Source organism: Zophobas morio, unplaced genomic scaffold (assembly GCF_036711695.1).
Source record: "Zophobas morio isolate AGI-343-1 ecotype UQ-CSIRO unplaced genomic scaffold, CSIRO_AGI_Zmor_V1 ptg000005l, whole genome shotgun sequence".
Taxonomy (NCBI): Eukaryota; Metazoa; Arthropoda; class Insecta; order Coleoptera; family Tenebrionidae; genus Zophobas; species Zophobas morio.
Window position 1 is genome coordinate 19,633,882 of NW_026972110.1, and position 72,089 is coordinate 19,705,970.

The window sequence follows — 72,089 nt, forward strand, 5'->3', positions numbered from 1 at the left end:
AGATGCCTCATCAACATCTTCATGACTTCAAGAGTCTACTATTGGCGTTTAACACATTATCGTATTGCTTTAAGTCAAAGAAGGATATATAAAACTGTTGATGCATCTATACGAACTAGAAGATGGTCTTACATTTAACGTTGATAAGACAAAATCAGCACAGTTAAAGTCACCAACAATAAATAACTGAGATCCATATAGACAAGCCATAGACATTAAAAGATCGAAAAAAATTATGTAATCATTCCTATCACATGCAGGTGGCATGTAGACGACTAGAATATAGATATCACAGAAATTTAAACATATTTTCACTATCAAAAAATTGGTCTAAAGAGTTTAGACAGTACTTCCCTCGCTGTCGGAAATGTGACGACTGAATGCCTATTATGTTTTTTTTTTCGCAGTAGATTTCAAAGCATTCGGTTTTGTAGTTCCTGAGTAAATGAATAAAATAAATTTAGGAATTTGTTATTTTTTTGAGTCACCCGCTATATGCAAATTCAAAAAATATGAATGGGATGATAAATTACAAGTACACACTCATCATATTTTGTACATTCTAAATTGGATTTATCCGGCAAACTTTTGAACTGACGTCATCAGTTTTTTGGAGAAGATAATCAAATATATTTTGACTAAAAATTTATTATGCTCTTTATAACCTTAAAACATCTGCAAAATTTCAAAACATTCCGTTCTGTAGTTCCTGATTAAATCAATAAAACACATTTATACGCATTCATTATTTTTTTTGGGTCACCCTGTATATGCAAATCGAAAAAATATGAATGGAATGATAAATCACAAGAAGAGACTCATCATATTTTGTACAGTTTAGATAGGATTTATTCCGCAAAGTTTCGAGCTGACGTCATCAATTTTTTGGAGATGATAAGCAAATATATTTTGACTAAACATTTGTTATGCTTTTTATAACCTTAAAACATCTGGAAGATTTCAAAGCATTCGGTTTTGTAGTTCCTGATTAACTCAATAAAATAAATTCACGCATTCATTAATTTTTTGAGTCACCCTGTATATGCAAATAGAAAAAATTTGAATGGAATGATAAATCACAAGAAGAGACTCGCTATATTTTGTACATTTTAGATAGGATTTATTCAGCAAAATTTTGTCGTGGCGTCATACACTATTTAGGGGGGACGACCAAATAAATTTTGATCAAAAATTTACCATGCTTATGATAATGTCAAAACATCTTCAAGATTGCAAAGCATTCGGCTTTGTAGTTCCTGAGTAAACCAGTAAAATAAATTTACGCATTCACTAATCTTTTTGAGTCACCCTGTATATGCAAATCCAAAAAATATGAATAGAGTGATAAATCACAAGTACAGACTCATCATATTTTGTACAGTTTAGATACGATTTATTCCGCAAAGTTTCGAGCTGACGTCATCAATTTTTTGGAGGGGATAAGCAAATATATTTTGACTAAAGAATTATGATACTCTTTAGAAACCAGCAAAAAATAAAATAACTAAAAATTAAAAAAACGTTCAAAAATCGGAAAAAAACGAACTAAAACCGAAAAATTATAAAAATAAAACATCGAAAAGTTTAAGACTTTGGGAAATAGAAAATAGAAAAATTGAAAAATTGTAAAGAAAATAGAGAGAGGAAAAAACGCAAAATTGAAGGAAACATTAAAATGTCTAAAAAACTGAAAAATTGAAGAATGGAAAATCGAAAATTTGAGGAACTGAAAAATTAAATAATCGAAAAATTGAAAAGTTGAGACACCGAGTAAATTAATAATCAAAAATGAAAAACTTAAAAATTTTAAAACTGCAAGATTGAAAAAGTAAAAAATTTAACAATTTAATACATTTCTAAAAAATTGGTCTAAAGAGTTTAGACAGTACTTCCCTCGCTGTCGGAAACTTGACGACTGCATGCCTATTGTGTTTTTTTTCTCATTACATTTTTGTAGTGGGAATTTAAAAAAAAAATGCGATGACGTCATCAACATTTTTGCAAGGACACGTATATCAGTTGGGATAGATGTAGTGCAATACTAAGAATAAAATTATTATATTCTCAAATTTTCGGGAAAATGAATTGGGTCGTTTGAATATTGATTTGTAATAATCAATAAAATAACGAAACAATTTACTCACGTATACCTACGTATCAGAGGCAACTAAAAATCGTGTATGTATAAACATTGTTAATTTAAGATGACAGGCGTAACAGCATACGTGAGAGCCAAACACAGAAACTGTAAACAAAACGACGGTCGGTTTTATTGCTTCTACTTCCGCTTATTATATAAAACATTGGGTTTTATTTTAATTCTTGACGGTGAAATTCACAATTGGTTGATTATAAACATGTCTATTTCGCATTCGCGGAACCAAGTGACCGCATAAAACAAATGCAGATCTGTAACGTTAAAGTCGATGTAAATAAGCGTGCTACCCTTATGTTTCAACCGAGTTTTTCCTTTAACAAATTTTGTGTCTACCAAATTGGGTTGGTTGGGGTGTAATACTAATAATAAGTGTTGCCTTTAATTTAATCAATAAAATAAATTGACTTCATTAATTTTTTTGAACCACCTCTTAAGAAAATCTAAAAAATATGAATGGAATGATAAATCACAAGTACAAACTCATCATATTTTTTGCATTTTAGATAGGATTTATTCAGCAAAATTTAAGGGTGACGTCATCAATTTTTTTAGGAGGAATGAACAAATACATTTTGAACAAAAGTTTACCATGCTTATAATAACTTTAAAATATTCCCAAGATTTCAAAGCATTCGGTTTTGTAATTCCTGATTAAATCGATAAAATAAATTCACGCCTTCATTAATTTTTTTGAGTCACCCTGCATATGCAAATCCAAAAATATGAATGGAATGATAAATCACAAGTACAGACTCATCATATTTTTACAGTTTAGATAGGATTTATTCGGCAAACTTTCGAGCTGACGTCATCAATTTTTTGGAGGGGATAAGCAAATATATTTTGACTAAAAATTTATTATGCTCTTTATAACCTTAAAACATCTGCAAGATTTCAAAGCATGCGGTTTTGTAGTTCCTGATTAAATCAATAAAATAAATTTACGCATTCATTAATTTTTTGAGTCACCCTGTATATGCAAATCGAAAAAATTTGAATGGAATGATAAATCACAAGTACAGACTCATCATATTTTGTACATTTTAGATAGGATTTATTCAGCAAAATTTTGTGGTGACGTCATCAGTTTTTTGTAGAAGATAACCAAATATATTTTGACTAAAAATTTATTATGCTCTTTATAACCTTAAAACATCTGCAAGATTTCAAAGCATTCGGTTTTGTAGTTCCTGATTAAATCAATAAAATAAATTTACGCATTCATTAATTTTTTTGAGTCACTCTGTATATGCAAATCCAAAAAATATGAATGGAGTGATAAATGACAAGTACAGGCTCATCATATTTTGTACATTTTAGATATGATTTATTCGGCAAACTTTCGAGCTGACGTCATCAAGTTTTTGGAGGGGATAAGCAAATATATTTTGACTAAACATTTATTATGCTCTTTATGACCTTAAAACATCTGCAAGATTTCAGAGCATTCGGTTTTGTAGTTCCTGATTAAATCAATAAAATATATTTACGCATTCATTAATTTTTTTGAGTCACCCTGTATATGCAAATCCAAAAAATATTAATGGAGTGATAGTTCACAAGTACAGACTCATCATATTTTGTACATTTTAGATATGATTTATTCCACAAACTTTTGAGCTGACGTCATCAAGTTTTTGGAGGGGATAAGCAAATATTTTTTGACTAAAGATTTATGATGCTCTTTATAGTCTTAAAACATCTGCAACATTTCAAAGCATTCTGGTTAGCAGATTAAAAATTAAACTTCAAAATGTTGTTTTATAATTTTGATTTTTTTTCCAAAAATCTGGACGTTTCGGGTGAAAAGTCGATTCAGAGTTGTAAACTACATGTGTAGGACTATGTTATTTTATACAATTGAAAACCCATTTACTATGTACAATTTTGAAGTGACGTCATCGCTTTAGTGGTGGGGATGATTCGACAAATTTTGGTTAGCGTTTTACCATCTACATGATATTCTTAATATAAGTACAAAATTTCACAACAATCGGTCGAGTACTTTCGGAGATTATCTGTCTAATAAAAATCCGTGACAACAGACGGACAGACGGACAGACGGACAGACGGACGGACAGACGGACAGACGGATAGACGGACAGACGGACAGACAGACGGAAATGGGAGACCTATTTCTTCGTCTTCTAGGGGTCATGAAAGATCGAGAAAACGTAAAAGTAGAGAGTCGGCCGACGGACTCGATTACAATACTTCCTTTGCTTACGCTCGGGAAGTAAAAATCGTAAGATTGAAGAAACGAAAAATTGAAACATCAAAACTTAAAAATCAAACTAAGTACTAAAAATCGGAATACTAAACATAAAACATTAATTTATTTTGTTTAGTTTGATTTATGTAATGAACACTTTCGTAAATAAATGGTTGTTATTTAAAAATCTAAAAATTTAAATCGAGAGACTGAAAAATTAAAAATCGAAAACTAAAAGTTGAAAAATTCCAAAATTCCAAACCACGAAAAATTAAAAAATACTACAAAAATCGGAAAAAATAGGAACATTGAAAAATTAAACTGCAAAACTTAGAAATTAAAAAATCCGAAAGGAAAATCAGAAAGAAAAACCCCAAGATTGCAAACCACCAAACAAATAAAATCACTAATCACTAATCACGAATCACTGATCACTGATCACTGATCATTGATCGTCATTTCGTTATTTCTTGGTTTCGTGATTTCGTGATTCGTGATTAGTGATTCGTGATTCGCGATTAGTGATCAGTGATTCGTGATTAGTGATTAGTGATTAGTGATTAGTGAGTAGTGATTCGTGATTAGTGATTAGTGATTAGTGATTCGTGATTCGTGATTTTTTTTTCAATTTATTAAGTTTTAAAGTTTAAATGTTTCAGTTTTGAACTTTTCCATTTTGGGTTGTCTTGATTTTTAAATGTTTCAATTTTTTAATTTAGATTTCTCGGTTTTTCGATTTTTCAATTTTTAGATTTTTCATTTTTCGGCATTTCAATTTTAGAATTTTTCAATTTCAGATTTTTCGGTTTTTCTTCTACAATTCTTGGATTTTTAAAATTTTACATTTTCGATGTTTCAGTTGTTTTTCAATTTTGAGTGTTTTCGATTTTTTGATTTTATAATTTTTTGATATCTGATTTTTTTTGGATTTTTCAATTTTTCGGTATTTATATTTTTCGATTTTTCAGTTTTTGATTTTTCAATTTTTCGTTCTCGATTTTTCAGTTTTTCAATTTATTCTTTTTACTTCCCGAGCGTAAGCAAAGGAAGTATTGTAATCGAGTCCGTCGGCCGACTCTCTACTTTTACGTTTTCTCGATCTTTCATGACACCTAGAAGATGAAGAAATAGGTCTCCCATTTCCGTCTATCTGTCCGTCTGTCTGCCGTCCCGGATTTTTATTAGACAAATAATCTCCGAAAGTACTGGACCGATTGTTGTGAAATTTTGTACTTAAATTAGCAATATCATGTAGATGGTAAAACGCTAATCAAAATTTGTATAAAATAACATAGTCCTACATCTGTAGTTTACGACTCCGAATTGAGTTTTTAAGTGAGTGAGTGAGTGAGTGAGTGAGTGAGTGAGTGAGTGAGTGAGTGAGTGAATCACCAATCACTAATCACGAATCACTAATCACTAATCGCGAATCACGAATCACTAATCACGAATCACTAATCACGAATCACTAATCACGAGTCACTAATCACTAATCACGAATCACCAATCACTAATCACGAATCACTAATCACTAATCACTAATCTAATTTTTTTTAGTGATTCGTGATTAGTGATTAGTGATAAGTGATTAGTGATTAGTGATTCGTGATTTCGTGATTTCGTGATTAGTGATTCGTGATTCGTGATTCTTATAATAATACATTATATATACTTATAATTCTAGACAAACTTTAGCTAGCTAATCCTACTCTTACGGTAACAACGAGTATTTCGGTCGTTTATTTCATTCGAATGTGATACAAACTTTTCTAAATGAATTTAAGAATTAATTACATTCAGAGAATATCCACCTCTACCACAAAATATAATTCATATATTAAGAAAATATTTTATGTTAGTGAGATGCAAGTGTGGCTAGTATGTCTAGCCTTAGGTGTGATAAACACTTTGCAAAATATGTCTCTGGGAATCTTATCAATTGCAGTAATTATTTTTGTAAAAAAAATCAAATGACAAAAATTATTACGTTAATAATTTTAGAGGGAGCGCATTATTATTCCAAATTTTAATATTGTGAATATTTTAAGTGGACATAGTAAAAATGCAATCTATGATGTAGCAAATAATTTCGTATGTTTTAACACAATAGTGGCAATAAAAAGAGTGGAAAAAGAATATGTAAATTATTTTCATCGTCGACTACATATTACCCAGGGGGCGTAGGTATTTGGCATTTGGACAAAAAAGATAAAAATCGACAAAATCGACTGCGACAAAAATTTCTGTAAAACGATGGGGCAAAAAGTCTTATAGAAATTGTGTACTTCCCCATTTAGTAGACCCTAGTAGATGCTATTAGAATCCCGGATTACATTTTGAATTCACACACAGAAAAGGAACGAAAACCTACAAACAATTATCTGCTTTTTGCTTTAATTACATCGATAGTCTTGTAAAAGTGCAACACATTTTTGTAATAATGACATAATGAATGAATGACAGGATGAAGTTGACTACTGGACCTACTGTTTTAACTCTCCTATCTGGGATCAGTGGTAATCTACAGGGTGTTCGCTAAGTTGAGATATTCCTTTTAACACTTAGTTTTATGCCCTGCTCTAGAGCGATTTAGCTTCTATTACCTTAGTAAGGTTTCGATATTTATTGATTTCATCTTTTTATAAATTTTAGAAATTTTTAGAGACGGTCCTATCCAAAATTTCTAATTAAAGATTAGCGTTTACAAAAAATATCATTGTCATGGATACGAATTCAGAGTATTGTCAGAGCTGTCATTCAAATTTATTGACATGGCTCACTTTCAACGTGCTTATCGTTTTGAATATAGTGAGCTCGTAGATATGTTAATACTCTATGGAGAATGTCACCAAAACGCTGCTGCGGTGTCGAGAATGTATGCAGAAAGATTCCTCCGAAGGCATCCCCCTGGGCCTCGTCAATTTACGAATCTCGTATAGCGAGCTAGAGAAACTGGAAACTTACAGGAACATCGTGGAGGACACGCCGGTAGACCAAGACTCCAACAGATGTTAGATCTAGAAGAGGAAATTCTAGAAATAATAGGCGAAGATCCAACAATTAGTACCCGACAAATTGCTCATCGAGTAAATACATGTCACAGCAAAGTATGGAGTACATTACGTGAAAATCAGCTCCATCCTTATCACGTCCAACGTGTGCAATCTTTAATACCTCCTGATTATCCCAGAAGAGTACGATTTTCAGAATGGCTTTTGGGACAAACTATGAACCATGAAAATTTTATTGACCAAATTCTGATCACTGATGAAACAACATTTACTCGTAATGGTACAATGAATTTTCGTAATACCCATGTATGGGCCTTTGAAAACCCGCATGCAATTCGCCGCACAAATTTTCAGCACAAATTTTCGATAAACATATGGGCTGGCATTGTAAATGGTATACTTATTGGACCATTTATTCTACCGGATCGCATGGATGGTATGCAGTATCTCAACTTTTTGCAAAACGATTTGCCTGAATTACTGGAAGAAGTTCCATTAAACATTAGGCAGAACATGTGGTTCCTACATGACGGCGCACCACCACATTATCGTCTGGAAGTGCGGAATAATTTAAACTACACTTTTCCTCATAGGTGTATAGGGCGAAATGGCCCCATTGCCTGGCCGTCCCGTTCGCCGGACCTAAACGTTTGCGACTTTTACTTATGGGGGCACATGAAGCAGTTGGTTTATACGAGTGAAATACACACAGTTGAGGAGCTACGAGATCGTATTTTTAATGTCGCTAACCAAATTCGACGGCAGCAAGGGCTCTTGTCCTGTAGCAATTCCTGGATACGAAGATCAAGGCTTTGCATTGCAAATAACGGCAACAATTTTGAGCATTTACTATGAATTTATCAGGTGCGCAGTTGCAGTGAGAATTCGTAAGTTACACATTTCGTAAAATATCACTTCTTGTTTTTACATTTTATTTCTTCAAATAATTAGCCATCTGATTAATTAAATTCTGTTGTGTTACATTTCGGTTATCAACTTACCGTTGTGATTCACTTAGATAGTTTATAAATTTTTCTTATCGTTCCGAATAGGTAGACGTTTTAAACCTTGAACTACGAAATAGAAATGAAGAGTTAAAATCAGAAACTTCCAAACGATTTTTAAAACGTCATAAAGGGACAAGTACTATTGACATTATTAGAAAATATGACAACCATGGTAACAATGGATATTGTATAGGTAGGCATCGTATTCCAATTAGGATAGAATGAACCGGAACGAACTCAAAATTTTAGAAAAGTACAATTACAAATAACTATCTAACTTTCCTACAATGCCACTTTTGCTTGAGTGACTTAGGCTAAAACCCTTTAGAATTAAGTATAGTAGCACGTGTTCGAAGGAATGTCTCAACTGAGCGAACACCCTGTAGAAGGCGAATTAAAGTTCATTCTCGACTAAAACCATGCAAAGAAAAACAAACGCCTGAAACTAAATGAGTCAAAAATTAAAGAACTTAGACAACGACATTAAATAAGCGTATTAATTAAAGACAGGTGGATAGATGTTTGCTGGACCGGAGTGAATGTCATGTCCAAGGAGCGAATTGACGGGTCAATTCAAACATGTTATCGAGTTGGTCTTGATTTTTTGTAAACAATGTAAAATATGTCTACAATTATTAACCAAAGATTTAATCAACAACAGCAGACAACGCGGAAATGTCAATTATATGCAACAGTATGGATTAATAAAACACATGCGTTTTCGCCCCGTTTTTTATTATCAAAGAAGTGTCGCTAACCTGATGATGTTTTTTTAAATTGAACATCCGTTATGTTGTACACAGCTATTCAAAATAATTTAAGGGATCATTGGTTTAACGAAACCCAATAAATCGTCATAAACATTCAGAAAAGGAAAGTCGTTTTGTAAGATTCTGTGAAAAAAGAACTCTAAGCAAGTATGCGATTTAATCACATGACTTAATGAAAAAATTAAAGTGCCAAGTATGGAGCAATTTCACGGATCCGATCACTGGCTATCAATTAAAGCTCTCGCTGCGACGAAATTTATAGTTTGTCTACTGATATTTGGAGGTGACTTCAATGCGGCTAATGGGCTTAAGACGATTTATTGTTTAGCCCCGCTGTAAATGTGTTCATCAAGATGTGTTTATAGAGTTTGAAAAATTTTCGAGTAGGTATAGCACCGATACTCTCGCAGGTAAAGAAACATTCATGTATCCGACCGTTTATTGCAGTAGGCGGTTGTCCGGTCTGGTAAAACCCCCTTAATTAGCGTAAGCTTTAGTAAAATTTTTGAGAGGAGGCAATAAACTAACATCCTACACGGATGACTGAATTTGAGGAATCCTAATCAGTAGGTAATCAGTACCGGCGATAAGACTAATCCTATTACTACTCCCAAATATACCTCATCTAGGTACAAATAAGATAAAAGCTTTCTACTTACCTGAAAAATATGTTTTCAAAACCTGGAAAGTTAACATTTAATCTCTTTACGCTTGATAGAAAAATAATTAACGGCACGTCATATGACCCCGGTTAGAATACACACATAATATTTTGTTAATATTACAGTTTGTAGTTCTATAATCTTAGGGATGGTTCCATGTAAAAGGTCACAACAATGTCCAGGTATAATTACTTGTTCTTCGTGTTTGGGTTTGTAATGATATAATTCTTGCCTAAATGCCAGTTAATTTTCCGGATCAATGATAGGTCTGATCAAAATAATAATATCTAACAGACCAATTATAATACAATAAATGTAAATAAAAATAATTTCAAAATTCATAGCAATTGTTTAATACATCAGCAGCTATTATAGACTACTAATGATCCCAGATAGGAGAGTTACAACAGTAGGTCCAGTAGTCAACTTCATCCTTTCATTCATTCATTATGTCATTATTACAAAAATGTGTTTCACTTTTACAAGACTATCGATGTAAATAAAGCAAAAAGCAGATAACTGTTTGTAGGTTTTCGTTCCCTTTCTCTGTGTGAATTTAAAATGTAATCCGGGTTTCTAATAGCATCTACTAGGGTCTACTAAATCGGGAACTACACAATTTCTATAAAACTTTTTGCCCCATCGTTTTACAGAAATTTTTGTCGCAGTCGATTTTGTCGATTTTTATCTTTTTTGTCCAAATGCCAAATACCTACGCCCCCTGGGTAATATGTAGTCGACGATGAAAATAATTTACATATTCTTTTTCCACTATTTTTTTTTGCCACTATTGAGTTAAAACATACGAAATTATTTGCTACATCATAGATTGAATTTTTACTATGTCCACTTAAAATATTCACAATATTTAAAATTTGGAATAATAATTTTTGTCATTTGATTTTTTTTACAAAAATAATTACTGCAACTGATAAGATTCCCAGAGACATATTTTGCAAAGAAGACACTTGCATCTCACTAACATAAAATATTTTCTTAATATATGAATTATTATTTGTGGTAGAGGTGGATATTCTCTGAATGTAATTAATTCTTAAATTCATTTAGAAAAGTTTTTATCACATTCGAATGAAATAAACGACCGAAATACTCGTTGTTACCGTAACAGTAGGATTAGCTAGGTAAAGTTTGTCTAGAATTATAAGAATTTTTTGGACTCCCAAAGTTAATTCATTTTACAGCCCTGTCGTCTATTTTATTGTACAGCTGAAGAGTTTGCTCGTAAAACAACCTGTAAATGGAAAACACCTGATGTTCGCTACGCCATCAGTCAGGTAATCACAAGTTAATACTTATTAGTTGCATATAATTTCCGAAACTGTTAAATAAATCCACCGTAAACTAAACTAAAATATAACGAATTATACTATTCCAAAAGCTATAAGGTTATATGACCATCATAAAAGTAGTTGACCGCAAATAAATACCCCCTTTGTGTGGATCACACTAAGTTTCCCGGTTGGCAATAAATCTTCTTCTAAACATTTCTTGCTCACATTTAACAGGGCCGGCTTTCAAAGCGAGTGGTTGTTTCGGAACCCTCAGCGGCTCCAGGTAGTAAAGAAATAATGGAGCGTTGGATTTACATATTTTGTGAAAGCCGCCCCTGAACGAAACCTCAACAGCCGGTCGAGCTGCAGTGGACACATTATTTACGACCCTAAAACCTTGTCTATTGAAACAACTTAACTTCGACACAATGAGATAATTTTATGACGGCCATATAACCTTATACCTTTTGGTCTACTATACAAGTATATAAATGCCACCTGCATGATCGCAGCAGGTATATGTATAATACAGCTTGCCGGACGAGAATTCCGGTGACGGATTAGGACCAATTTTATGGCTAGCACTTGACCGCGACGGGAGTTTAGGTGCTCCGAAAAGGAAGTTGGATCAGGGTGGAGAACTCTTCAGGGGCTTAAGTAGATAATTACTCTTACAATAGAAAATAACAACAACAACTAAATTAAAATTTACAGCCCCATTAAAGGACAGTAGCAGTTATAATGGGTTGTAAAGTTTAACGAGGTACAGGGTCGGTGAAATTTAAAGCACCTGGCTTAACAACTTTTAAAGTACACAGTATTATCACAAAAGTATTAGCTCCTGGAAAATAATACTTCTTGGATGTACCGGATTTAGGAATAAGCAGCGGCATTGATGAATCAAGTATGAGGTAGAAAATACCCACGTGTTTTGATGAAAGTTAATATCTCTATCTACTTTCTGTACACCACATTATGCAAAAATCGAAAATTATTTATTCCTCATTAAAAAACGATTACATTCTGCTACTTTGCTGATTAACAGTGTAAAGTGTGTCTAGAATTATAAGAATTTTATGGACACCCAAACTTAATCCGTTTTACAGCCTTTTAGTCAATTTTACTGTACAGCTGAAAAGCCTGTCAGGGGAAAACCAATGTTTACTACACCCAAATTCACCACGCACCGGGCAGTCGGGCAGACAGGTACAAAATTTATTGTTTGCTATTGTTTGTTGTTTGTATCCTCAGGCTGCCAACTGACTGACCGCGTAGCGAACATCTGGTGGTTTCCCTTGACAGGTTGTTTTACAAGCAAACTCTTCAGCTGTACAATGAAATTGACGACAGGGCTGTAAAGTGAATTAACTTTGGGAGTCCATAAAACTCTTATAATTCTAGACAAACTTTACCTACAAGAAAAACGAATTTAATACCATGAGATTTTATTTCAAAATTTAATTATGCTTAAATTACATTTTGTGATGTTGATGGAGTTTCTTTTCATTCCAGAAAAATTTTAAAGGTGGATAATTTAGAAGATTATTACGCAAAGTCGTGAAATTCATCACTATTTTACGTTAAACCCATCTACTCATAAAATAATAAATTTTGCTTGGGAAAATGAAAAAAATTTAGATAGGTATTTGAGAACAGAATCAAATTAATATTAATGTTAATAATAATTTAGTTAATATAATAATTAATAAGTTTGAAATTTAGTTTGGAAACAGAGTATGTACATACGCTACTAATTAATGAGTCTTCCAAGTTAAAAATTCAATTTACAAAAAATTTCCCTTATGGATTTTCCCTTTTTAGTGTCTGTACCTTTCAATAATTGCGAATTTCAAATTCAAATTTATCCATATCAACATATTCATAACATAATAATAAGAAATCACCTACGAAATGTTACTAAAAAGCTCACATTGTAAGTGTTTTTGACTAGGTGTATTTCCACGACTATACCCGACTGTTTTAAATTAGCTAGACCAAATCTGTTTTATTAATTTGTTTAAAGAAACTTTGAACCATGCACTTTCAACTACACCAGCAATGTATTAATTCATATCTACACTGACCGGCAAAAAAAACCGGCCACCCTGAAAAATTTCACAAAACCACTTTAAAAATTATTAATTTAACTAGTGATCGTTATTTTATTAAAGAATCATTCACTATTGACACATGATGTACAAATTAGCAACAAAAAGATGACAATTAATCGCACAATTAAATTTAATTTAACAAAATAACAGAAACAGACCAAGTACGATATTTTCTTAAAAAAAAAAAATAAACAGTGTTTTTCATCATTTGATTATAAATTTGGCAATTAATATACGTTTTCACGCCAAAATAATTCCGTTAACTCTTACAGACGTCTCTCAAAGTGTCGCTCTGTTTCTGTTATTTTGTTAAATTAATTTTAATTCTGCGTTTAATTGGCTTTTTTTTTCCTCCACACAGCTGGTGGAGAAATTGTATCATCGGAATGTAAATCCAGAAATCAAAACATTTTAAAAATCGGAAAATTGAATAACCGAAAGTTGGAAAATTCAGATATGGAAATTCGAAAAATTGTTATACAATATTGATTTTTCCAAAATTCTAGATGTCTAGAACACGGATTCATAAAACACCTAGAAAACGAGAGACCTATTTTTCATAGTCTAGGGGTCATGAAACGTCCAAAAAACGTGGAACTAAAATTTATTTTTAATATTATAATTTATTCAGTTATTAGAGTAACGATCCGAAAAATGGTACTCCTGGTTTTACCGCCGGGCAGGGATTAGTACTTATTGAGGAATTAACAACAGCCTCCCCTTATCTGAACCAATGGGTGTTGAAAACACCCTCCCTCTTTATCTAAACCAATGAGGATGCAGGGCTCAACACAGTACCACCACTTAATTAGCTTTCGTACTCTTGGTTTTATTTTTACTTATTTTTATTCCACCTGCTACTACGAAAGGGTATAGACCTCCCTAGCGGTGATTTTGAAATCTTACGCCAAAATGTCTCGTAGAGTTTCCAAAGTGTCCCGTACAGTTTCTAGAGTGTCCCCTGTAGATTCCAGAGTGGCCCCCACAGTTTCCAGAGTGTCCCCTTTTACTATGGAGCGCCTTAAAGGCAATGTGTTTATCTGCAGACGTAAGTCCCAGAACCTCACCTCTTCGGACAGCAGCGATGGCGGCAGCTCCGGCAGCAGCCAGTCCCCGACCAGCACCCACCCCGGCTCTCCGCCGCCGACCACGACGTCGTCGTTCAAGCGACCCGGATACTACGACAACCCGGACGGCTTCCCCACCAAGCGCCAACGCATCTCCCATTACCGGAAGCCCTCCGAACAAACCACCTACCGCTCACCGGTAGAGAACAACAGCCAGCGGCGGCTCGTCACCGACTCGTGGGATTGTAGGAACGGCTCGCCGCAGGCGGGCAAGACGGACAGCGGGTACGAGAACGGGGCCCCGGTGTCGCCGGTGCCAGTGAAGAGCGGGGCCGTGGACAGCAGTTCGGAGTTCCCGGATTACTTAACGTAAGAAACACGCAAATTTGGTTATTGAAATTATGTAACAGGTTATCTATGATTGCAGGAAGTACACCAGGATCAAGGATGCCGAGCAGAGGCGGAGATTCGAAGCCGATTTCAATGCCGACTTCGCCGAATACAAGGACTTGTACGAAATTGTGGACAAGGTTTCGAGGAGGTTTGTCAGTTTTGAATCGATGCTTAAGCAAGAAGACGCTTCTAGTCTCAGGTTTAAAGTAAGTCGAATTTTATATTCTCTAATTCTAGTGATTTCGATATTAAAATTAGAATTTTTAAACATTGAGCATAGTTCGTTTAACTCTAGAACTTTTAGTTTTTCGGCAAAATCCGATCAATTTATATCAATATATATATTTATGTTTAGCATAAGAAATATGAATTTTACATGCGTTATCGAATGGATAAATTTTCCCATAATTGTAAAATTATGTGTCTAGGAATTACATATTTTATTGTGGTTACATTTCGTTTTGTCGTTGTTTCAGGACCTAAAAATGCAAATCGTTAGGGAATACAATGAAAACAAGAAGGATCTGGAGCACCAGAGATTAAAACAGAGGTTTCACTATCTCCACGACAAGCTGTCGCGCATAAAACGGCTGGTATTGGAGTACGATCAGGACTTGTCAAATAACCGGTACTGACCCTGGGACGTGGACCGTAGGCCTCAAGCATCGGCACATTGCGATGGACTCCTGCCATCGGACGCTCAATACTAACATCACGAACCACAATACAAGTTTCCCCCTAAAATAGAAGAAAAAAAGTGTCTAGTGTATATTCGTCTTAAGGAACAAGAGAGGAATTAAGTAACTCTTTTGGTAGATTGTCGTTGAAAATATTGTAATTATTGCTTATTGATAATTCGTTATTTATTAATTTTGATGTCAAGTGCATTACTTAGATTTGTATAGGTTAATTTGTTTGTTGTAATATACGTCTTGATACAATTACTCTTTCTTTGAACCCAACAACAAACGGATGCAGAAAATATTTCTAGCTAAAATTTGATGGTTTCGTTGCTCTTTCCGAGCCCGTTGGGTGTCTGGTTGGCTTAAAACTACAAGAAAACGCGCTTCAAAAATGACGTTTCTGAAGAATTTTAACAATTTTCTTGTATGTACGAACGCCAGAATGCTTAAAACTGCCCCAAACGTCTCCTTTTCGTAATTTGAGACGATTCTGCAAAAAATTTTGAAATATGGTTAAGATTTAATAAAAATAAAAAAAAATACGATTTCTATCTAAAATTTGATGGTTTCGTTGCACTTTCCGAGCCCGTAGGATGTAAAGATTTTTCGGCTTTTAAGTTATTTGAATTTAAAAATTTTTTATTTGTTTTTTTTTTAAATTCCAGTTTTTCAAATTTTCTTCTTTTTTTTTAATTTCTCAGTTTTTAAACACTTTAATTTTGGAAAATGTTCAATGTAGATTTGCCGGTTCTTTTTTTCAATTATTAGTTTTTCAACTTTTCGTTTTCTTAAAATCTGATATTGTTTGATATTTCAATTTTTCGGTTTTTCAATTTTTCGCTTTTTCAATTTATTAAATTTTAAATTTTTTGATTTCTCTTTTTTTTTTAATCTGACATTTTTCGAGTTTTCGGACTTTTCGCGTCTCGATTTTTCAATATTTAGTATACTAAGTGCAAAAAAAATCCGAACACCTGGATAGAATAATAATTTTTCGAAAATCTTTTGGGCTTACAGTCTACTATTTACTACTAGTAAATGATCAAAAATTCAAATGGAAATGTTAACACCTAAGCTACTAATGGGTTGGAGCACCCCTGTTATTGAGGCATTCGTTTACACGCATTGGCATGGACCTAATGAGTCGATCAATGTCATCCTGATTTAATTCATCCCAAGCAGCTTGTACTTCACGCTTCAGGTCGTTTAAAGTTTGTGATGGTAGTAGAAGATGAGTTTAAACGTCGTCCCATCATATCCCATACATGCTCAATGGGCGAGAGGTCAGCAGATCTAGGAGGCCATGTGTTGTAGACTTTCGGTCTCTTAGAGCTAACAAACGCAGACGACGATCTTGGCGCTCAGTGGTAGCTCTTGGTCGCCCGGATCCTTCAGCTCTGTGTGCTCTACCGTCTTGACTCCACGCCTGCCAACATTCCGTCACTGTAGACACAGTTCTGTTAACACGAAGTGCAATTTCTCTAAAGGACAATCCTGCTTCACGCATGCCTACTATTCGACCCCTATCAAATTCACTTAATTGTGAATACTGAAGACGTTTTCGCACTGGGGGCATGTTAATGGCTTTTTAAGGAATTTGAATTGTCGAAAGCGAATACCGAAAAACGTCAAAATTTGACTGAACAGCCCCAGCTTGTTAGATCTCAAATTAGGGTAACAACAATTAAAAAGACGTACAAATTCTTCAAATTGTCTTCATATGTTCATCATTTCTTACTTATACAATAACCAATTCGTGTATAAAATTTCATTTGAAAATATCGACGTTTTCAAGGTGTTCGGATTTTTTTTGCATTTTGTATATTTTTTGGTTTCTCGATTTTTCAATTTTTCGATATTTTAATTCATCATTTTTTTTTAATTTTAGATTTTTCAGTTTCCCGTTTTTTTTTATTATTCAATTTTTCGTTTTTTTTTTAATTCAGATTATCTTTTCAAGTTTGGATTTTATTTTTTTTTTTCTTTTTTCTAACTTCAATTTTGAAATATTTCGAATTTTCCATTTCTCGACGTCTCACTTTACCAATATTTCAAACTGTCATCTCAAAATTTTTTTCACCTTCTCAATTTTTATTTTTGATTTTGATTTTCCCCATTATTTAAATTTCATTTTCTCGATTTTATATCACCATTTTCGTTTATTAAATTTTTCAAATTTTCATGTTCGATTTATTATTCCTGGATTTTTGAATTTTGCTATTTTTGGACTTTCAGTTATTTGGATTTTTCAATTTTTCGTTGCAGATGTTTTAAAGTCATGATAAACATGATATATTTTTAATTAAAATATATTTGCTTTTATTCCCTCTAAAAAATTTATGACGTCACCTAAAATTTTAGAAGAAATCCTATCTTAAATGTATAAAATATGTGATGTTATGAGTTTTTATGCTTGCGATTTATCACTGCATTAATATTTTTTAGATTTGGTTATACAGGGTGTCTCAAAAAAGTTAATGACTGAGTGAAATGTGAAAACAGGTTGTCATTACCAATTAATAGACGAAATTGTGTGACGGAAATAAATACAAATATACATTCAATAAAAATAAAAAAGGATTTCTCCACATACCTTTTTGCCTTCGGTGTTCATAGCATTTAAAAGTTCATTTTGGACAGTTTTAGGCATTCCTTTAAAAACCGTTGCTTCTTTCAAATGAGATCAGATGATAAAATCGAATTCAGCCATAAAATCAATCAGACCTCAAAATATACCTGGACTTTGTGATCCCCTACTTTCGTCATGTCCACGTAAAGCAAATTCAAACACTCCACAAAATTTTATGCACATTATCAATCGGCGTAATAAATGGCGAGTTTTGTCGACCCTTGCATTATGTGTACGAATATTATTAACATAACCGGTGTGTAGTTGTTTCCGAATGTCTGTATTACCGAGAAGATTATCCAAGAATATTTATCATACGTGTTTGCGCAGAAGGAAAATTAAAATCCGCGATAGTAATTTAATCCTCCAGAGCACGATCGCAACGGGCTCACAAGCCAGTTGTATCAGGCGCATATCAGGCGGCTACGACGTGTAGTTTCCATGGTAACGGTGTAAACAAAACATCTAAATCAGTCATGATTCGGTCCATTCGGTCTCTGTGCCGGGCTTTTATCAGCATTTCATCAGAAATAACATATCATATATCCAAGACACATCTTTAGATGCAAGTGGAAGTAAGTTTTGATACATTTTATACAAGTGGAGCGAGATAAAAAAATTAGATTTGATAATTATGACACAAATTTGCGGATAATTTTTTACATATTGTGCCCAGTGTGTTTGTAAACGTTGTAATTTTGAGGGGGCACGTGCTCTTGTGCCACCCGGCACCAGCCGCCCCTGGTTTGATGTGGGCGTTGAATGCAATTTTCTAATGCAGGACGATCAGCAATTTGTCCATTGGTTCACAAAATTCTGAATTGGAGCCCTGCAGCCCGCTAATAGTAGGTATTAACAGAAACAAGAGATCCCCGCCAAGAACAAACACCAACACTATTTGGAAAAAAACGTTCCATTCCATCAATAAGGTAACAGAATTTTATTTTTCTATTTCTGTAATCTATTAAATAAATACATATTTACAGTTCAAATATTTCACACAAAAAACAAAAATTAGAAGAAAAATTTGCCAGCACTTTGGATCTTGTAAGTAAAAATTTCGGCAACGAAAATTTGTCAGACCAATATATATATTCTTTTTGTGCTCATATAGAGCAGGAAATGTTCAAAATGCCCAGCGACACAATGGAGGAATTCAAAGATGGAGTAATGGAGTTACTTCTAAAGACAAGGAGACAATTACGTGAGAGTAAAAACAGCTGACTGAAGTTCATTTTTTGTTTTTAGTGAGAGTAAAAACAGCTGACTGAAGTTCATTTTTTGTTTTTAGTTTAGTTTTGGTAAGGTTAGGTATGCATTGAAATAAATAAAAAATAGTATATGCTGCATTATTATTTAATGAATGTTTAGAATTACATTTTCTGAATAGCTTCATTCTGCCATGGTACTGAGCCAATATGAGAATTAAAATAATCTTTAATAAATTCTCGATATTCAGATGCATTTTGTTTAGCGTTTCTTGCGCCGAGTCTTCTCTGGTCTGATGCTCTGCGCAGGGAACAATTTTGTGACACTTCGTTGCGCCATTGTCCAGGTATAACTTGCCCATCTATTTCCTTATCAACAAAATTTAAGGGCACATAGCGGTGCTGACTGGCAGGCAGGTTATCCTCATTTTGTTTGATAAAATTATGGAGGCAGATAGCAGCTTGCACTAATTTGTCAACATTTTCTGGATCCTTAAAAACCACTGTATGAAAGATTCGAAACCTAGCAGCTAAAATTCCGAAGGCATTTTCTATACATCTTCGACCACGTGAAATTCGGTAGTTATAAATTCTCTCTTCTACTGGTCGATTCTTACCTCCATATGGACGCATCAGATTTTCTTGCAAAGGGAAGGCTTCATCACCAATGAAATAATGTGGAGTTTTTTTTGAGGTGGCCGGAAATGCTGCATCATCAGGAATATTCAGCAGATTATTGTTTAATTTGTCTCCAAACGATGACAACCTTAAGATACCTCCATCACTTTGGCATCCATATGCCCCGATATAAACGTAGGTAAATCGATACTGGGCATCACACACGGCAAAAAGTACAATGCTAAAGGTCTTTTTGTAATTAAAATATAACGTCCCACTTTTCTGTGGGGCTCTCATTACAATATGCTTTCCATCTATTGCACCCAAACAATTTGGAATATTCCATTCAGAAAAATACTCTTCTGCAATCCTTTCCCACTCATCTTTGTTAGGTTCTTTTAAAACAACTGGGTGTAAAATTTCCCAGATAACTGTATTTGTTTCATTGATTATATTGCACACTGTGGATTTTCCCATTCGATACAAGAATGCCAGCGTTGGAATACTATCCCCAGCAGCTAGATGTCTGCAATTATTAATAATATGTTATTATGTCGATTTTTATGTGTACTCATTGTATTTACCTTAGAGTTAATGTTAGTCGGGCTCCTGGAGTTATAGGTTCTCTGAAACTTGTTTTCTGTAGAGAAGGCCCTACCAGCTTTAGCAAACAATCGAACTGCTCTACAGTTAATCTTGTGTAATTAAAAAACATCTCCACATCATTAAGACGCATTTCTTGCACCAAGTTTTCGTAATCGCCTTGTTCTTTTCTTCTTTCATTGATGGGCCTAACCCACCATCGCCTTCTCTTTTCCTTGTGTGATAATAAATAATATCCACACAACATTGTGCGTAGAGCAGCACTTCTCATTTGCCTCCGTTTTAATATTAGAGACATTATTATTATGTCCGATTATAGTAACCTGCACAACACTTAACAAATATGAACGAAAGACGAAACGCTTCTTTTTAAGGTTATGAGCCGTCGTCTGCGTTTAGATGAACTAATAATAGCAATGACGCTTTACCGGCTTACTTCAAATTAGTCGCCAAATTATAACGCGAAAGCTTAATATTAGACCTTATTACAAGATTCTGCGTTAAGTGCTAAGTATAGTTGCTAATTTGGTTGGTTGTGGATGATCACTGATCACATTGTTGTGAAAGCCTACAAGGTTCTACGTCTAAGTGTAACTACTAATTGTAAATGCTAATTTGGACATTGTGAATGAAGCTTTACATATGTACCTGTGTATCAAGTGATATTTTTCTAAATAAGTGTACATCAGGGGCGGCTTGTCCTATGAGGCAGGTGAGGCAGTGCCTCACCAATGAATTTTACGCCTTATTAGGATTTTCATTATTTTTTACCGACACATTTCGGCCAATAATTTGTCTTTTTTCTAAAATTTTAAAAACAAATATAGAAAATTATATTCTTATTTTTATCTCGGTAGGTACTCGTTGCTCCCTTAATTAAACAGCGCGCTTCAACACTCGACACAACATCTATTTTGTGACGCGAATGAGGCAGACTCGAAGCTTGCCTCTACAGCAGATCCAGAAATGATGTCGTTAATAGGCAAGCAACCTGCAATACACTCATAAGCGGTATGAGTTGAAAAAAGACAAAATTGAGGCTAGCTTCATTTCCGTGCTTGCAAAAGAGATGGACAACAATATTTACGCGCGGAGAAGGTGCGATTACAATGCAGTCTGCATTGGCAGAAGTATTCAAAATTAGGCCGTTGATTGTTTTGCCACAAATCTGTGTGTGTATAAATTGATTCAAAATTTCGGTAACAGAATCTTGTCTTAAAAATGCCTACGTTTGCGTGTGTCGCGTTAGTGCTTTGTGCTTGTCATAATTTGATTTCGGTAATCGTTATTTAAGATTACGAGTAAATCGGAATTTTTCTCTACTAACGTTAAATGACAATGGCAGTTCTGTTTTTTCTACTCTCACGTATGATGATAAATTGTATTGAGTAAATCGTTATTTGATCTATAAAAAAAAAATTAAAATAAATCCAGGGTATTTATATTTTATATTTTTTTCGTTTTGTTTTTTGTTATAAATCAAATTAAATTTATTTTATGTTGTATTTGATTTTTTTCTATATGTTTTCTTTAAAGTTTTATTTTAATTTTGTTTTTGTTAGAAGTTATATTAGTTTTTTCTGACCACGTTTCCCTTTTCTTTTGTCCTATCATTCCCATCCTTTCCTTGCAAGAGTTCCTTACACCTTCACGTTGGTCCTTGGTGGACAGCTAAATGAGTTTACAAATTTGTTTATTTGACTAAGTAGAAAATATTTAAGTAATCTTGATTTATTTATATTTTGGAGCGTTTTGTGTTTGCCTCATCAACTTTTCAAGTCATGAGCCGCCCCTGGTGTACATATATTTTTTGTTGACTTAAATTAGATTGTAGATTAATCCATATGCTATGTACTTGCTAATTAATTGTGAATGTTATAAAAAAAAATATTTTTAACTCTTACATACATATTATGTACCTGTGCATCAAGGTGATATTTTTGTAAATAAATGTATGTTATTTCTTCATTGGCTTAGATTGTAAATAAATACATATATGTACTTGTGAATTAATTGTAAATGTTATACAAAAAAACATATTTTTTGCTCTTATTGCAAATATACCTGTGTACCAATGCGATATTTTTGTAGATAAATGTATACACATATTTTTTATTGGCATAGATTGTAGATAAATACATAATTATATGTATTTGTAAATTAATTATAAATGTTATACAAAAAAGTATCATTTGGACATGCGCATAAATTATTTGTGGCGTGGATGTTACATGTACTAATTCTTTTAAATAAAAACAGTTTTTTTTTTGTGGTGAAGTACATTCTTGTATACTATTGCACAGTCTGGACGGTGCCGCCCATTAGTCTGAATCCGTCTCCCTGCATAACCGGGAGAGAGGAAAAAAAACCCTTTTTGTCACCTTGACCACTGGGAAACAACGTACCTACAGCCCTAAACGTACCGACTTAATCCCTTGTAGAAACGTCTCCTTTATTGACTTTATACCCATTTTGGTTTTATCCTCGTATTTCTAAATTTCTTATCGCATTTGATCTTATTTTACTGCTTTAATGCCTTTTCGTTTGACTTTAGAACTCAAATTTTGTGTTATTTTAGGTTTTACCAAGTTTTAATAAAAAAAAAGTCTAAAGAATTGTATTTCACTTTTCGGTGAAATATGATCCGTTTTGTCACAAATTTTAAATATTTATGTTTACGGTAAGAAATATCATGAGTTCGCCTAATCGCTTGATGTCATTATCGCTAAAGAAGTACTCGAACCTCATTTAACATACACCTGTTAAAACTTTTATGACTTAAGCGGCTTAAGCCAAAGCACCCTTAGAAGACAAACTGGCTATTATAAGCTTTGTGGACCCGAACCGCAAGATCATTACTGTCTATTGTTGGTATAATGTAGCTGTGAACTGAGTTAAGTATTACAGGTTTGTGTATATCTAGCATCCAAAATTTATTATCAATGTTTAGAAATTCTAAAGTGAATACCGAAAGTAACTTGAATTCTTTAATTTTTCGGTTTGCAGTTTTTCGAGTTTCCAAGTATTATTAATCTTTCAATTTTCTACGTTTTTAATTTTTCGATTTGCATTTCTTGTTTCCAATTTTTTCGGTTTTTCAATGTTTTGATTTTATATTTCTCTTGTTTATAGTTGTGAAATTTTTCAATTATTGGATTTTAAAGCTTTCATTTATTCGATTCTATAATTCTTCGATTTTATAACTTTTGGGCTTTCTAACTTTTCGATTTTTCGAATTTGTGAATCTAAAAAATGGAAAAACAATGAGATTGAAAAATCAAAAATGAAAAAATTTAAAGAAATCAGGAACTTGAAAAAGTGATGAAACGAAAAATTGAAAAATCTAAATAACTGAAAGTCCAAAAATAGCAAAATTCAAAAGTCCAGGAACAAAAATCCAACATGAAAATTTGAAAAATTTAATAAACGAAAATGGTGATATAAAATCGAGAAAATGAAAATTAAATAATGGGAAAAATCAAAATCAAAAATAAAAATTGAGAAGCTGAAAAAAATTTTGAGATGACAGTTTGAAATATTGGTAAATTGAGATGTCGAGAAATGGAAAATTCGAAATATGTATTTCAAAATTGAAGTTAGAAAATTAAAATTAGGATTGTCCTTTAAAGAAATTGCACTTCGTGTTAACAGAACTATGTCTACAGTGACGGAATGTTGGCAGGCGTGGAGTCAAGACGGTAGAGGACACAGAGCTGAAGGATCCGGGCGACCAAGAGCTACCACTGAGCGCCAAGATCGTCGTTTGCGTTTGTTAGCTCTAAGAGACCGAAAGTCTACAACACATGGCCTCCTAGATCTGCTGACCTCTCGCCCATTGAGCATGTATGGGATATGATGGGACGACGTTTAAACTCATCTTCTACTACCATCACAAACTTTAAACGACCTGAAGCGTGAAGTACAAGCTGCTTGGGATGAATTAAATCAGGATGACATTGATCGACTCATTAGGTCCAAGCCAAGGCGTGTAAACGAATGCCTCAATAACAGCGGTGATCCAACCCATTAGTAGCTTAGGTGTTAACATTTCCATTTGAGTTTTTGATCATTTACTAGTAGTAAATAGTAGACTGTAGGCCCAAAAGATTTTCGAAAAATTATTATTCTATCCAGGTGTTCGGATTTTTTTTGCACTTAGTATATTAAATATTGAAAAATCGAGACGTGAAACGGAAAGTCCGAAAACTCGAAAAATGTCAGATTAAAAAAAAAAGAGAAATCAAAAAATCTAAAATTTAATAAATTGAAAAAGCGAAAAATTGAAAAACCGAAAAATTGAAATATCAAAAAATATCAGATTTTAAGAAAACGAAAAGTTGAAAAACTGATAATTGAAAAAAAGAACAGGGAAATCTACATTAAACATTTTCCAAAATTAAAGTGTTTAAAAACTGAGTAATTAAAAAAAAAAGAAGAAAATTTGAAAAACTGGAATTTAAAAAAAAACAAATAATAAATTTTAAATTCAAATAACTTAAAAGCCGAAAAATCTTTACACACTACGGGCTCGGAAAGTGCAACGAAACCATCAAATTTTAGATAGAAATCGTATTTTTTTTTATTTTTATTAAATCTTAACTATATTTCAACACTTTTTGCAGAATCGTCTCAAATTACGAAAAGGAGACGTTTGGGGCAGTTTTAAGCATTCGGGCGTTCGTAGATACAAGAAAATTGTTAAAATTCTTCAGAAACGTCATTTTTGAAGCGTTTTCTTGTAGTTTTAAGCCAACCAGACACCCAACGGGCTCGGAAAGAGCAACGAAACCATCAAATTTTAGCTAGAAATCTTTTCTGCATCCGTTTATTGTTGGGTTCAAAGAAAGAGTGATTGTATCAAGACGTATATTGCAATAAACAAATTAACCTATACAAATCTAAGTAATGCACTTGATATAAAAATTAATAAATAACGAATTACCAATAAGCAATAATTACAATATTTTCAACGACAATCTACCAAAAGAGTTACTTAATTCCTCTCTTGTTCCTTAAGACGAATACAATACACTAGACACTTTTTTCCTTCTATTTTAGGGGGAAATTTGTATTGTGGTCCGTGATGTTAGTATTGAGCGTCCGATGGCAGGAGTCCATAGCAATGTGCCGGGGCTTGAGGCCTACGGTCCACGTCCCAGGGTCAGTACCGGTTATTTGACAAGTCCTGATCGTACTCCAATACCAGCCGTTTTATGTGCGACAGCTTGTCGTGGAGATAGTGAAACCTTCGCTTTAATTTCTGGTACTCCAGATCTTTCTTGTTTTCATTGTATTCCCTAACGATTTGCATTTTTAGGTCCTGAAACAACGACAAAACGAAATGTAACCACAATAAAATATGTAATTCCTAGACACATAACTTTACAATTATGGGAAAATTTATCCATTCGATAACGCATGTAAAATTCATATTTCTTATGCTAAACATAAATATTTAAAATTGATCGGATTTTGCCGAAAAACTAAAAGTTCTATAGTTAAACGAACTATGCTCAATGTTTAAAAATTCTAATTTGAATATCGAAATCACTAGAATTAGAGAATATAAAATTCGACTTACTTGAAACCTGGGACTAGAAGCGTCTTCTTGCTTAAGCATCGATTCAAAACTGACAAACCTCCTCGAAACCTTGTCCACAATTTTGTACAAGTCCTTGTATTCGGCGAAGTCGGCATTGAAATCGGCTTCGAACCTCCGCCTCTGCTCGGCATCCCTGATCCTGGTGTACTTCCTGCAATCATAGATAACCTGTTACATCATTTCAATAACCAAATTTGCGTGTTTCTTACGTTAAGTAATCCGGGAACTCCGAACTGCTGTCCACGGCCCCGCTCTTCACTGGCACCGGCGACACCGGGGCCCCGTTCGCGTACCCGCTGTCCGTCTTGCCCGTCTGCGGCGAGCTGTTCCTACAATCCCGCGAGTCGGTGACGAGCCGCCGCTGCCGCTGGCTGTTGTTCTCTACCGTTGAGCGGTAGGTGGTTTGTTCGGAGGGCTTCCGGTAATGGGAGATGCGTTGGCGCTTCGTGGGGAAGCCGTCCGGGTTGTCGTAGTATCCGGGTCGCTTGAACGACGACGTCGTGGTCGGCGGCGGAGAGCCGGGGTGGGTGCTGGTCGAGGACTGGCCGCTGCCGGAACTGCCGCCATCGCTGCTGTCCGGAGAGGTGAGGTTCTGGGACTTACGTTTGCAGATAAACACATTGCCTTTAAGGCGCTCCATAGTAAAAGGGGACACTCTCGAAACTGTGGGGGACACTCTAGAAACTGTAGGGGACACTTTGGAAACTCTACGAGACATTTTGGTGTAAGATTTCAAAATCACTGCTACGGAGGTCTATACCCTTTCGTAGTAGCAAGTGGAATAAAAATAAGTAAAAATAAAACCAAGAGTACGAAAGCTAATTAAGTGGTGGTACTGTGTTGAGCCCTGCATCCTCATTGGTTTAGATAAAGAGGGAGGGTGTTTTCAACACCCATTGGTTCAGATAAGGGGAGGCTGTTGTTAATTCCTCAATAAGTACTAATCCCTGCCCGGCGGTAAAACCAGGAGTTCCATTTTTCGGATCGTTACTCTAATAACTGAATAAATTATAATATTAAAAATAAATTTTAGTTCCACGTTTTTTGGACGTTTCATGACCCCTAGACTATGAAAAATAGGTCTCTCGTTTTCTAGGTGTTTTATGAATCCGTATTCTAGACATCTAGAATTTTGGAAAAATCAATATTGTATAACAATTTTTCGAATTTTCCATATCTGATGTTGCCAACTTTCGGTTATTCAATTTTCCGATTTTTAAAATGTTTTGATTTCTGGATTTACATTCCGATGATACAATTTCTCCACCTGCTGTGTGGAGAAAAAAAAGCCAATTAAACGCAGAATTAGAATTAATTTAACAAAATAATAGAAACAGAGCGACACTTTGAGAGACGTCTGTAAGAGTTAACGGAATTATTTTGGCGTGAAAACGTATATTAATTGCCAAATTTATAATCAAATGATGAAAAACACTGTTTATTTTTTTTTTAAGAAAATATCGTACTTGGTCTGTTTCTGTTATTTTGTTAAATTAAATTTAATTGTGCTTTTAATTGTCATCTTTTTGTTGCTAATTTGTACATCATGTGTCAATAGTGAATGATTCTTTAATAAAATAACGATCACTAGTTAAATTAATAATTTTTAAAGTGGTTTTGTGAAATTTTTCAGGGTGGCCGTTTTTTTTTTGCCGGTCAGTGTAGATATGAAGTAATACATTGCTGGTGTAGTTGAAAGTTTCTTTAAACAAATTAATAAAACAGATTTGGTCTAGCTAATTTAAAACAGTCGGGTATAGTCGTGGAAATACACCTAGTCAAAAACACTTACAATGTGAGCTTTTTAGTAACATTTCGTAGGTGATTTCTTATTATTATGTTATGAATATGTTGCTATGGATAAATTTGAATTTGAAATTCGCAATTATTGAAAGGTACAGACACTAAAAAGGGAAAATCCATAAGGGAAATTTTTTGTAAATTGAATTTTTAACTTGGGAGACTCATTAATTAGTAGCGTATGTCCTCTGTTTCCAATTGTTAAATTTCAAACTTATTAATTATTATATTAACTAAATTATTATTAACATTAATAATAATTTGATTCTGTTCTCAAATACCTATCTAAATTTTTTTCATTTTCCCAAGCAAAATTTATTATTTTATCAGTAGATGGGTTTAACGTAAAATAGTGATGAATTTCACGACTTTGCGTAATAATCTTCTAAATTATCCACCTTTAAATTTTTTCTGGAATCAAAAGAAACTCCATCAACATCACAAAATGTAATTTAAGCATAATTAAATTTTGAAATAAAATCTCATGGTATTAAATTCGTTTTTCTTGTAGGTAAAGCTTGTCTAGAAATATAAGAGTTTTATGGACTCCCAAAGTTAATTCACTTTACAGCCCTGTCGTCAATTTCATTGTACAGCTGAAGAGTTTGCTTGTAAAACAACCTGTCAAGGGAAACCACCAGATGTTCGCTACGCGGTCAGTCAGTTAGCAGCCTGAGGATACAAACAACAAATAATAGCAAACAATAAATTTTGTACCTGTCTGCCCGACTGCCCGGTGCGTGGTGAATTTGGGTGTAGTAAACATTGGTTTTCCCCTGAGAGGTTTTTCAACTGTACAGTAAAATTGACAAAAGAGCTGTAAAACGGAATAAGTTTGGGTGTCCATAAAATTCTTATAATTCTAGACACACTTTACACTGTTATTCAGCAAAATAGCAGAATGTAATCGTTTTTTATTGAGGAATAAATAATTTTCGATTTTTGCATAATGTGGTGTACAGTAAGTAGATAGAAATATTAACTTTCATCAGAACACGTGGGTATTTTCTACCTCATACTTGATTCATCAATGCCGCTGCTTATTCCTAAATCCTTTACATCCAAGAAGTATTATTTTCCAGGAGCTAATACTTTTGTAATAATACTGTGAAGGCTTTAAAAGTTGTTAAGCCAGGTGCTTTAAATTTCACCGACCCTGTACCTCGTTAAACTTTACAACCCATTATAACTGCTACTGTCCCTTAATGGGGCTGTAAGTTTTAATTTTTGTTGTTGTTATTTCCTATTGTAAGAGTAATAATCTACTAAATTTTGCAGAATTTAATTATTTTATCGTTGCTGATTTTTACAACGTTGTTAAGAAACTCTGTGCGAGTATTTCGTGAAAGAGGTGCTATCCACAACAAAAAAGAAGCTGGACGACAAACATTGTGTATACCAATGAAGTCATAGAAGATGTTGATGAGGCATCTGTCGCAAGAAGTTGGACTTTCCGTGGAATTTACGTGCCAGAAAATTGTGAAAAAAAGCTTTCACCGGTACATAGTACATACGATCTTTGTCGTACAGCGGGCCGCATGTTGACCATGAAATTGGGAGGGTCAAAATTATCCGGCCTACCTCCGGCCAACCCTAAATAATGATTCTGCAAATTACTCGTTTTATAATTCTCTGTTTAGATTTTCTTTTATTATTTAACTGCAATGTAAAAATTCATCGCAACAAATTCAAGAGCATTGCGCAACTTTTTAAAACTATTAGAAACATTTTAGGATACTTTGTTAACATTTTGTTATGATAACCGATTATATTGCTTTTGGATTTTTAAGTTTCTCAACTTTTAGTTTTTCAGTATTTTGATTTTTCGTTTCTACAGTTTTTCAATTTGCATTTTTTTTATTTTCCACATTTTCGATTTTGCAATTTTTGGTTTCGGTTTTTTGTTTTCTTTATTTTTTCTATTTCTCGGTTTTCAGTGTTCTAATTTTCTAATTTTTCTTTTTTCAAGGTGAAAATTTTCAGTTTTAGGCTTTTTCTATTTTTCGATTTGCAATTTTTCGATTTTTCGACGTTTATATATTTTAGTTTTTTTTTTTATTTAAAATTTTTCAGATTCTCGATTTTTCCATTTTTCCTTTCTTCAGTTTTCGATTTGTAATTTTTCTGGTTTTGATTTTAAATATGTATCTAATAATAGTCATAACTTTTAAAATTTTTCACATTGTCAATTTTAGGATTTTAGAATTTTTCCATCTTTCAAGTAATTTGACTTTCGATACAGGTGGCGTAAAATACAAAGTGTGGGACTGAGTGTGGGATGCTAAAATACCGAGTCAGAAGTTGGCACATGGATACGAAATCTGTTCGGTTTAATTTTCTTATCTCCCGAGGAAGTTAAAGATTCATTTGTGGAGGACTTTATAGCGGAAGAACCGAAAGACGTCCGAATTGATAAACTTATCGATTACCTTGTCGAAACGTGCATAGACGAAAATGCAACATTCTCGCCAAAAATTTGGGCAGCAAATAGCGCCAGCATTTATAGAATTATGAATGCATGTTAACGATTTCATTCAAAATTCAAAAATTATTGCTACTCTACCTATCCAAATATTTTTGTTTTTTTGGAAGCTTTAAAAAGTGTATTCAAACTGATTCCTACATAATTATATAAAAATAAATTCCGTGCATAAAAACCAAACACGTTGTATTGTAAAAGATGTACTTCATAGAGACTAATGAAATTTCAAGGTATAATTTTGTGAAATGTGTTAGCTACAAATTTGCTGATTTCATGTCATAATTGTAGATAATAAGTAGGTAAGGTAAGGTAATTCGTTATATTTTAGTTTAGTTTACCGTGGTTTTATTTAACAATTTCGGAAATTATATGCCACTAATAAGTATTAACTTGTGATTACACAAATCTATATATAAGTATGTGAAGTATGGGTGGTTTTTCGATAAATACTTATTTAAAAAGAACGAAAAGAAAAGAAAGTGAAGTTGTTTGAAAATTGATATGAATAGTATGTTCAAGTTATTTACTAAATACTTATTCCGTTCTTGAAACCTCTCCATTCCGCAGTTCGGTCAGGGATTACAAAATACCAGGTAAAGTGTGTATAGAATTATAAGAATTGTATGGACACCCAAACTTAATCCGATTTACAGCCCTTTCGTCAATTTTACTGTACAGCTGAAAAGCCTGTCAGGGGAAAACCAATGTTTACTGCACCCAAATTCACCACGCATCGAGCAGTCTGACAGGCAGGTACAAATTTTATTGTTTGCTATTGTTTGTTGTTCGTATCGTCAAGCTGCTATAATACCTGACTGATCGCGTAGCGAACATCAGATGTTTTCCATTGACAGGTTGTTTTACAAGCAAACTCTTCAGCTGTACAATAAAATAGACGCCAGGGCTGTAAAACGAATTAAGTCCATAAAATTCTTATAATTCTAGACAAACTTTAGCTAGCTAATCCTACTCTTACGGTAACAACGAGTATTTCGGTCGTTTATTTCATTCGAATGTGATACAAACTTTTCTAAATGAATTTAAGAATTAATTACATTCAGAGAATATCCACCTCTACCACAAAATATAATTCATATATTAAGAAAATATTTTATGTTAGTGAGATGCAAGTGTGGCTAGTGTGTCTAGCCTTAGGTGTGATAAACACTTTGCAAAATATGTCTCTGGGAATCTTAACAAATGCAGTAATTATTTTTGTAAAAAAAATCAAATGACAAAAATTATTACGTTAATAACACAGGCCTGCGAAATATAACTTTTAATTTCCCTTTTAAATAATATTGTTTTTTGTTTAGGTATTTATGTATGCCGAATTAAAATATAACTCTAGTTTTTTTGTAGCACATCGAGATTTATTTTTATGTAGGCCTAAATATTCATAGTTTTTCAAACAATTTTTATGAAAAAATAAAATATAAATGATATAAAATTGAATGTTTATTTATTAAATGAACTAAATTAGTTATAAACAAGACTTAAAAAAACAAATAAATCAAGAAGCTTCTTTTTTTCTTTCTTAAAAGCTCTGATTTAAGCGTTTTCTCTTGTATTTACGATAGGGATACGTTATTGCTGTTACATTTTTCGCATTATATCTTTTTATATTTGAACAGCAAAAGTAACAATCATCTGCATGATTTTGTGGTTCCATCCAAATCATAGGTGTCAGCAAACTTAAAGATTTTCTTTTCCTTTTGACCATTTGCGAGATGCATGAACACATTTTATGAGGCACCCATTTTTTGTCTTGGTTTTTTATATTAACTTTAAAATAACTTTCGCATAGTTGTTCAATAAATTCAGAAATTATTTGTTGTTTTTTGATTAAATAACTTCTACAAATGTAACAGAAGTTATCTGAAAAATTAACCCATTTCTGAGAAGACATTAGTAATTTTTGTTTAAATTCAGGCTAGTAAGCGCATAGTCCACACAAATAACTCTTACTAAGCTGAACACGAAATGAAATATCAACACCATTATCCATACATATCATTACCACAAGATCTAGAAGTTAATTTTTATAGTAGGTACTAAGAACAAAACTGAAAAAAATATTTTTTGCAGAAACTGTACGTGATAGAAATTTTTGCAATTTTTTTTATACATGAGTATCTAAGACCTACCGAAATTACTACTTGATTTTGTTGGGGGAAAACCATCGCAGGCCTGTGTAATTTTAGAGGGAGCGCATTATTATTCTAAATTTTAATATTGTGAATATTTTAAGTGGACATAGTAAAAATGCAATCTATGATGTAGCAAATAATTTCGTATGTTTTAACACAATAGTGGCAATAAAAAGAGTGGAAAAAGAATATGTAAATTATTTTCATCGTCGACTACATATTACCCAGGGGGCGTAGGTATTTGGCATTTGGACAAAAAAGATAAAAATCGACAAAATCGACTGCGACAAAAATTTCTGTAAAACGATGGGGCAAAAAGTCTTATAGAAATTGTGTACTTCCCCATTTAGTAGACCCTAGTAGATGCTATTAGAAACCCGGATTACATTTTGAATTCACACACAGAAAAGGAACGAAAACCTACAAACAAATATCTGCTTTTTGCTTTAATTACATCGATAGTCTTGTAAAAGTGCAACACATTTTTGTAATAATGACATAATGAATGAATGACAGGATGAAGTTGACTACTGGACCTACTGTTTTAACTCTCCTATCTGGGATCAGTGGTAATCTACAGGGTGTTCGCTAAGTTGAGATATTCCTTTTAACACTTAGTTTTATGCCCTGCTCTAGAGCGATTTAGCTTCTATTACCTTAGTAAGGTTTCGATATTTATTGATTTCATCTTTTTATAAATTTTAGAAATTTTTAGAGACGGTCCTATCCAAAATTTCTAATTAAAGATTAGCGTTTACAAAAAATATCATTGTCATGGATACGAATTCAGAGTATTGTCAGAGCTGTCATTCAAATTTATTGACATGGCTCACTTTCAACGTGCTTATCGTTTTGAATATAGTGAGCTCGTAGATATGTTAATACTCTATGGAGAATGTCACCAAAACGCTGCTGCGGCGTCGAGAATGTATGCAGAAAGATTCCTCCGAAGGCATCCCCCTGGGCCTCGTCAATTTACGAATCTCGTATAGCGAGCTATAGAAACTGGAAACTTACAGGAACATCGTGGAGGACACGCCGGTAGACCAAGACTCCAACAGATGTTAGATCTAGAAGAGGAAATTCTAGAAATAATAGGCGAAGATCCAACAATTAGTACCCGACAAATTGCTCATCGAGTAAATACATGTCACAGCAAAGTATGGAGTACATTACATGAAAATCAGCTCCATCCTTATCACGTCCAACGTGTGCAATCTTTAATACCTCCTGATTATCCCAGAAGAGTACGATTTTCAGAATGGCTTTTGGGACAAACTATGAACCATGAAAATTTTATTGACCAAATTCTGATCACTGATGAAACAACATTTACTCGTAATGGTACAATGAATTTTCGTAATACCCATGTATGGGCCTTTGAAAACCCGCATGCAATTCGCCGCACAAATTTTCAGCACAAATTTTCGATAAACATATGGGCTGGCATTGTAAATGGTATACTTATTGGACCATTTATTCTACCGGATCGCATGGATGGTATGCAGTATCTCAACTTTTTGCAAAACGATTTGCCTGAATTACTGGAAGAAGTTCCATTAAACATTAGGCAGAACATGTGGTTCCTACATGACGGCGCACCACCACATTATCGTCTGGAAGTGCGGAATAATTTAAACTACACTTTTCCTCATAGGTGTATAGGGCGAAATGGCCCCATTGCCTGGCCGTCCCGTTCGCCGGACCTAAACGTTTGCGACTTTTACTTATGGGGGCACATGAAGCAGTTGGTTTATACGACTGAAATACACACAGTTGAGGAGCTACGAGATCGTATTTTTAATGTCGCTAACCAAATTCGACGGCAGCAAGGGCTCTTGTCCTGTAGCAATTCCTGGATACGAAGATCAAGGCTTTGCATTGCAAATAACGGCAACAATTTTGAGCATTTACTATGAATTTATCAGGTGCGCAGTTGCAGTGAGAATTTACACATTTCGTAAAATATCACTTCTTGTTTTTACATTTTATTTCTTCAAATAATTAGCCATCTGATTAATTAAATTCTGTTGTGTTACATTTCGGTTATCAATTTAGTACATGAATAAATCTAACAACTTACCGTTGTGATTCACTTAGATAGTTTATAAATTTTTCTTATCGTTCCGAATAGGTAGACGTTTTAAACCTTGAACTACGAAATAGAAATGAAGAGTTAAAATCAGAAACTTCCGAACGAACTCAAAATTTTAGAAAAGTACAATTACAAATAACTATCTAACTTTCCTACAATGCCACTTTTGCTTGAGTGACTTAGGCTAAAACCCTTTAGAATTAAGTATAGTAGCACGTGTTCGAAGGAATGTCTCAACTGAGCGAACACCCTGTAGAAGGCGAATTAAAGTTCATTCTCGACTAAAACCATGCAAAGAAAAACAAACGCCTGAAACTAAATGAGTCAAAAATTAAAGAACTTAGACAACGACATTAAATAAGCGTATTAATTAAAGACAGGTGGATAGATGTTTGCTGGACCGGAGTGAATGTCATGTCCAAGGAGCGAATTGACGGGTCAATTCAAACATGTTATCGAGTTGGTCTTGATTTTTTGTAAACAATGTAAAATATGTCTACAATTATTAACCAAAGATTTAATCAACAACAGCAGACAACGCGGAAATGTCAATTATATGCAACAGTATGGATTAATAAAACACATGCGTTTTCGCCCCGTTTTTTATTATCAAAGAAGTGTCGCTAACCTGATGATGTTTTTTTAAATTGAACATCCGTTATGTTGTACACAGCTATTCAAAATAATTTAAGGGATCATTGGTTTAAGGAAACCCAATAAATCGTCATAAACATTCAGAAAAGGAAAGTCGTTTTGTAAGATTCTGTGAAAAAAGAACTCTAAGCAAGTATGCGATTTAATCACATGACTTAATGAAAAAATTAAAGTGCCAAGTATGGAGCAATTTCACGGATCCGATCACTGGCTATCAATTAAAGCTCTCGCTGCGACGAAATTTATAGTTTGTCTACTGATATTTGGAGGTGACTTCAATGCGGCTAATGGGCTTAAGACGATTTATTGTTTAGCCCCGCTGTAAATGTGTTCATCAAGATGTGTTTATAGAGTTTGAAAAATTTTCGAGTAGGTATAGCACCGATACTCTCGCAGGTAAAGAAACATTCATGTATCCGACCGTTTATTGCAGTAGGCGGTTGTCCGGTCTGGTAAAACCCCCTTAATTAGCGTAAGCTTTAGTAAAATTTTTGAGAGGAGGCAATAAACTAACATCCTACACGGATGACTGAATTTGAGGAATCCTAATCAGTAGGTAATCAGTACCGGCGATAAGACTAATCCTATTACTACTCCCAAATATACCTCATCTAGGTACAAATAAGATAAAAGCTTTCTACTTACCTAAAAAATATGTTTTCAAAACGTGGAAAGTTAACATTTAATCTCTTTACGCTTGATAGAAAAATAATTAACGGCACGTCATATGACCCCGGTTAGAATACACACATAATATTTTGTTAATATTACAGTTTGTAGTTCTATAATCTTAGGGATGGTTCCATGTAAAAGGTCACAACAATGTCCAGGTATAATTACTTGTTCTTCGTGTTTGGGTTTGTAATGATATAATTCTTGCCTAAATGCCCGTTAATTTTCCGGATCAATGATAGGTCTGATCAAAATAATAATATCTAACAGACCAATTATAATACAATAAATGTAAATAAAAATAATTTCAAAATTCATAGCAATTGTTTAATACATCAGCAGCTATTATAGACTACTAATGATCCCAGTTAGGAGAGTTACAACAGTGGGTCCAGTAGTCAACTTCATCCTTTCATTCATTCATTATGTCATTATTACAAAAATGTGTTGCACTTTTACAAGACTATCGATGTAAATAAAGCAAAAAGCAGATAACTGATTGTAGGTTTTCGTTCCCTTTCTCTGTGTGAATTTAAAATGTAATCCGGGTTTCTAATAGCATCTACTAGGGTCTACTAAATCGGGAACTACACAATTTCTATAAAACTTTTTGCCCCATCGTTTTACAGAAATTTTTGTCGCAGTCGATTTTGTCGATTTTTATCTTTTTTGTCCAAATGCCAAATACCTACGCCCCCTGGGTAATATGTAGTCGACGATGAAAATAATTTACATATTCTTTTTCCACTATTTTTTTTTGCCACTATTGAGTTAAAACATACGAAATTATTTGCTACATCATAGATTGAATTTTTACTATGTCCACTTAAAATATTCACAATATTTAAAATTTGGAATAATAATTTTTGTCATTTGATTTTTTTTACAAAAATAATTACTGCAACTGATAAGATTCCCAGAGACATATTTTGCAAAGAAGACACTTGCATCTCACTAACATAAAATATTTTCTTAATATATGAATTATTATTTGTGGTAGAGGTGGATATTCTCTGAATGTAATTAATTCTTAAATTCATTTAGAAAAGTTTTTATCACATTCGAATGAAATAAACGACCGAAATACTCGTTGTTACCGTAACAGTAGGATTAGCTAGGTAAAGTTTGTCTAGAATTATAAGAATTTTTTGGACTCCCAAAGTTAATTCATTTTACAGCCCTGTCGTCTATTTTATTGTACAGCTGAAGAGTTTGCTTGTAAAACAACCTGTAAATGGAAAACACCTGATGTTCGCTACGCGATCAGTCAGGTATTATAGCAGCTTGACGATACAAACAACAAACAATAGCAAACAATAAAATTTGTACCTGCCTGTCAGACTGTGCGATGCGTAGTGAATTTGGGTGCAGTAAACATTGGTTTTCCCCTGACAGGCTTTTCAGCTGTACAGTAAAATTGACGAAAGGGCTGTAAAACGGATTAAGTTTGGGTGTCCATAAAATTCTTATAATTCTATACACACTTTACCTGGTATTTTATAATCCCTGACTGAACTGCGGAATGGAGAGGTTTCAAGAACGGAATAAATATTTAGTAAATAACTTGAACATACTATTCATATCAATTTTCAAACAACTTCACTTTCTTTCCTTTTCGTTCTTTTTAAATAAGTATTTATCGAAAAAACACCCATATATCACATACTTATATAGATTTGTGTAATCACAAGTTAATACTTATTAGTTGCATATAATTTCCGAAACTGTTAAATAAATCCACCGTAAACTAAACTAAAATATAACGAATTATACTATTCCAAAAGCTATAAGGTTATATGACCATCATAAAAGTAGTTGACCGCAAATAGATACCCCCTTTGTGTGGATCACACTAAGTTTCCCGGTTGGCAATAAATCTTCTTCTAAACATTTCTTGCTCACATTTAACAGGGCCGGCTTTCAAAGCGAGTGGTTGTTTCGGAACCCTCAGCGGCTCCAGGTAGTAAAGAAATAATGGAGCGTTGGATTTACATATTTTGTGAAAGCCGCCCCTGAACGAAACCTCAACAGCCGGTCGAGCTGCAGTGGACACATTATTTACGACCCTAAAACCTTGTCTATTGAAACAACTTAACTTCGACACAATGAGATAATTTTATGACGGCCATATAACCTTATACCTTTTGGTCTACTATACAAGTATATAAATGCCACCTGCATGATCGCAGCAGGTATATGTATAATACAGCTTGCCGGACGGGAATTCCGGTGACGGATTAGGACCAATTTTATGGCTAGCACTTGACCGCGACGGGAGTTTAGGTGCTCCGAAAAGAAAGTTGGATCAGGGTGGAAAACTCTTCAGGGGCTTAAGTAGATAATTACTCTTACAATAGAAAATAACAACAACAACTAAATTAAAATTTACAGCCCCATTAAAGGACAGTAGCAGTTATAATGGGTTGTAAAGTTTAACGAGGTACAGGGTCGGTGAAATTTAAAGCACCTGGCTTAACCACTTTTAAAGTACACAGTATTATCACAAAAGTATTAGCTCCTCGAAAATAATACTTCTTGGATGTACCGGATTTAGGAATAAGCAGCGGCATTGATGAATCAAGTATGAGGTAGAAAATACCCACGTGTTTTGATGAAAGTTAATATCTCTATCTACTTTCTGTACACCACATTATGCAAAAATCGAAAATTATTTATTCCTCATTAAAAAACGATTACATTCTGCTATTTTGCTGATTAACAGTGTAAAGTGTGTCTAGAATTATAAGAATTTTATGGACACCCAAACTTAATCCGTTTTGCAGCCCTTTAGTCAATTTTACTGTACAGCTGAAAAACCTGTCAGGGGAAAACCAATGTTTACTACACCCAAATTCACCACGCACCGGGCAGTCGGGCAGACAGGTACAAAATTTATTGTTTGCTATTGTTTGTTGTTTGTATCCTGAGGCTGCCAACTGACTGACCGCGTAGCGAACATCTGGTGGTTTCCCTTGACAGGTTGTTTTACAAGCAAACTCTTCAGCTGTACAATGAAATTGACGACAGGGCTGTAAAGTGAATTAACTTTGGGAGTCCATAAAACTCTTATAATTCTAGACAAACTTTACCTACAAGAAAAACGAATTTAATACCATGAGATTTTATTTCAAAATTTAATTATGCTTAAATTACATTTTGTGATGTTGATGGAGTTTCTTTTCATTCCAGAAAAATTTTAAAGGTGGATAATTTAGAAGATTATTACGCAAAGTCGTGAAATTCATCACTATTTTACGTTAAACCCATCTACTCATAAAATAATAAATTTTGCTTGGGAAAATGAAAAAAATTTAGATAGGTATTTGAGAACAGAATCAAATTAATATTAATGTTAATAATAATTTAGTTAATATAATAATTAGTAAGTTTGAAATTTAGTTTGGAAACAGAGTACATACGCTACTAATTAATGAGTCTTCCAAGTTAAAAATTCAATTTACAAAAAATTTCCCTTATGGATTTTCCCTTTTTAGTGTCTGTACCTTTCAATAATTGCGAATTTCAAATTCAAATTTATCCATAGCAACATATTCATAACATAATAATAAGAAATCACCTACGAAATGTTACTAAAAAGCTCACATTGTAAGTGTTTTTGACTAGGTGTATTTCCACGATTATACCCGACTGTTTTAAATTAGCTAGACCAAATCTGTTTTATTAATTTGTTTAAAGAAACTTTCAACTACACCAGCAATGTATAGTGAACCAAGAGTTATAAGGTTATATGGCCATCATAAAATCATCCCATTGTGTCGAAGTTAAGTTGTTTACAATAGAAAAGGTTTTAGGGTCGTAAATAACCTGTCCACTGCAGCTCGACCGGCTCTTGTGGTTTCGTTCAGGGGCGGCTTTCACTAAATATGAAAATCCACCACTCCACTATTTCTTTACTACCTGCAGCCGCTGAGGGTTCCGAAATAACCACTCGCTTTGAAAGCCGGCCCTGTTAAATATGAGCAAGAAATGTTTACAAGATTATTTATTGCCAACCGGTAAGCTTAGTGCGAACCACACAAAGGGGGTATTTATTTGCGGTCAACTACTTTTATGATGGCCATATAACCTTATAGGTCTTGGTTCACTATATTACTTCATATCTACACTGACCGGCAAAAAAAACCGGCCACCCTGAAAAATTTCACAAAACCACTTTAAAAATTATTAATTTAACTAGTGATCGTTATTTTATTAAAGAATCATTCACTATTGACACATGATGTACAAATTAGCAACAAAAAGATGACAATTAAACGCACAATTAAATTTAATTTAACAAAATAACAGAAACAGACCAAGTACGAAATTTTCTTAAAAAAAAAAATAAACAGTGTTTTTCATCATTTGATTATAAATTTGGCAATTAATATACGTTTTCACGCCAAAATAATTCCTTTAACTCTTACAGACGTCTCTCAAAGTGTCGCTCTGTTTCTGTTATTTTGTTAAATTAATTCTAATTCTGCGTTTAATTGGCTTTTTTTTTTCTCCACACAGCAGGTGGAGAAATTGTATCATAGGAATGTAAATCCAGAAATCAAAACATTTTAAAAATCGGAAAATTGAATAACCGAAAGTTGGAAAATTCAGATATGGAAAATTCGAAAAATTGTTATACAATATTGATTTTTCCAAAATTCTAGATGTCTAGAACACGGGTTCATAAAACACCTAGAAAACGAGAGACCTATTTTTCATAGTCTAGGGGTCATGAAACGTCCAAAAAACGTGGAACTAAAATTTATTTTTAATATTATAATTTATTCAGTTATTAGAGTAACGATCCGAAAAATGGTACTCCTGGTTTTACCGCCGGGCAGGGATTAGTACTTATTGAGGAATTAACAACAGCCTCCCCTTATCTGAACCAATGGGTGTTGAAAACACCCTCCCTCTTTATCTAAACCAATGAGGATGCAGGGCTCAACACAGTACCACCACTTAATTAGCTTTCGTACTCTTGGTTTTATTTTTACTCATTTTTATTCCACCTGCTACTACGAAAGGGTATAGACCTCCCTAGCGGTGATTTTGAAATCTTACGCCAAAATGTCTCGTAGAGTTTCCAAAGTGTCCCGTACAGTTTCTAGAGTGTCCCCTGTAGATTCCAGAGTGGCCCCCACAGTTTCCAGAGTGTCCCCTTTTACTATGGAGCGCCTTAAAGGCAATGTGTTTATCTGCAGACGTAAGTCCCAGAACCTCACCTCTTCGGACAGCAGCGATGGCGGCAGCTCCGGCAGCAGCCAGTCCCCGACCAGCACCCACCCCGGCTCTCCGCCGCCGACCACGACGTCGTCGTTCAAGCGACCCGGATACTACGACAACCCGGACGGCTTCCCCACCAAGCGCCAACGCATCTCCCATTACCGGAAGCCCTCCGAACAAACCACCTACCGCTCACCGGTAGAGAACAACAGCCAGCGGCGGCTCGTCACCGACTCGTGGGATTGTAGGAACGGCTCGCCGCAGGCGGGCAAGACGGACAGCGGGTACGAGAACGGGGCCCCGGTGTCGCCGGTGCCAGTGAAGAGCGGGGCCGTGGACAGCAGTTCGGAGTTCCCGGATTACTTAACGTAAGAAACACGCAAATTTGGTTATTGAAATTATGTAACAGGTTATCTATGATTGCAGGAAGTACAGCAGGATCAAGGATGCCGAGCAGAGACGGAGGTTCGAAGCCGATTTCAATGCCGACTTCGCCGAATACAAGGACTTGTACAAAATTGTGGACAAGGTTTCGAGGAGGTTTGTCAGTTTTGAATCGATGCTTAAGCAAGAAGACGCTTCTAGTCCCAGGTTTCAAGTAAGTCGAATTTTATATTCTCTAATTCTAGTGATTTCGATATTCAAATTAGAATTTTTAAACATTGAGCATAGTTCGTTTAACTATAGAACTTTTAGTTTTTGGGCAAAATCCGATCAATTTTAAATATTTATGTTTAGCATAAGAAATATGAATTTTACATGCGTTATCGAATGGATAAATTTTCCCATAATTGTAAAATTATGTGTCTAGGAATTACATATTTTATTGTGGTTACATTTCGTTTTGTCGTTGTTTCAGGCCCTAAAAATGCAAATCGTTAGGGAATACAATGAAAACAAGAAAGATCTGGAGCATCAGAAATTAAAGCGGAGGTTTCACTATCTCCACGACAAGCTGTCGCACATAAAACGGCTGGTATTGGAGTACGATCAGGACTTGTCAAATAACCGGAACTGACCCTGGGACGTGGACCGTAGGCCTCAAGCCCCGGCACATTGCTATGGACTCCTGCCATCGGACGCTCAATACTAACATCACGGACCACAATACAAATTTCCCCCTAAAATGGAAGAAAAAGAGTGTCTAGTGTATTGTATTCGTCTTAAGGAACAAGAGAGGAATTAAGTAACTCTTTTGGTAGATTGTCGTTGAAAATATTGTAATTATTGCTTATTGATAATTCGTTATTTATTAATTTTGATGTCAAGTGCATTACTTAGATTTGTATAGGTTAATTTGTTTATTGTAATATACATATTGATACAATCACTCTTTCTTTGAACCCAACAACAAACGGATGCAGAAAAGATTTCTAGCTAAAATTTGATGGTTTCGTTGCTCTTTCCGAGCCCGTTGGGTGTCTGGTTGGCTTAAAACTACAAGAAAACGCTTCAAAAATGACGTTTCTGAAGAATTTTAACAATTTTCTTGTATGTACGAACGCCAGAATGCTTAAAACTGCCCCAAACGTCTCCTTTTCGTAATTTGAGACGATTCTGCAAAAAATGTTGAAATATGGTTAAGATTTAATAAAAATAAAAAAAAAATACGATTTCTATCTAAAATTTGATGGTTTCGTTGCACTTTCCGAGCCCGTAGGGTGTAAAGATTTGTCGGCTTTTAAGTTATTTGAATTTAAAATTTTTTTTTTTTTTTTGTTTTAAATTCCAGTTTTTCAAATTTGCTTCTTTTTTTTTAATTTCTCAGTTTTTAAACACTTTAATTTTGGAAAATGTTCAATGTAGATTTCCCGGTTCTTTTTTTCAATTATCAGTTTTTCAACTTTTCGTTTTCTTAAAATTTGATATTTTTTGATATTTCAATTTTTCGCTTTCTCAATTTATTGAATTTTAGATTTTTTGATTTCTCTTTTTTTTTAATCTGACATTTTTCGAGTTTTCGGACTTTCCGTTTCACGTCTCGATTTTTCAATATTTAGTATACTAAGTGCAAAGAAAAATCCGAACACCTGGATAGAATAATAATTTTTCGAAAATCTTTTGGGCTTACAGTCTACTATTTACTACTAGTAAATGATCAAAAATTCAAATGGAAATGTTAACACCTAAGCTACTAATGGGTTGGAGCACCGCTGTTATTGAGGCATTCGTTTACACGCCTTGGCTTGGACCTAATGAGTCGATCAATGTCATCCTGATTTAATTCATCCCAAGCAGCTTGTACTTCACGCTTCAGGTCGTTTAAAGTTTGTGATGGTAGTAGAAGATGAGTTTAAACGTCGTCCCATCATATCCCATACATGCTCAATGGGCGAGAGGTCAGCAGATCTAGGAGGCCATGTGTTGTAGACTTTCGGTCTCTTAGAGCTAACAATCGCAGACGACGATCTTGGCGCTCAGTGGTAGCTCTTGGTCGCCCGGATCCTTCAGCTCTGTGTCCTCTACCGTCTTAACTCCACGCCTGCCAACATTCCGTCACTGTAGACACAGTTCTGTTAACACGAAGTGCAATTTGTCTAAAGGACGATCCTGCTTCACGCATGCCTACTATTCGACCCCTATCAAAATCACTCAATTGTGAATACTGAAGACGTTTTCGCACTGGGGGCATGTTAATGGGTTTTTAAGGAATTTTAATTGTCGAAAGCGAATATCGAAAAACGTCAAAATTTGACTGAACAGCCCCAGCTTGTTAGATCTCAAATTAGGTTAACAACAATTAAAAAGACGCACAAATTCTTCAAATTGCCTTCATATGTTCATCATTTCTTACTTATACAATAACCAATTCGTGTATAAAATTTCATTTGAAAATATCGACGTTTTCAAGGTGTTCGGATTTTTTTTGCACTTTGTAAATTTTTTTGTTTCCCGATTTTTCAATTTTTCGATATTTTAATTCATCATTTTTTTTTAATTTTAGATTTTTCAGTTTCCCGTTTTTTTTTTATTATTCAATTTTTCGTTTTTTTTTTTTTAATTCAGATTATCTTTACAAGTTTGGATTTTATTATTTTTTTCTTTTTTCTAACTTCAATTTTGAAATATTTCGAATTTTCCATTTCTCGACGTCTCACTTTACCAATATTTCAAACTGTCATCTCAAAATTTGTTTTAGCCTCTCAATTTTTATTTTTGATTTTGATTTTCCCCATTATTTAAATTTCATTTTCTCGATTTTATATCACCATTTTCGTTTATTAAATTTTTCAAATTTTCATGTTCGATTTTTATTCCTGGATTTTTGAATTTTGGTATTTTTGGACTTTCAGTTATTTTGATTTTTCAATTTTTCGTTGCAGATGTTTTAAAGTCATTAAAAAATTTATGACGTCACCTAAAATTTTAGAAGAAATCCTATCTTAAATGTATAAAATATGTGATGTTATGAGTTTATATGCTTGCGATTTATCACTGCATTAATATTTTTTAGATTTGGTTATACAGGGTGTCTCAAAAAAGTTAATGACTGAGTGAAATATGAAGATATAAAACAGGTTGTCATTACCAATTAATAGACGAAATTATGTGACGGAAATAAATACACATATACATTCAATAAAATTAAAAAAGATTTCTCCACATACCTTTTTGCCTTTGGTGTTCATAGCATTTAAAAGTTAATTTTCAACAGTTTTAGGCATTCCTTTAAAAACCGTTGCTTCTTTCAAATGATCTGACAAAGTCGAATTCAGCCATAAAATCAATCAGACCTCGAAATATACCTGGACTTTGTGATCCCTACTTTCGTCATGTCCACGTAAAGCAAATTCAAACACTCCACAAAATTTTATGCACATTATCAATCGGCGTAATATATGGCGAGTTTTGTCGACCCTTGCATTATGTGCACGAATATTATTAACATAAGCGGTGTGTAGTTGTTTCCGAATGTCTGTATTACCGAGAAGATTATCCAAGAATATTTATCATACGTGTTTGCGCAGAAGTAAAATTAAAACCCGCGATAGTAACTTAATCCTCCAGAGCACGATCGCAACGGGCTCACAAGCCAGTTGCATCAGGCGCATATCAGGCGGCTACGACGTGTAGTTTCCATGGGAACGGTGTAAACAAAACATCTAAATCAGTCATGACTCGGTCCATTCGGTCTCTGTGCCGGGCTTTTATCAGCATTTCATCAGAAATAACATATCAAATATCCAAGACACATCTTTAGATGCAAGTGGAAGTAAGTTTTGATACATTTTATACAAGTCGAGCGAGATAAAAAAATTAGTTTTGATAATTATGACACAAATTTCCGGATAATTTTTCAAATATTGTGCCCAGTGTGTTTGTAAACGTTGTAATTTTGGGGGGGCACGTGCTCTTGTGCCCCCCGGCACTAGCCGCCCCTGGTTTGATGTGCGCGTTGAATGCAATTTTCTAATGCAGGACGATCAGCAATTTGTCCATTGGTTCACAAAATTCTGAATTGGAGCAGTGCAGCCCGCTAATAGTAGGTATTAACAGAAACAAGTGCACCAAGCACGTCGTTCTTGTCTCCAGCATCAAGCTACAGTGCTGAGAGTTTTGAAGAAGTGCTCATACTGGATGATGAAAAACAAAGTAGAGCTTCTATAAGTAGTGCCTCAATTTGAGATCCCGACCAAGAACAAACACCAACACCATTTGGAAAAAAAGGTTCCATTCCATCAATAAGGTAACAGAATTTTATTTTTCTATTTCTGTAATCTATTAAATAAATACATATTTACAGTTCAAATATTTCACACAAAAAACAAAAATTAGAAGAAAAATTTGCCAGCACTTTGGATCTTGTAAGTAAAAATTTCGGCAACGAAAATTTGTCAGACCAATATATATATTCTTTTTGTGCTCATATAGAGCAGGAAATGTTCAAAATGCCCAGCGACACAATGGAGGAATTCAAAGATGGAGTAATGGAGTTACTTCTAAAGACAAGGAGACAATTACGTGAGAGTAAAAACAGCTGACTGAAGTTCATTTTTTGTTTTTAGTTTAGTTTTGGTAAGGTTAGGTATGCATTGAAATAAATAAAAAATAGTATATGCTGCATTATTATTTAATGAATGTTTAGAATTACATTTTCTGAATAGCTTCATTCTGATATGGTACTGAGCCAATATGAGGATTAAAATAATCTTTAATAAATTCTCGATATTCAGATGCACTTTGTTTAGCGTTTCTTGCGCCGAGTCTTCTCTGGTCTGATGCTCTGCGCAGGGAACAATTTTGTGACACTTCGTTGCGCCATTGTCCAGGTATAACTTGCCCATCTATTTCCTTATCAACAAAATTTAAGGGCACATAGCGGTGCTGACTGGCAGGCAGGTTATCCTCATTTTGTTTGATAAAATTATGGAGGCAGATAGCAGCTTGCACTAATTTGTCAACATTTTCTGGATCCTTAAAAACCACTATATGAAAGATTCGAAACTTAGCAGCTAAAATTCCAAAGGCATTTTCTATACATCTTCGACCACGTGAAATTCGGTAGTTATAAATTCTCTCTTCTACTGGTCGATTCTTACCTCCATATGGACGCATCAGATTTTCTTGCAAAGGGAAGGCTTCATCACAAATGAAATAATGTGGAGTTTTTTTTGAGGTGCCCGGAAATGCTGCATCATCAGGAATATTCAGCAAATTATTGTTTAATTTGTCTCCAAACGATGACAACCTTAAGATACCTCCATCACTTTGGCATCCATATGCCCCGATATAAACGTAGGTAAATCGATACTCGGCATCACACACGGCAAAAAGTACAATGCTAAAGGTCTTTTTGTAATTAAAATATAACGTCCCACTTTTCTGTGGGGCTCTCATTACAATATGCTTTCCATCTATTGCACCCAAACAATTTGGAATATTCCATTCAGAAAAATACTCTTCTGCAATCCTTTCCCACTCATCTTTGTTAGGTTCTTTTAAAACAACTGGGTGTAAAATTTCCCAGATAACTGTATTTGTTTCATTGATTATATTGCACACTGTGGATTTTCCCATTCGATACAAGAATGCCAGCGTTGGAATACTATCCCCAGCAGCTAGATGTCTGCAATTATTAATAATATGTTATTATGTGGATTTTTATGTGTACTCATTGTATTTACCTCAGAGTTAATATTAGTCGGGCTCCTGGAGTTATAGGTTCTCTAAAACTTGTTTTCTGTAGAGAAGGCCCTACCAGCTTTAGCAAACAATCGAACTGCTCTACAGTTAATCTTGTGTAATTAAAAAACATCTCGACATCATTAAGACGCATTTCTTGCACCAAGTTTTCGTAATCGCCTTGTTCTTTTCTTCTTTCATTGATGGGCTTAACCCACCATCTCCTTCTCTTTTCCTTGTGTGATAATAAATAATATCCACACAACATTGTGCATAGAGGAGCACTTCTCATTTGGCTCCGTTTTAATATTAGAGACATTATTATTATGCCCGACTATAGTAACCTGCACAACACTTAACAAATATGAACGAAAGACGAAACGCTTCTTTTTAAGGTTATGAACCGTCGTCTGCGTTTAGATGAACTAATAATAGCAATGACGCTTTACCGGCTTACTTCAAATTAGTCGCCAAATTATAACGCGAAAGCTTAATATTAGACCTTATTACAAGATTCTGCGTTAAGTGCTAAGTTAAGTTGCTAATTTGGTTGGTTGTGGATGATCACATTGTTGTGAAAGCAGTGGCGTAACTACCGGTGTTCCACGTGTTCGGCGGAACACGGGCCCGCTGCTTCAAGGGGCCCGGTCCGGTCACACGGACATTTTTTTATTAGACTTTTTTTATATTATTGCCCAAATTATATCCTGAAATAAAAAATTCGAAAATGTGCTGTAATCCCAGGATCGATGGTTGATTGCTATTTACGAATTTTTTGCTGCAAAGGGCGGCATCTCAATATCATAGACTCAATAAACTCGGGTTTTAGCGACCGGCACCGGCGGTCGAAAATGCAGCAGCATCTGTTTGTAATAAACCTGTCGCAGTGTCGCAATCCCATTGTAGCAAATCTAACACCCCATGTAGTAAATTACCAATCTTTATCCGACAAAAGTATGACTAATTTATGATGCAAGACAACAAAATACTTAAATTTTGTCCTCAGTTCTACAGTGAAACTTCATGCTGTAATAAATCGTGAAAAAAAAAATCAGTTTCAGTTGTGTTTTATGAAAATTTTCGTATTTTCAAAACTATTTTAATTTTGTACTAGTGGTGCTCTTTTGGAATAATAAAATATATCTGACGTATGTTACAACTAATTTTTTAAGTAAAAAAAAAAAACTGCACTGGGAAATTATTACAGAATGACCTACCTGTACTAGTGTCACTGAAATTATCACAGCATGTTTCACTTTTCTTACAATACCTCTTTCGGTGGTTTCAGCGGAAAGATCTTTTTCGAAATTAAAAATGAGTAAACATTTTTTAAGAAACAATGAGCCAATGCAGATTATCTTCATTGAATCTCTCAAATGGAAATCAAATTACTAGAAGCTTAGATGTGTCAAATTTTGTATCTACTTTTGCCCATTGAAAAGCAAGAAGAAAACAATTTTGAGATTAAAAAAAATTGGCATTTTATCTATACTTCTATACTTACTTATATTATAAAGTTGAAGAGTTTGTTTGGTTGAACGCGCCAATCTCAGACACTACTGGTTTGAATTCAAAAATCTGTTTGTGTTGGAAAGTCCGTTTATCGAGGAAGGTTATAGGCTATATAACATCACCCTATGATTAATAGGAGCGGAGCAGCAATGAAAAATATCGGAAAAACGGGAAAATTATTCGTCCTTTGACAACTTCCGTTGCTTACGCTGCTTATTAAACGGTTAAAGTTACATAAAAATCATGTATGATGGAATTGTTCCCTTCTAAAAGTTCTAAAAAAAAGTCCGCGACAGCATACGTCAATCTTTTATGGTCGACTCAGTATAACCTTTTTTATGGTAATGAATTTTTTTCTAAAATAATCTAATATAAAATTCTGGTGTCACAGTGTTTGTAATCAATCTCCTCCGAAACGCCTTGACCGATTTTTATGAAATTTTTTGTGTATTTTCGGTAGGTCTTGTAAACTATTTTTTAAACCCCTAAGTGATAAGGGTGACCCACCAAACTTTTTTTATTTTTTAGACATTTTTTATTTTTATTTTTTTAAGATTTGGCATCAAAAAATACATATAACCCTAAATTTTGACCCTTCTACCACCAACCCCCATTTTTTAATAACGATATGAGTATCTTTGCTTTCATCCACAGATGCGCAATAGGGTTGCAAGATGGCCATTGAATATAATCATTGTCGTACGATAAATTTTTATGTATTTATTTTAATTTAATTTTTTATTTAACTATGTACCAAAATATTCACTAGAAATGCCAAAACAACGTTTGGCGGGTCGGTTAGTTTCTAATATTGTATATATTTTAATTATATGTCTTCAGGTAATTATTGTATTTTATTTTTTTAATTCAATCTTTCAGGTAGAATGATTTTAATAAAACGTTAGCGCTAATTGCAATCTACTCATTCTTTACTCATTATACTCGTATTTTTAAATATTTTTATTTCGCTGTTCATTAGGGGCCCCACAGTGTTGTAGAACACAGGCCCGCAGTTTGATTGTTACGCCACTGTGTGAAAGCCTACAAGGTTCTACGTCTAAGTGTAACTACTAATTGTAAGTGCTAATTTGAACATTGTGAATGAAGCTTTACATATGTACCTCTGTATCAAGTGATATTTTTCTAAATAAGTTACATATATTTTTTGTTGACTTAAATTAGATTGTAGATTAATCCATATGCTATGTACTTGCAAATTAATTGTAAATGTTATAAAAAAAAAAAAATTTGACTCTTGCATACATATTATGTACCTGTGTACCAATGTGATATTTTTGTAGATAAATGTGTGGGTATTGTTGGTGATTTAAAAGCGACGGTACGGTTTTAAGATTTTATTTCGTTTCTTACTGTTCGAGGGTGTCAGGGAGAAGCAGGAAGGGTGTTTAAAATGGTACACAGGTAAGCTCGGTTTCGAAGAGGTGGAAGTAGGTAAAAAAGGAGTTTAGAAAATTCTAGAAGGGAAAAGCGAAAGTATGTAGGAGCGTAGGGCAGGTAGACGAAAGATAGGAAGTATTTACATTTATACAATTATTATGAATGCGCTCAGGTTGAACACCTGATTTTGTGGGAACCGTTGTTCCTACAAATGTATACACATATTTTTTATTGGCATAGATTGTAGATAAATACATAATTATATGTATTTGTAAATTAATTATAAATGTTATACAAAAAAGTATAATTTGGACATGCGCATAACTTATTTGTGGCGTACTAATTCTTTTAAATAAAAATAGTTTTTTTTTGTGGTGAAGTACATTCTTGTATATTATTGCACAGTCTGGACGGTGCCGCCCATTAGTCTGAATCCGTCTCCCTGCGTAACCGGGAGAGAGAAAAAAAAAAAACCCTTTTTGTCACCTTGACCACTGGGAAACAACTTAACTATAGCCCTGAACGTACCCACTTAATCCCTTGGAGAAACGTATCCTTTATTGACTTTATACCAATTTTGGTTTTATCCTCGTATTTCTAAATTTCTTATCGCATTTGATCTTATTTTACTGCTTTAATGCCTTTTCGTTTGAGTTTAGAACTCAAATTTTGTGTTATTTTAGGTTTTACCAAGTTTTACTAAAAAAAAAGTCTAAAGAATGGTATTTCCCTTTTTAGTGAAATATAATCCGTTTTGTCACAAATTTTAAATATTTATGTTTACGGTAAGAAATATCATGAGTTCGCCTAACCGCTTGATGTCATTATCGCTAAAAAAGTACTCAAACCTCATTTGACATACACCTGTTGAAACTTTTATGACTTAGACGGCTTAAGCCAAAGCACCCTTATATAAGACAAACTGGCTATTATAAGCTTTGTGGACCCGAACCGCAAAATTATTACTGTCCATCGTTGGTATAATGTAGCTGTGAACTGAGTTAAGTATTACAGGTTTTTGTATACCTAGCATCCAAAATTTATTATCAATGTTTAGAAATTCTAAAGTGAATACCGAAAGTAACTTGAATTCTTTAATTTTTCGGTTTGCAGTTTTTCGAGTTTCCAAGTATAAATTTTTCAATTTTCTACGTTCTTAATTTTTCAATTTGCATTTCTCGTTTCCAATTTTTTCGGTTTTTCAATGTTTTTTGATTTTATATTTCTTTTGTTTATAGTTGTGAAATTTTTCAATTATTGGATTTTAAAGCTTTAATATTTTCGATTCTATAATTCTTCGATTTTATAATTTTTGGGTTTTTTAATTTTTCGATTTTTCAAATTTGTGAATCTAAAAAATGGAAAAACAATGAGATTGAAAAATCAAAAATGAAAAAATTTAAAGAAATCAGGAACTTGAAAAAGTGAAGAAACGAAAAATTGACAAATCTAAATAACTGAAAGTCCAAAAATAGCAAAATTAAAAAATCCAGGAATAAAAATCAAACATGAAAATTTGAAAAATTTAATAAACGAAAATGGTGATATATAAAATAAAATAAATTAAATAATGGGAAAAATCAAAATCAAAAATAAAAATTGAGAAGCTGAAAAAAATTTTGAGATGACAGTTTGAAATATTGGTAAATTGAGATGTCGAGAAATGGAAAATTCGAAATATGTATTTCAAAATTGAAGTAAGAAAAAAGAAAAAAATAATAAAATCCGAAAATCTGAATAATCAAAAAAGCGGAAAACTGAAAAATCTAAAATTAAAAAAAAATGATGAATTAAAACATCGAAAAATTGAAAAATCGGGAAACCAAAAAATGTTAAATATTGAAAAATCGAGACGTGAAATGGAAAATCCGAAAACTCGAAAAACGTCAAATTAAAAAAAAAGAGAAACCAAAAAATCTAAAATTAAAAAAAATGAGAAAGCGAAAAATCGAAAAATTGAAATATCAAAAAATATCAAATTTTAAGAAAACGAAAAGTTGAAAAACTGATAATTCAAAAAAAAGAACCGGGAAATCTACATTGAACATTTTACAAAATTAAAGTGTTGAAAAACTGAGAAATTAAAAAAAAGAAGGAAATTTGAAAAACTGGAATATAAAAAAAAACAAATAAAAAAAACTTAAAATTGAAACTTAAAAACCGAAAAATCTTTACACCCTACGGGCTCGGAAAGTGCAACGAAACCATCAAATTTTAGATAGAAATCGTATTTTTTTTTTTATTTTTATTAAATCTGAACTATATTTCAACATTTTTTTATTATTCTGAGCGACGAAACACACTTAGAGCATGCAGAATCGTCTCAAATTACGAAAAGGAGACGTTTGGGGCAGTTTAAAGCATTCTGGCGTTCGTAGATACAAGAAAATTGTTAAAATTCTTCAGAAACGTCATTTTTGAAGCGTTTGTTTGTAGTTTTAAGCCAACCAGACACCCAACGGTCTCGGAAAGAGCAACGAAACCATCAAATTTTAGCTAGAAATCTTTTCTGCATCCATCTGTTGTTGCGTTCAAAGAAAGAGTGATTGTATCAAGACGTATATTGCAATAAACAAATTAACCTATACAAATCTAAGTAATGCACTTGACATCAAAATTAATAAATAACGAATTACCAATAAGCAATAATTACAATATTTTCAACGACAATCTACGAAAAGAGTTACTTAATTCCTCTCTTGTTCCTTAAGACGAATACAATACACTAGACACTTTTTTTCTTCTATTTTAATGGCAAACTTGTATTGTGGTTCGTGATGTTATTATTGAGCGTCCGATGGCAGGAGTCCATTGCAATGTGCTGGGGCTTGAGGCCTACGGTCCACGTCCCAGGGTCAGTACCGGTTATTTGACAAGTCCTGATCGTACTCCAATACCAGCCGTTTTATGTGCGACAGCTTGTCGTGGAGATAGTGAAACCTTCGCTTTAATTTCTGGTGCTCCACATCTTTCTTGTTTTCATTGTATTCCCTAACGATTTGCATTTTTAGGTCCTGAAACAACGACAAAACGAAATGTAACCACAATAAAATATGTAATTCCTAGACACATAATTTTACAATTATGGGAAAATTTATCCATTCGATAACGCATGTAAAATTCATATTTCTTATGCTAAACATAAATATTTAAAATTGATCGGATTTTGCCGAAAAACTAAAAGTTCTAGAGTTAAACGAACTATGCTCAATGTTTAAAAATACTAATTTGAATATCGAAATCACTAGAATTAGAGAATATAAAATTCGACTTACTTTAAACCTGGGACTAGAAGGGTCTTCTTGCTTAAGCATCGATTCAAAACTGACAAACCTCTTCGAAACCTTGACCACAATTCCGCACAAGTTCTTGTATTCGGCGAAGTCGGCATTGAAATCGGCTTCGAACCTCCGCCTCTGCTCGGCATCCTTGATCCTGCTGTACTTCCTGCAATCATAGATAACCTGTTACATCATTTCAATAACCAAATTTGCGTGTTTCTTACGTTAAGTAATCCGGGAACTCCGAACTGCTGTCCACTCGCACCGGCGACACCGGGGCCCCGTTCGCGTACCCGCTGTCCGTCTTGCCCGTCTGCGGCGAGGCGTTCCTACAATCCCGCGAGTCGGTGACGAGCCGCCGCTGGCTGTTGTTCTCTACCGTTGAGCGGTAGGTGGTTTGTTCCGAGGGCTTCCGGTAATGGGAGATGCGTTGGCGCTTGGTGGGGAAGCCGTCCGGGTTGTCGTAGTATCCGGGTCGCTTGAACGACGACGTCGTGATCGGCGGCAGAGAGCCGGGGTGGGTGCTGGTCGGGGACTGGCCGCTGCCGGAGCTGCCGCCATCGCTGCTGTCCGGAGAGGTGAGGTTCTGGGACTTACGTCTGCAGATAAACACATTGCCTTTAAGGCGCTCCATATTAAAAGGGGACACTTTGGAAACTGTGGGGGCCACTCTAGAAACTGTAGGGGACACTTTGGAAACTCTACGAGACATTTTGGCGTAAGATTTCAAAATCGCTGCTAGGGAGGTCTATACCCTTTCGTAGTAGCAGGTGGAATAAAAATAAGTAAAAATAAAACCAAGAGTACGAAAGCTAATTAAGTGGTGGTACTGTGTTGAGCCCTGCATCCTCATTGGTTTAGATAAAGAGGGAGGGTGTTTTCAACACCCATTGGTTCAGATAAGGGGAGGCTGTTGTTAATTCCTCAAGAAGTACTAATCCCTGCCCGGCGGTAAAACCAGGAGTACCATTTTTCGGATCGTTACTCTAATAACTGAATAAATTATTATATTAAAAATAAATTTTAGTTCCACGTTTTTTGGACGTTTCATGACCCCTAGACTATGAAAAATAGGTCTCTCGTTTTCTAGGTGTTTTATGAATCCGTGTTCTAGACATCTAGAATTTTGGAAAAATCAATATTGTATAACAATTTTTCGAATTTTCCATATCTGATGTTGCCAACTTTCGGTTATTCAATTTTCCGATTTTTAAAATGTTTTGATTTCTGGATTTACATTCCGATGATACAATTTCTCCACCTGCTGTGTGGAGAAAAAAAAAAGCCAATTAAACGCAGAATTAGAATTAATTTAACAAAATAATAGAAACAGAGCGACACTTTGAGAGACGTCTGTAAGAGTTAACGGAATTATTTTGGCGTGAAAACGTAAATTAATTGCCAAATTTATAATCAAATGATGAAAAACACTGTTTATTTTTTTTTTAAGAAAATATCGTACTTGGTCTGTTTCTGTTATTTTGTTAAATTAAATTTAATTGTGCGTTTAATTGTCATCTTTTTGTTGCTAATTTGTACATCATGTGTCAATAGTGAATGATTCTTTAATAAAATAACGATCACTAGTTAAATTAATAATTTTTAAAGTGGTTTTGTGAAATTTTTCAGGGTGGCCGGTTTTTTTTGCCGGTCAGTGTAGATATGAAGTAATACATTGCTGGTGTAGTTGAAAGTTTCTTTAAACAAATTAATAAAACAGATTTGGTCTAGCTAATTTAAAACAGTCGGGTATAGTCGTGGAAATACACCTAGTCAAAAACACTTACAATGTGAGCTTTTTTAGTAACATTTCGTAGGTGATTTCTTATTATTATGTTATGAATATGTTGCTATGGATAAATTTGAATTTGAAATTCGCAATTATTGAAAGGTACAGACACTAAAAAGGGAAAATCCATAAGGGAAATTTTTTGTAAAATGAATTTTTAACTTGGAAGACTCAATAATTAGTAGCGTATGTACTCTGTTTCCAAACTAAATTTCAAACTTATTAATTATTATATTAACTAAATTATTATTAACATTAATAATAATTTGATTCTGTTCTCAAATACCTATCTAAATTTTTTTCATTTTCCCAAGCAAAATTTATTATTTTATCAGTAGATGGGTTTAACGTAAAATAGTGATGAATTTCACGACTTTGCGTAATAATCTTCTAAATTATCCACCTTTAAAATTTTTCTGGAATGAAAAGAAACTCCATCAACATCACAAAATGTAATTTAAGCATAATTAAATTTTGAAATAAAATCTCATGGTATTAAATTCGTTTTTCTTGTAGGTAAAGCTTGTCTAGAATTATAAGAGTTTTATGGACTCCCAAAGTTAATTCACTTTACAGCCCTGTCGTCAATTTCATTGTACAGCTGAAGAGTTTGCTTGTAAAACAACCTGTCAAGGGAAACCACCAGATGTTCGCTACGCGGTCAGTCAGTTGGCAGCCTGAAGATACAAACAACAAACAATAGCAAACAATAAATTTTGTACCTGCCTGCCCGACTGCCCGGTGCGTGGTGAATTTGGGTGTAGTAAACATTGGTTTTCCCCTGACAGGCTTTTCAACTGTACAGTAAAATTGACGAAAGGGCTGTAAAACGGAATAAGTTTGGGTGTCCATAAAATTCTTATAATTCTAGACACACTTTACACTGTTAATCAGCAAAATAGCAGAATGTAATCGTTTTTTATTGAGGAATAAATAATTTTCGATTTTTGCATAATGTGGTGTACAGTAAGTAGATAGAGATATTAACTTTCATCAAAACACGTGGGTATTTTCTACCTCATACTTGATTCATCAATGCCGCTGCTTATTCCTAAATCCTTTACATCCAAGAAGTATTATTTTCCAGGAGCTAATACTTTTGTAATAATACTGTGAAGGCTTTAAAAGTTGTTAAGCCAGGTGCTTTAAATTTCACCGACCCTGTACTTCGTTAAACTTTACAACCCATTATAACTGCTACTGTCCCTTAATGGGGCTGTAAATTTTAATTTAGTTGTTGTTGTTATTTTCTATTGTAAGAGTAATAATCTACTAAATTTTGCAGAATTTAATTATTTTATCGTTGCTGATTTTTACAACGTTATTAAGAAACTCTGTGCGAGTATTTCGTGAAAGAGGTGCTATCCACAACAAAAAAGGAGCTGGACGACAAACATTGTGTATACCAATGAAGTCATAGAAGATGTTGATGAGGCATCTGTCGCAGGAAGTTGGACTTTCCGTGGAATCTACGTGCCAGAAAATTGTGAAAAAAAGCTTTCACCGGTACATAGTACATACGATCTTTGTCGTACAGCGGGCCGCATGTTGACCATGAAATTGGGAGGGTCAAAATTATCCGGCCTACCTTCGGCCAACCCTAAATGATTCTTCAAATTACTCGTTTTATAATTCTCTGTTTAGATTTTCTTTAATCATTTTTTGTTTGTTTTTAATAAATCCGTATGCAATAAATAATTTCACAAACATAAACCATGAAATTATTTTTACATTTTGATAATATGAATTTTTAAAATGATTGAATGAAAGCATTTACTTACTTGCACAGTCACTAAAAGTATGAATGGAACAGCAGCAATTTATTACTTTATATCTATGTGTACCTAAGTATCTACTTATTTAAAAAAAAAAGAAACAAAACATAACTGCAATTTAAAAATTCATCGCAATAAATTCAAGAGCATTGCGCAACTTTTTAAAACTATTAGAAAAATTTTAGGATACTTTGTTAACATTTTGTTATGATAACCGACTATATTGTTTTTCGATTTTTAAGTTTCTCAACTTTTAGTTTTTCAGTATTTTGATTTTTCGTTTCTACAGTTTTTCAATTTGCATTTTTTTTTTCCACATTTTCGATTTTGCCATTTTTGGTTTCGGTTTTTTGTTTTCTTTATTTTTTCTATTTCTCGGTTTTCGGTGTTCTAATTTTCTAATTTTTCTTTTTTCAAGGTGAAAAATTTCAGTTTTAGGCGTTTTCTATTTTTCGATTTACAATTTTTCGATTTTTCGACGTTTATATATCTTAATTTTTCGTTTTTTTAATTTAAGATTTTTCAGATTTTTGATTTTTCAATTTTTCCTTTCTTCAGTTTTTGATTTGTAATTTTTCTGGTTTTGATTTTAAATGTGTATCTAATAATAGTCATAACTTTTAAAATTTTTCACATTGTCAATTTTAGAATTTTAGAATTTTTCCATCTTTCAAGTAATTTGACTTTCGATACAGGTGGCGTAAAATATAAAGTGTGGGACTGACTGTGGGATGCTAAAATACCGAGTCAGAAGTTGGCAGATGGATACGAAATCTGTTTGGTTTAATTTTCTTATCTCCCGAGGAAGTTGGAGATTCATTTGTGGAGGACTTTATGGCGGAAGAACCGAAAGACGTCCGAATTGATAAACTTATCGATTACCTTGTCGAAACGTGCATAGACGAAAATGCAACATTCTCGCCAAAAATTTGGGCAGCAAATAGCGCCAGCATTTATAGAATTATGAATGCATGTTAACGATTTCATTCAAAATTCAAAAATTGTTGCTCCTCTACCTATCCAAATATTTTTGTTTTCAAGGTATAATTTTGTGAAATGTGTTAGCTACAAATTTGCTGATATCATGTCATAATTGTAGATAACAAGTGGGTAAGGTAAGGTGATTCGTTATATTTTAGTTTAGTTTACGGTGGTTTTATTTAACAATTTTGGAAATTATATGCAACTAATAAGTATTAACTTGTGATTACACAAATCTATATATAAGTATGTGATATATGGGTGGTTTTTCAATAAATACTTATTTAAAAAGAACGAAAAGAAAAGAAGGTGAAGTTATTTGAAAATTGATATGAATAGTATGTTCAAGTTATTTACTAAATATTTATTCAGTTCTTGAAACCTCTCCTTTCCGCAGTTCGGTCAGGGATTATAAAATACCCGGTAAAGTGTGTATAGAATTATATTAATTTTATGGACACCCAAACTTAATCCGTTTTACAGCCCTTTCGTCAATTTTACTGTACAGCTGAAAAGCCTGTCAGGGGAAAACCAATGTTTACTGCACCCAAATTCACCACGCATCGAGCAGTCTGACAGGCAGGTACAAATTTTATTGTTTGCTAGTGTTTGTTGTTTGTATCGTCAAGCTGCTATAATACCTGACTGATCGCATAGGGAACATCAAGTGTTTTCCATTGACAGGTTGTTTTACAAGCAAACTCTTCAGCTGTACAATAAAATAGACGCTAGGCTTTGTAAAACGAATTAAGTCCATAAAATTCTTATAATTCTAGACAAACTTTACCTAGCTAATCCTACTGTTACGGTAACAACGAGTATTTCGGTCGTTTATTTCATTCGAATGTGATAAACACTTTTCTAAATGAATTAAAGAATTAATTACATTCAGAGAATATCCACCTCTACCACAAATAATAATTCATATATTAAGAAAATATTTTATGTTAGTGAGATGCAAGTGTGGTTAGTATATCTAGCCTTAGGTGTGATAAACACTTTGCAAAATACATATGTCTCTGGGAATCTTATCAACTGCAGTAATTTTCTTAAGACCCACCACTGACCCGGAAATGACTGGCATTCAGGCAAGACTTCTATCATTACGGGTACTAAGACCAAGTAATGATATGCATTGATTAGATTAACAGAACAACTTTCGAGATTCTAGAATTACAGCATACAAATTAGTCTGCTATTATTCTCTAATCTCACCCCATCCCCAAAAGTCTAGCGTAACTACGGACCATTTATCCGCGCATCACTTGGAAAGTGACCTACACTACTCTGACATACTGGTGCTAATCTAATCTGACTGAAATGATCAGACTGTTCGAGAAACTTACGAACAATATGACATGTTCCTATTCACTTTTTTTAAACTGTTAATTTCAGATAGTGATATCTTTCTTGTGAAGAACCTTTGACGCAATGTCACTTTTGATTAATGACAAGAGTACAGAGAAGTTATGAGAAAACAACGAAAATCTGCAATGGAGATATCATTTGATCTTTATGCCTAATTTCTGTATTGTGGAGACGGTAATGGTGAATATATACATATAATTTGTGTTAGACAAAAATTATTGTTAACTCTCTTTTTAAGACGTTAAATAACATTAATGACGTCATGTTACTCCGGTGTATGAATTTTCGTCTGCTTTGCGCACCAGCCACGTGACGTCACATTGCCTTGAAAACTGTGTCTGAAACGCTCTTCTGGCAACTTCCAAAACTGTCAAATGTCAATTTATCAGTGATTGGTGAGCTTACAACGGAGGTTGGGATTTGGTTCAGTTTTTAATCATGGGTTAACTTATCTTCGAAGGTTCTAAGTTCAATTCAAATTCTAATAACATGTTTTATGCTGCTTAAACATCCGTTCAATGTTTTTATACATAATTATCACATCTTTAGAAGGTTTTGTTAGTCGCCCTCGATTTTTTCTATTTAAAAGGTACGAGTCAGAAACTAGAAAGTAACCTGTCCCTACATATGCTGTATTCTAAACGTTTTACTAATTTACCGCACACAAATCCCGCAATATAGGTTACTATGTTAACTACATCACGTATTATAAAGTCAGAATCGGTGTCCGGTAGCTTATCGGGTAATGTGATATAACCATCACCATCATCTTCGTCATTCAGTTCATCTCTACATACCTTTGAGAATGTCCAGAGTTGGTATCTTTTGGGCACTTGTTACATGTAAAATACTAATACTGTCTAAAGTTTCACAATTTATATTTTGCGACTTACGTTCGTATGCATCCTGAAATTGTCGAGGAGTCTGGTTGTTATTAAATCCACCCCTAGCTCTAATAGAAGAAAAAAATTGGTCTAAAGAGTTTAGACAGTACTTCCCATTTTGATTAAAATGTTTCCATGCCTACACTAACTTCAAAACGTGTAGGTACAAGATTTAATAAATAAAATAAATTGACTCAGTCATTAATTTTTTGTGGCACCCCGTATAAGCAAATCCAAAAAATTTTAATATATTGATAAATCACAAGTAATTCAGAGAAATTTTGAGATGACGTCATACATTTTTTATGGAAGAGGAACAAATACATTTATTTTGACCACCCATTTACTATCTCCAAGATTTGAAAGCATTCGGTTATGTAGTCCTTGATTAAATTGTGGTGAACCGGAATTTCAACCCTTAAAACAGTCCTACTGTAGCACATAGTATTTGTCCATAACGATTCTACCCTTCATTATCATGGGAACCAAAAGTCCGAACTTCCCAGTATTGTTAATTAATATCATCTTCAAGGCAAACGATCGCTTCTCACGGCCCCACATAGCCACACTTCCTTCCAGGAATAATCGCCAAAATGCATTCCATGCCCAAATATGGAGAACATCTTCGCGCCCAATCAAATCACTCCAATTGCAATTAATATACAAAGTTGCATGGGAAACCTGGGGTCAAAACAAACACTTCCGATCAAGGCCAATAAGTCTGACGAATGCGTTATCATTCTGGGTGGTCCGATGCCAATTAATTATGGGAAATGCATTTTTACAAACACTCGCCGCCGTTTCCGGCGACAAAATTGCGAGAAATGCATTTTTTTTTGTTACATCTTCTTCGCTGTTCTCACGCTTGAAAACCCTATAAAAACGTCTCGATTAGAAATAAAATTCAGTTCGATTCCGATTCAGTCTGGCGTGTGGATGGGACTGCTTCCTAGGGTGATCGCGATACCCCACTTCCGGCCGCTGTGCTAGTGGCAAGTGCGAAAGTGCATCTTCCAAGCCAACTTTCTTCAGCTGTTGCAGTGGCGCTTCGTCCCTTCCGATCTTCCACCGAGCCGCTAACTCGACGATATGTAAGTCCCACTGACCTAGTTACGGCATGCCCTATTCTTTCCTTGCGGAGACCGGGTTATCGGTCGTTATCGGCAACTCAGAGTGATTTTAACGCATCATCATTATGAATCTCCCTCAAGTGATTGACTTCCCTTATCAAACCAGATTCTTTCGACTGTATTCGGGACCCCCGTGCCGTATCAGAGGAGTTTGCCCTATAGGGCACTGCCCACGTTTTATCTCATTCACGCGTTCAATCCCGTGAACCAGCACTCCTCCACCGTCAAGGAATACGTTCCCAACACTGGGAACCCTATCCCTTAGGAAGGGTTGTAATTATATCAACCCCCCCCAATCTCGAGCCATGACCTAGGAAAGCGCCAACAACCCTCTAATTCTCATATATATCATAGTTTTAATAATACTTTAAAAAGGGAACATTTCACAACCCTGCCCGTTTCTTCTAACTTAGTTTAATGTTTTTGGTTTACTGCCCTTTATTATTATTTCTAATTATGCACAACATTTTCTTAGTCTTAGTTACGAATAAGATGTACGAGCGAACCGCTTCGCGTTTAACTTGCCCTTTTCGCATCCCGAAACGGCCCTCACGGGCCAGGACCTAAGGGGCACCATTTTGTGACGCCCTCCGGCCATAAAAACTCGGACATCAAAAGTTGGACATTAAATATTAAAAATAAATTATAGAAAAGAGCCGGCAGGGCCACCACAAAATCAATAAAATAAATTCCCACATTCATTAATTTTTTTGAGTCACCCTGTATATACAAATCCAAAAAATTTGAATGGAATGATAAATCACAAGAAGAGACTCACCATATTTTATACATTTTAGATAGGATTTATTCGGCAAACTTTTGAGGTGACGTCATCAAATTTTTGGAGGGGATAACTAAATATATTTTGACTAAAGACTTATGATATTCTTTATAGCCTTAAAATATCTGCAACATTTCAAAGCATTCGGGTTAGCAGATTCAAAATTAAATTACAAAATGTTTTAAAATTTTGATTTTTTTCCAAAGATCTGGACGTTTCGGGTAAAAACTCAATACTTTACCAGTACTTTCGGTGATATCTGTTTAATAAAAATTCAGGATGGCAGACAGACGGAAACGGGTGACCTATTTCTTCGTACTGTAGGGGTCATGAAAGGTCGAGAAAACGTAAAAGTAGAGAGTCTGCCGAAGGACTCGATTGCAATACTTCCTGAGCGTAAGCAAAAGTGATGCACTTAAGTAGTCCAAAAGCTACAAGGTTATATGACCATCATAACATTAGTTGACCGCGAATAAACGCTTCTATGCTCTAAATTTGTATTTCGCGTTAAATCCGAGCTCTAGTTATGACCTGACGTTTTTATTTCCTGAACGTAAGCTAAGAAAGTATAATAAATAATCGAGTCCATCAGATGACTTGCCACTTTCATATTTTCTCGAAGTTTCATGACACCAAGGTAAGAAACATTTGGTTTCCCTTTTCCATCTGTCTGTCCGTCTATTTACGTGTGTCGATTTTTATTAGACTTACAATCTTCGAAACTGCCAGACCGATCGTTATCAAATCATTTAGATGGTAACACGCTTCACAAAATTTGACAAATCATCCCCACCACCAAAAGAGTGAGTAGAATAAGTTACTTCTGTACATACTTGCGGTGTATGAATCCGTGTCTAGTTTTTCCCTAGACATCTAAATTTTATAACAATTTCAACAAAGTATAATGCAAGTTTTAAAACGCCAAACTCACATAGTATGACTGACTTTGTGTTCAATTAATAAACTGTCCCACGACTTGAGATCAGTCAAAAATATAAATAAAGTATTAAATTAATGTTCAGCTAGTTATGTTTAATTGAGCTTAATCATTGAAAGTTTTACACAGAGTTATACCTGTTAAAACCCTGCACGTGGTTCTAATCCCTCTAAAAGTTTGGGGCAAAACTACCTGTGAGGCGAGCGTCACATGCACGTGGCACGGTGGCCAATTTACCACTGTGGGTGGTCTAACTCCTGTTGTGCTCAAACAAAAGATTATAAAGGTTATCAGTTCTTAAGAGCTGGTAGAAATTAGTATAGTCCTGGCAAATTGAAGTGGCAGACCTAACTTTACCATAAAAGTGTTTATTTCGGCCAAGAAATATTTACTACCTTTCTATTTATGAATAAGCATTTGCACAGGTGCGAGTTGAAGGTGAGTCAAGAGGAAGAGACAATGAAAATAGAAACAGATCAGGTAGAAAAAAGAATGGAAGGGTAATAAACATTATTTGATAGAAGTTCACACATTTGCGGTAATTCTATTGGGGATTGGGGCCTTAATTGTTAGGTCAACACTACACAAATCTCATTTGACATACACCTGTTAAAACTTTTATGACTTAAGCGGCTTAAGCCAAAGCACCCTTATAAGTCATGCCTATTGTAAGCTTTGTGGACCCGAACCGCAAGATTATTACTGTCCATTGTGGTATAATGTAGCTCTGAACTGAGGTAATTAATACAATAACCAGTTTGACTTATAAAGGTGGTTTGGCTTAAGCCGCTTAAGTCATAAAAGTTTTAACAGGTGTATGTCATATGAGGCTACTTTTCATCGTTTTTTAGCCCCTTTACTGTTCAACAGATTAAAACATTAATATTTATAATAAATTTAAATAAATAATTTAATATAGAATTAAAATATCGAACAAACACGTTACTCGCCAAACCAGCTTGAAGAAAAGTATCCTCAAACAAATTTATAATTTTTCACACAAATCTGGGCCCGATTAAGCGAGACAGATTAATATTGTATAAATCCAAAAATTTTTGAATAATTCGAAAAAAATGGTAAAAAAACATTTTTCCATTTGGCTGAAATTCGATCAGTAGAGTAATTTTGCACCGCTGAGTCCATTTCTGGTGTCAGTTATTGACTATCCTTATTATTTTAAACGAAATTCTTCTTAAAATAAAAGTCAAAAAGCAGATTTCAAGTTTGATTGGTCTTAAGTTTGGAACGGAATAAGATTGCGATTTCTGGTTTTCACCGTTTGATTCATTGAAGTTTTTTGATGACGATGGTTCATTTTGTCATCGGTTCCACCTTGTTTCTTTTGCTTAATTGATAGTTATTAATATTGCTCTGTAATAGGTTCTAGGAACCCTAGCTTATTATTATTATTATTATTATTATTATTATAATTTTTTTGTTTGAGCACAACGGGAGTTAGACCACCCACAGCGGTAAACTGACCACCGTGCCACTTGCAAGCGACCCTTGCCTCCCAGGTAGTTTTGCCTCCAACTCTTATTAGAAGGATTAGGACCATCTGCAGAGTTTTAGATCGCGGCACGCAGGTATAGTGAACCAAAAGCTATAAGGTTATATGGCCATCATAAAAGTAGTTGACCGCAAATAAATACCCCCTTTGTGTGGTTCGCACTAAGCTTACCGGTTGGCAATAAATCATCTTCTAAACATTTCTTGCTCATATTTAACAGGGCCGGCTTTCAAAGCGAGTGGTTATTTCGGAACCCTCAGCGGCTGCAGGTAGTAAAGAAATAGTCGAGTGGTGGATTTTCATATTTAGTGAAAGCCGCCCCTGAACGAAACCAGAAGAGCCGGTCGAGCTGCAGTGGACACGTTATTTACGACCCTAAAACCTTTTCTATTGTAAACAACTTAACTTCGACACAATGGGATGATTTTATGATGGCCATATAACCTTATAACTCTTGGTTCACTATATAACCATAGATTAATATACAGGGCTTTTATAAATGATTCTAAGGGCGTAGTTGGCCATGGATTTCAAAAATCCCGCCTCGCTGAAATTATGCCCGTGATTATGCATCATTATGACAGTTCTCACTTGTCACATTAATGTCTAATGTCATTTGTAACCTGTCATTTAAAGTCGTCGTTTTTATTATTTTCATGTTTTTCAAGTGCGATTTACAGTAATTCTTGTTGATCGAAGCTCAAAACAACAAAACAATCATTTTCAGAACTCTTGGTGGTTGCGTACGAAAATTTTGTGTTTGTGCTACGAAGCGAAGACTATGAAAATGGTTTATCCTGTTGAACAAGACACTTTCATCGTTATGTTTTGTTATCGCAATAGGATTTCTTAAACGAAGAGTGGGTGTATCTGTAACAGCGTGTAAACAAGAATATCTGGCCAAATACCGTGATTTAATAATTCAAGAAATATCGTTAGAGGCTCACATTAGATATGTAATCAACAGATTTGTTCGAACTGCCAGTGTCAACAAAAATAAATCTCGTGGAAGACGTCATCTGGGACAATTGTTGATGATTTGAGACGATTTGAGCAGAATTGAACAATTGAACAACAGGTCCAAAGTATTGACGAAAGGATGTTACAGAACATTTTTGAAATTAAAAAGAGAGTGAACATGTGCCTTGAACAGAATTCTGAACAATTTCAACATTTACTGTGATGTTTAACTGCAATAAATTTGTTTCTTTTTATCGTAATAACTCAGTTTTATTTTTTAAAAACGTGAACCATTTAGGCAACCAGTTATACACATATGTGTGGTCCATGTGTGATCTTTGTCATGCGTCCTTGGGCATTTAGTACGGATCTCCGTAAAATTAAATCGGAGAGGCGGCACGTTTGCATGACCTACTGCGACCCTATAATCATTTATAGAAACCCTGTAAATACGAGATACAGGCCGATTTTGCAAAACCACCCTTAGCGACATTGGAGTCCTCAACCGCCAAATTTAAATAGTCGATGTCAATAAAAACCTTGTTTCATTATAACTGAATGAAAGTGAAGGAAACAGTAACTAGCTTGTAATATTCTGGTAAATCTAGTGTCAATTTGTCGAAAATAAAACGCGTCGTTAATAGTTATTTATATATCAAGGGAGCAAAGTGAAACATTTCCACCCGCGAATTCAGGTTGAGAATCCGAGGGAGGAAATGGTATTTTGGTCAAGTGATATATATATAATTGTTTCTTCGAACGAACGTTTAAAATCAAGTTTATACAAGTTTAATTGAAAAATTTAATTATTGCCGCAATAAACTAAGTCATCTAGATAGTTTCTATGACAATTTTCAAACAAATAAAAAATTAATCGCATTTGAACAAAGCGTCTCGTGAATTGTAGTTTTGTGTTCCTTAAAACGCATTAATTTTGGAAAAAATGGAGGATTTGGATTTAAGTAGTGCTTTAGATAATAATTGTACCCGTCCAGACGTTTTAGAAGTAGCAAGTTTATAAATTTGTAAACGTCATTTTTGACAAAAATGTACCTTAGCTTCCGGCGGGAGCCAAAATAGTTTACCTCCCGCCAGGAGGTAAAGTGACACTTTGTGCCCTTAAATGAGAGCAGAAAATCACATTTTCTATATAGTGAGTAGAAAAAAATATTATGACATTTCTTCTAGTTACTTTTATTCCTAATTAGAAACAAACATTGCTACCATTATAAATTGGGGAGTCCTCAACAGTCATTTGAGTTAAACGATGACGCTTCTCTACGTTCTCTGTTATTACTCTCAATGTAAAACGTTCAATGATTAATTTCACTTAAACATAACTGGCTGAATATTAATTTACTACTTTATTAATTGGAATAAACATAATTACTAAGCTGATAAATTCAAATATACAGTAATAAATACCAAAGATCTTACTGATTTGGTACCGCTCATTGACGTATGTAAACCGTGTGGTGAACCAATGGAACAGCCTTCCTGATTCAATTGTTAATTCTCCCAGTGTTAACTGCTTCACGAACAGATTCGACACATTCAATTTATAAGTTTTAGTATATCCAATTATTTGTATTATTTAGGAGTGCAGCTTTTTTTCTTTTGTTATTGAAATTGTCTCTTATTTCTATTTGGATGCATAGGTTTTACCTTTATCCTTATTTTTGTATTAATAATATTAATAATAATAGAAAAATAAACGAACAAGCAAATTTTGTATCTCTTGTACCTTCAATTGATGGGACCGGATACACGAAGGAGGTGTAATCAACACCCACATTTGGGCCGATGAAATTTCGTACGCCATTAGGGATCAGCACTTTCAATTTCTCTCTAAATGTTTGTCATGTTGACATGATTAGAAAAATACGTGTCCTAGTAATTGTTTTTGACCATAGATTATTAATTATAATAATTATATTATTAGTGTCCATGGGTGATTGAGGATCCATGGGCGGGTAACCTTAATTGGGATAAAATTTTTACAATTTTTAGCTTTATAATTAAATAGTTTCTGACAAAACCCTATTAAAAAAGTTGTTGATTTTGATGAGTTCTATAACTCATTAAAATTAATGTACTTATTTCTAAGACATTCTGTATATGTTGATGTTGAAATAAAATTTTTGAAAGCAACCATTTGTTACGCCACTGGTATAAACACATAGACCATTGATTAAGTGACGTTCAAAGTAATTGTCAGTCCGTCGATTTAAATTAAAGTATAAAAGCAGTGTATTTTTTTTTAAACAAGGTGATAATAAAAAACACGCAAAGAAAGTGTTATCTTGCGAACTTTGATATGTAAAATCAGTATTAGTGCAGTCCTATCTTCGACATAACCTCACTGTGCGACATGAATAAATCCAAAACAAAACAAGATCGCAGTGACCAAAAGGCCACAAATAAATTAATAGACTCGTTATCCAAACTCGTGAAAGAGCAACCCACGACAACAAAAAAATGAACCTCTTCGAGGAGCAAAAGGGGCGAAAAAAGCAAACTGAAAGTTGTGTCATCTCTGAGTAAAACAAAAGCGAAACTGAAGCCTCTGGACATTACTACGAAGAAAAAGGACCGAAGTTTGAAACGGGAATCGTCTTTTGAAAAGTACGAGATCGTGTTGCCGTCGTTTGAGATCGTGGCTGATCATAAGAAGTTTGAAGAGCATGAGGAAAGTGTTAAGCGGTTGGATGTTTTCGATGAGGGGATGTTGAAGGTGTCTTTGGCGAGCGATTGTTTGAAGGAGAAGGAGTTCACTGGGGAGCTTCTGGATTGCAAGCACGTGTCGCTTGAGGAATTAAGCAAGAGTTTCTGGAAGCACTTGAAGACTTTGAAGACCATCATGAAGGGGGATAAATTTTCACAAAGACATAACTCAATTTTTAAGAGCGACGTACGTGCGGTTGGTCAGGACTTGACGTGTAGTACTAGTTGCGCCGTTTTTTCCTACGAACAAAAGGAGCATTTGTTGAAGTTAATAGAAGCAGAGTTAGATCCGGATAATAAATTTTTGGGGTATATTTTTAAAGTGTTGTTACCAGAACTGTGTCTGTTGATTTTTGTGGATGAACATGGGATGACTAAATCAGACGCAGAGGAGTATTTAGATCAACGACCGTTACACTTTGACTGAATATAATACACAGAATTGTAAAACTCTTGATTAAATATATTTCGTTTTCGAATTCGAGTTTCCTCGTTTTTTTTGTATTTCCTGTGAAAATTTGCAATAGTAATGTATATTTTTTTACACCATCAGAAAGTAGAGATTTCGGCAAACAAAAAGCACATCGATTTTTTTAAAAAAGCAAATATTATGACGTGAGAATTTTCGATTGCAAATTAGGGTGGTTTTTCGATATTAAATCAAAATAAGGGGAAAAAATAGATATTTTGAATTAAAAAAATTGCAGTGAGTTTGGGACATAAATAGGTAAGTTTTCACCAAATTTTGTGAATTTTTTTTTCTGGGAGATCAAAATAAAAAACCTAAAACTCGGTTATTTGCATTTTTCGCATAAATTTTGAGGTTATGTAAAGAAAATGTAAATACAAAACTTGTAGATCTTTTTATTACCTACAACTTTGCCATTTAACTTTTTGCGATAGGACTTGTAGTTTTGCCGGAAATCGTGATAAACCGTTTTCTACCTTTAAAAGCTCACCCTCTTCCACTTCCCGACCCCAGATCGCCCGTAAATTATTTTTCCTTTTATTTTTGTTATATTTTCTTCCTTTTGCAATGGATATCTCCCTGTTCTAATTTTTTTTTCGCTTTTTACCATTTTCAAAGGCTTCGGCATTATGAATTGGACTCTACTTTAAGAAATCATTTGAAAGAAGCAACGGTTTTTAAAGAAACGCCTAAAACTGTTGAAAATGAACTTTTAGATGCTATGAACGTAAAATTTTAACCGAAGGCAAAAAGGAATGTGGAGAAATCCTATTTTACATTTATTGAATGTATTTTTGTATTTATTTCCGGCACACAATTTCGTCTTTTAATTGGTAATAACAACCTGTTCTATATCTTCATATTTAACTCATTAATCAAATTGTGTACCCACATTTCAAAAGGTCAAGAGCCGCCCCTGAGAATTGACTCTTGTGAGCATAGGGAGGTTGGTCATGTTAATATTGTTCAGAACATCTTGTGTTTTATTGAAAAATATAATCATTAATTTAAAATTACTTGTATTTATGTGACAGTAACTGACATTTCAAAAAAGAAAAGCAAATTTGTTTTCATGCCATTGTGAAAATAAAAATTTTTAGTCAAAGTAAGCCGATACTGTATATATGTTGGGGTGCCTATAAGAAACAGGTAAGTGGGTCATTTAAGTTAAATCACCCCGTACATGTAAAAAATATATTTAATGAAAGTGGAAGGGCGCCATAGTCATTTTTTCACGGGCGGTCAAATGTCTAGCATCGGTCGTGTAACCTATTTTAAAATCGCACCGCATTTGAAATGTTCATTTGTTCATATTGATTGATATTGATATTTTGCTACTCATTTTGTTTGATTTTTACGAAAACAAGTAATGAGTAAAACGAGGATAAGTTTGTTTGAAAATAAATAAAAAATCCTGTTTTCCTAATATGTGTAGGTGTACAAAATTTATTAACGTAACAAAGTTGTGTACGTAGAAGAAAAGAAAATAAATAGACCCAAGACAACGGAAAAAAACATCCATACCAGCTTACAAAAGTTTAGGAAATGTTAACTCATAAAATTCAAACTTAAAAGAATTAACACTTTGGTTGAGTAAAAAAAATGCAAAAAGAACTTAAATTAACATTTAACAATATATCCAAACAACACTATCAATTGTTTTTACGGAGTTACTGTTGAGTAAACTTAGCAAAATACACTGTTATTCATTGATTACTTATGTCTTTGTATATATTTCAGCGATCCTTTTTAAATTCACAAAATTGACCAACAGTCGCACTTTATATTTTACAGGACTATAAAATATCCTCCTTGTCTCAGACAAGATATCCTTCTTGTTCATTAATACCATAACCTTTTCCAAAACTAGTCAGGAGTCGTTTCTGAGCAAGAATTTGAGCTAGGAGACTTTGGGGATTCTCGCTGGAATTGTGAAGAACGTCTGGCGATGGAACGGCATCTCGCTGATGGCGGAGAAGAGATTCATTGGCCGGAAGAGGCGGTGGCTCCGGGTTGCGCATATGACCTACGTGAGGAAGTGCCGGTATTGGAGGCGGATCTTGAAAATCCAGAGGTGGTGGATACAAAAGATAGGGGTCGGACATGTTGCAATAGGACCCGTCCGCTGGAGGTGCTGGCGATAGGCCACTTATGTACGACGATCTTACTGGAATTTGATTTACATATTTTATAAAGTCATGGGCCGAATGTACATTGTCAAAATGTGTTCAAGTACAGAGTTGTGCAATCGATATTTTTTAAACATCGAGATGAAGACAATAAATAATTCGTTTTTTTCCAGTGAGTTCACACTTGATTAACATTTGTTTTTTGCTTTTAATTCTAGTATTTTGTTTCTCTGCGCAAGCTCAGTGAATATTATTAATTTGATTATTTTAAAGCTAAGTTACTTGAGCCGACTTGATCTAACCTGATGGAACACGAGAATGTTACATATACATTGATTACCTATCTATAAAGAGAAATAAATTTGTTTCGTTGAAAGATATTTGTTTTAAAAATAATGTTATCGCATAATCTACAGAGATGCTGGATTTAAGTATGCAGACATATTTTTTTTCTTTGCTGAAGAAATTTGAAGACACTATGAAAAACCATCTTGCTTAAATCAGCTTTATGTAGTTGTTACTATGTAATAATAACGAAATTTCGAATAGCTTTCGAGTAACAAAATGATAGAGAATAGTAAACAATTACAAAAAAAAAATGTAATTTAACGACAACAGCTATGGAATAGCAAAAACTGCACACTGCGTACTTTACTAAAGAATTGGAGATGTCTTGAACGAATTTTTACTATTAGACAGGACACACAATTTTTTTGTATTTCATTTTTGAGACATAAAATCATATCAGATAATTTATTTTATTAAATATGATGAATTGAAATCGTAAGAGAAAACATCGTTTCTGAGATTTTTGAACTAATTCCTTGAGTCTACAAACGCCAAACGTTGAAACTATATCCAATCGTCTTCTTTTCACCAAATGAATCGATTTTGCATATCACAAGAAGTTCAGAATGGTTAAAACAAACTTGAATATGCTCATAAATGTTAAAAACGATTTGTTCTCTAGCTAAAATGTGAAAGTTTTCTTGGCATTTTTGATTTCATAGGATGGAACTAAGGTACAATTCACTAAATCAAAAATACATTTTCCAATATACAAGCGTTCCAAGAATCAGGTGATAAAATAGTTTGACGCAGTTTAGGAGAACCTGTCCACTCTCCATTAAAGAAAGTGTATGTGTGTCCAATTAAAATTGTCTCAGATAAGATAAATAAGAAAATTCTTTAAAACATAAATATTTAGATAAAGAAATATATATCTATACGTTT

The 72,089-nt window shown here is 34.0% G+C and overlaps 3 protein-coding genes and 1 pseudogene across 3 annotated transcripts; 1 reads left to right on the forward strand and 3 right to left on the reverse strand.

Moving 5' to 3' along the window:
* Positions 1-25,510: 25,510 nt before the first annotated feature.
* LOC135146017 (RNA polymerase II elongation factor ELL-like) lies at positions 25,511-26,744 on the reverse strand. The gene is made up of 4 exons (XM_064078172.1): positions 26,236-26,744; positions 26,006-26,177; positions 25,620-25,744; positions 25,511-25,565 (listed from the first exon to the last, which is right to left on the reverse strand). The coding sequence occupies exons 1-4, from the start codon at positions 26,742-26,744 to the stop codon at positions 25,511-25,513; spliced, it is 861 nt and encodes a 286-aa protein (XP_063934242.1).
* Positions 26,745-40,949: 14,205 nt separating this feature from the next.
* Positions 40,950-42,198, forward strand: LOC135146030 (RNA polymerase II elongation factor ELL-like). Its single transcript, XM_064078179.1, has 4 exons — positions 40,950-41,473; positions 41,532-41,703; positions 41,965-42,089; positions 42,144-42,198. Exons 1-4 carry the CDS (start codon positions 40,950-40,952, stop codon positions 42,196-42,198), a joined length of 876 nt encoding a protein of 291 aa, XP_063934249.1.
* A 3,978-nt stretch (positions 42,199-46,176) lies between these two features.
* LOC135120429 (uncharacterized) lies at positions 46,177-47,622 on the reverse strand. The gene is made up of 2 exons (XM_064044744.1): positions 47,231-47,622; positions 46,177-47,172 (listed from the first exon to the last, which is right to left on the reverse strand). Exons 1-2 carry the CDS (start codon positions 47,545-47,547, stop codon positions 46,194-46,196), a joined length of 1,296 nt encoding a protein of 431 aa, XP_063900814.1. The 5' UTR covers positions 47,548-47,622; the 3' UTR covers positions 46,177-46,193.
* A 22,810-nt stretch (positions 47,623-70,432) lies between these two features.
* The window catches only part of LOC135146037 (uncharacterized), a 5,875-nt pseudogene continuing 4,218 nt past the window's right edge, over positions 70,433-72,089 (reverse strand).

What these genes read in the sequence shown, in the direction of transcription:
- LOC135120429 (XM_064044744.1), bottom strand. Translation starts at nt 47,547, where the DNA reads ATGTCTCTAATATTAAAACGGAGCCAAATGAGAAGTGCTCCTCTATGC. An exon ending in CGACTAATATTAACTCTGAG is followed by an intron (nt 47,173 to 47,230) that starts GTAAATACAATG and finishes TAATAATTGCAG; the next exon opens with ACATCTAGCTGCTGGGGATA.
- LOC135146030 (XM_064078179.1), top strand. Translation starts at nt 40,950, where the DNA reads ATGTCTCGTAGAGTTTCCAAAGTGTCCCGTACAGTTTCTAGAGTGTCC. An exon ending in GAGTTCCCGGATTACTTAAC is followed by an intron (nt 41,474 to 41,531) that starts GTAAGAAACACG and finishes CTATGATTGCAG; the next exon opens with GAAGTACAGCAGGATCAAGG. An exon ending in CTTCTAGTCCCAGGTTTCAA is followed by an intron (nt 41,704 to 41,964) that starts GTAAGTCGAATT and finishes TCGTTGTTTCAG; the next exon opens with GCCCTAAAAATGCAAATCGT.
- LOC135146017 (XM_064078172.1), bottom strand. Translation starts at nt 26,744, where the DNA reads ATGTCTCGTAGAGTTTCCAAAGTGTCCCCTACAGTTTCTAGAGTGTCC. An exon ending in CTTCTAGTCCCAGGTTTCAA is followed by an intron (nt 25,745 to 26,005) that starts GTAAGTCGAATT and finishes TCGTTGTTTCAG; the next exon opens with GACCTAAAAATGCAAATCGT. An exon ending in ATAAAACGGCTGGTATTGGA is followed by an intron (nt 25,566 to 25,619) that starts GTACGATCAGGA and finishes CGTGGACCGTAG; the next exon opens with GCCTCAAGCCCCGGCACATT.